Raw genomic sequence first — 70681 nt, 5'->3', positions numbered from 1 at the left:
TGGAGAAGGACACATTGGGACGGCGGTGGATGGTGGTGGGGATGGAGAAGGACACATTGGGGTGGGGGTGGATGGTGGTGGGGATGGAGAAGGACACATTGGGGTGGGGGTGGATGGTGGTGGGGATGGAGAAGGACACATTGGGATGGGGGTGGATGGTGGTGGGGATGGAGAAGGACACATTGGGGTGGGGGTGGATGGTGGTGGGGATGGAGAAGGACACATTGGATTGGGGTGGATGGTGGTGGGGATGGAGAAGGACACATTGGGATGGGGGTGGATGGTGGTGGGGATGGAGAAGGACACATTGGGATGGGGGTGGATGGTGGTGGGGATGGAGAAGGACACATTGGATTGGGGTGGATGGTGGTGGGGATGGAGAAGGACACATTGGGACGGGGGTGGATGGTGGTGGGGATGGAGAAGGAGACATTGGGATGGGGGTGGATGGTGGTGGGGATGGAGGAGGACACATTGGGGATGGGGGTGGATGGTGGTGGGGATGGAGAAGGACACATTGGGATGGGGTGGATGGTGGTGGGGATGGAGAAGGACACATTGGGGACGGCGGTGGATGGTGGTGGGGATGGAGAAGGACACATTGGGATGGGGGTGGGGATGGAGAAGGACACATTGGGGACGGTGGTGGGGATGGAGAAGGACACATTGGGGGTGGATGGTGGTGGGGATGGAGAAGGACACATTGGGACGGGGGTGGATGGTGGTGGGGATGGAGAAGGAGACATTGGGATGGGGGTGGATGGTGGTGGGGATGGAGAAGGACACATTGGGATGGGGGTGGGGATGGAGGAGGACACATTGGGATGGGGGTGGATGGTGGTGGGGATGGAGAAGGACACATTGGGGATGGGGGGGGATGGTGGTGGGGATGGAGAAGGACACATTGGGGACGGCGGTGGATGGTGGTGGGGATGGAGAAGGACACATTGGGATGGGGGTGGATGGTGGTGGGGATGGAGAAGGACACATTGGGGGTGGATGGTGGTGGGGATGGAGAAGGACACATTGGGGACGGTGGTGGATGGTGGTGGGGATGGAGAAGGAGACATTGGGATGGGGGTGGATGGTGGTGGGGATGGAGAAGGACACATTGGGGACGGCGGTGGATGGTGGTGGGGATGGAGAAGGACACATTGGGACGGGGGTGGATGGTGCTGGGGATGGAGAAGGAGACATTGGGATGGGGGTGGATGGTGGTGGGGATGGAGAAGGACACATTGGGATGGGGGTGGATGGTGGTGGGGATGGAGAAGGACACATTGGGGTGGGGGTGGACAGTGGTGGGGATGGAGAAGGACACATTGGGATGGGGGTGGATGGTGGTGGGGATGGAGATGGAGACATTGGGATGGTGGTGGATGGTGGTGGGGATGGAGAAGGACACATTGGGACGGGGGTGGATGGTGGTGGGGATGGAGAAGGACACATTGGGGGTGGATGGTGGTGGGGATGGAGAAGGACACATTGGGACGGCGGTGGATGGTGGTGGGGATGGAGGAGGAGACATTGGGACGGGGGTGGATGGTGGTGGGGATGGAGAAGGACACATTGGGATGGGGGTGGATGGTGGTGGGGATGGAGAAGGACACATTGGGACGGGGGTGGATGGTGGTGGGGATGGAGAAGGACACAGTGGGACGGGGGTGGATGGTGGTGGGGATGGAGGAGGACACATTGGGATGGGGGTGGATGGTGGTGGGGATGGAGAAGGACACATTGGGGATGGTGGTGGGGATGGAGAAGGAGACATTGGGGGTGGGGGTGGATGGTGGTGGGGATGGAGAAGGACACATTGGGGGTGGGGGTGGATGGTGGTGGGGATGGAGAAGGACACATTGGGGTGGGGGTGGATGGTGGTGGGGATGGAGAAGGACACATTGGGGATGGGGGTGGATGGTGGTGGGGATGGAGAAGGACACATTGGGGGTGGATGGTGGTGGGGATGGAGAAGGACACATTGGGATGGGGATGGATGGTGGTGGGGATGGAGAAGGACACATTGGGATGGGGATGGATGGTGGTGGGGATGGAGAAGGACACATTGGGATGGGGGTGGATGGTGGTGGGGATGGAGAAGGACACATTGGGGATGGGGGTGGATGGTGGTGGGGATGGAGAAGGACACATTGGGATGGGGGTGGATGGTGGTGGGGATGGAGAAGGACACATTGGGGGTGGTGGTGGGGATGGAGAAGGACACATTGGGATGGGGGTGGATGGTGGTGGGGATGGAGAAGGACACATTGGGATGGGGGTGGATGGTGGTGGGGATGGAGAAGGACACATTGGGATGGCGGTGGATGGTGGTGGGGATGGAGGAGGACACATTGGGACGGGGGTGGATGGTGGTGGGGATGGAGAAGGACACATTGGGATGGGGGTGGATGGTGGTGGGGATGGAGAAGGACACATTGGGATGGGGGTGGATGGTGGTGGGGATGGAGAAGGACACATTGGGGATGGTGGTGGGGATGGAGAAGGAGACATTGGGGGTGGGGGTGGATGGTGGTGGGGATGGAGAAGGACACATTGGGGGTGGGGGTGGATGGTGGTGGGGATGGAGAAGGACACATTGGGGATGGGGGTGGATGGTGGTGGGGATGGAGAAGGACACATTGGGGACGGTGGTGGATGGTGGTGGGGATGGAGAAGGACACATTGGGGATGGTGGTGGGGATGGAGAAGGACACATTGGGATGGGGGTGGATGGTGGTGGGGATGGAGAAGGACACATTGGGATGGCGGTGGATGGTGGTGGGGATGGAGAAGGACACATTGGGATGGGGGTGGATGGTGGTGGGGATGGAGAAGGACACATTGGGATGGGGGTGGATGGTGGTGGGGATGGAGAAGGACACATTGGGACGGGGGTGGATGGTGGTGGGGATGGAGAAGGACACATTGGGGACAGCGGTGGATGGTGGTGGGGATGGAGAAGGACACATTGGGATGGGGGTGGATGGTGGTGGGGATGGAGATGGAGACATTGGGGATGGTGGTGGGGATGGAGAAGGACACATTGGGGACGGCAGTGGATGGTGGTGGGGATGGAGATGGAGACATTGGGGATGGTGGTGGGGATGGAGAAGGACACATTGGGATGGGGGTGGATGGTGGTGGGGATGGAGAAGGACACATTGGGGGTGGATGGTGGTGGGGATGGAGAAGGACACATTGGGATGGGGGTGGATGGTGGTGGGGATGGAGGAGGACACATTGGGGACGGCGGTGGATGGTGGTGGGGATGGAGAAGGACACATTGGGATGGGGGTGGATGGTGGTGGGGATGGAGAAGGACACATTGGGACGGCGGTGGATGGTGGTGGGGATGGAGAAGGACACATTGGGATGGAGGTGGATGGTGGTGGGGATGGAGAAGGACACATTGGGGATGGTGGTGGGGATGGAGAAGGAGACATTGGGGGTGGGGGTGGATGGTGGTGGGGATGGAGAAGGACACATTGGGGGTGGGGGTGGATGGTGGTGGGGATGGAGAAGGACACATTGGGGTGGGGGTGGATGGTGGTGGGGATGGAGAAGGACACATTGGGGATGGGGGTGGATGGTGGTGGGGATGGAGAAGGACACATTGGGGGTGGATGGTGGTGGGGATGGAGAAGGACACATTGGGATGGGGATGGATGGTGGTGGGGATGGAGAAGGACACATTGGGATGGGGATGGATGGTGGTGGGGATGGAGAAGGACACATTGGGATGGGGGTGGATGGTGGTGGGGATGGAGAAGGACACATTGGGGATGGGGGTGGATGGTGGTGGGGATGGAGAAGGACACATTGGGATGGGGGTGGATGGTGGTGGGGATGGAGAAGGACACATTGGGGGTGGTGGTGGGGATGGAGAAGGACACATTGGGATGGGGGTGGATGGTGGTGGGGATGGAGAAGGACACATTGGGATGGGGGTGGATGGTGGTGGGGATGGAGAAGGACACATTGGGATGGCGGTGGATGGTGGTGGGGATGGAGGAGGACACATTGGGACGGGGGTGGATGGTGGTGGGGATGGAGAAGGACACATTGGGATGGGGGTGGATGGTGGTGGGGATGGAGAAGGACACATTGGGATGGGGGTGGATGGTGGTGGGGATGGAGAAGGACACATTGGGGATGGTGGTGGGGATGGAGAAGGAGACATTGGGGGTGGGGGTGGATGGTGGTGGGGATGGAGAAGGACACATTGGGGGTGGGGGTGGATGGTGGTGGGGATGGAGAAGGACACATTGGGGATGGGGGTGGATGGTGGTGGGGATGGAGAAGGACACATTGGGGGTGGATGGTGGTGGGGATGGAGAAGGACACATTGGGGACGGTGGTGGATGGTGGTGGGGATGGAGAAGGACACATTGGGATGGGGGTGGATGGTGGTGGGGATGGAGAAGGACACATTGGGATGGGGGTGGATGGTGGTGGGGATGGAGAAGGACACATTGGGATGGCGGTGGATGGTGGTGGGGATGGAGAAGGACACATTGGGATGGGGGTGGATGGTGGTGGGGATGGAGAAGGACACATTGGGATGGGGGTGGATGGTGGTGGGGATGGAGAAGGACACATTGGGACGGTGGTGGATGGTGGTGGGGATGGAGATGGAGACATTGGGGATGGTGGTGGGGATGGAGAAGGACACATTGGGATGGGGGTGGATGGTGGTGGGGATGGAGAAGGACACATTGGGACGGGGGTGGATGGTGGTGGGGATGGAGAAGGACACATTGGGATGGGGGTGGATGGTGGTGGGGATGGAGAAGGACACATTGGGACGGTGGTGGATGGTGGTGGGGATGGAGATGGAGACATTGGGGATGGTGGTGGGGATGGAGAAGGACACATTGGGATGGGGGTGGATGGTGGTGGGGATGGAGAAGGACACATTGGGACGGGGGTGGATGGTGGTGGGGATGGAGAAGGACACATTGGGGACAGCGGTGGATGGTGGTGGGGATGGAGAAGGACACATTGGGATGGGGGTGGATGGTGGTGGGGATGGAGATGGAGACATTGGGGATGGTGGTGGGGATGGAGAAGGACACATTGGGGACGGCAGTGGATGGTGGTGGGGATGGAGATGGAGACATTGGGGATGGTGGTGGGGATGGAGAAGGACACATTGGGATGGGGGTGGATGGTGGTGGGGATGGAGAAGGACACATTGGGGACGGCGGTGGATGGTGGTGGGGATGGAGAAGGACACATTGGGATGGGGGTGGATGGTGGTGGGGATGGAGGAGGACACATTGGGGACGGCGGTGGATGGTGGTGGGGATGGAGAAGGACACATTGGGATGGGGGTGGATGGTGGTGGGGATGGAGAAGGACACATTGGGACGGCGGTGGATGGTGGTGGGGATGGAGAAGGACACATTGGGATGGAGGTGGATGGTGGTGGGGATGGAGAAGGACACATTGGGATGGGGGTGGATGGTGGTGGGGATGGAGAAGGACACATTGGGATGGGGGTGGGGATGGAGAAGGACACATTGGGATGGGGGTGGATGGTGGTGGGGATGGAGAAGGACACATTGGGATGGAGGTGGATGGTGGTGGGGATGGAGAAGGACACATTGGGATGGAGGTGGATGGTGGTGGGGATGGAGAAGGACACATTGGGGACGGGGGTGGATGGTGGTGGGGATGGAGAAGGACACATTGGGATGGGGGTGGATGGTGGTGGGGATGGAGAAGGACACATTGGGACGGGGGTGGATGGTGGTGGGAATGGAGAAGGACACATTGAGACGGGGGTGGATGGTGGTGGGAATGGAGAAGGACACATTGGGATGGGGGTGGATGGTGGTGGGGATGGAGAAGGACACATTGGGATGGGGTGGATGGTGGTGGGGATGGAGAAGGACACATTGGGGACGGGGGTGGATGGTGGTGGGGATGGAGAAGGACACATTGGGACGGGGGTGGATGGTGGTGGGGATGGAGAAGGACACATTGGGACGGGGGTGGATGGTGGTGGGGATGGAGAAGGACACATTGGGACGGGGGTGGATGGTGGTGGGGATGGAGAAGGACACATTGGGGGTGGATGGTGGTGGGGATGGAGAAGGAGACATTGGGGACGGGGGTGGATGGTGGTGGGGATGGAGAAGGACACATTGGGATGGGGGTGGATGGTGGTGGGGATGGAGAAGGACACATTGGGATGGGGGTGGATGGTGGTGGGGATGGAGAAGGACACATTGGGGACGGGGGTGGATGGTGGTGGGGATGGAGAAGGACACATTGGGATGGGGGTGGATGGTGGTGGGGATGGAGAAGGACACATTGGGACGGGGGTGGATGGTGGTGGGGATGGAGAAGGAGACATTGGGATGGAGGTGGATGGTGGTGGGGATGGAGGAGACATTGGGGATGGGGGTGGATGGTGGTGGGGATGGAGAAGGACACATTGGGATGGGGGTGGATGGTGGTGGGGATGGAGAAGGACACATTGGGGACGGGGGTGGATGGTGGTGGGGATGGAGAAGGACACATTGGGACGGGGGTGGATGGTGGTGGGGATGGAGAAGGACACATTGGGACGGGGGTGGATGGTGGTGGGGATGGAGAAGGACACATTGGGGGTGGATGGTGGTGGGGATGGAGAAGGAGACATTGGGGACGGGGGTGGATGGTGGTGGGGATGGAGAAGGACACATTGGGATGGGGGTGGATGGTGTTGGGGATGGAGAAGGACACATTGGGGATGGGGGTGGATGGTGGTGGGGATGGAGAAGGACACATTGGGACGGGGGTGGATGGTGGTGGGGATGGAGAAGGAGACATTGGGATGGAGGTGGATGGTGGTGGGGATGGAGGAGACATTGGGGATGGGGGTGGATGGTGGTGGGGATGGAGAAGGACACATTGGGATGGGGGTGGATGGTGGTGGGGATGGAGAAGGACACATTGGGGATGGGGGTGGATGGTGGTGGGGATGGAGAAGGACACATTGGGACGGGGGTGGATGGTGGTGGGGATGGAGAAGGAGACATTGGGATGGAGGTGGATGGTGGTGGGGATGGAGGAGACATTGGGGATGGGGGTGGATGGTGGTGGGGATGGAGAAGGACACATTGGGATGGGGGTGGATGGTGGTGGGGATGGAGAAGGACACATTGGGGACGGGGGTGGATGGTGGTGAGGATGGAGAAGGACACATTGGGATGGGGGTGGATGGTGGTGGGGATGGAGAAGGAGACATTGGGGATGAGGGTGGATGGTGGTGGGGATGGAGAAGGACACATTGGGGATGGGGGTGGATGGTGGTGGGGATGGAGAAGGACACATTGGGGATGGGGGTGGATGGTGGTGGGGATGGAGAAGGACACATTGGGACGGGGGTGGATGGTGGTGGGGATGGAGAAGGACACATTGGGGATGGGGGTGGATGGTGGTGGGGATGGAGAAGGACACATTGGGATGGGGGTGGATGGTGGTGGGGATGGAGAAGGAGACATTGGGGACGGCGGTGGATGGTGGTGGGGATGGAGAAGGACACATTGGGATGGGGGTGGATGGTGGTGGGGATGGAGAAGGACACATTGGGGACGGGGGTGGATGGTGGTGGGGATGGAGGAGGAGACATTGGGATGGGGGTGGATGGTGGTGGGGATGGAGAAGGACACATTGGGAGTGGATGGTGGTGGGGATGGAGAAGGAGACATTGGGGACGGGGGTGGATGGTGGTGGGGATGGAGAAGGACACATTGGGATGGGGGTGGATGGTGTTGGGGATGGAGAAGGACACATTGGGGATGGGGGTGGATGGTGGTGGGGATGGAGAAGGACACATTGGGACGGGGGTGGATGGTGGTGGGGATGGAGAAGGAGACATTGGGATGGAGGTGGATGGTGGTGGGGATGGAGGAGACATTGGGGATGGGGGTGGATGGTGGTGGGGATGGAGAAGGACACATTGGGATGGGGGTGGATGGTGGTGGGGATGGAGAAGGACACATTGGGGACGGGGGTGGATGGTGGTGAGGATGGAGAAGGACACATTGGGATGGGGGTGGATGGTGGTGGGGATGGAGAAGGAGACATTGGGGATGAGGGTGGATGGTGGTGGGGATGGAGAAGGACACATTGGGGATGGGGGTGGATGGTGGTGGGGATGGAGAAGGACACATTGGGGATGGGGGTGGATGGTGGTGGGGATGGAGAAGGACACATTGGGACGGGGGTGGATGGTGGTGGGGATGGAGAAGGACACATTGGGGATGGGGGTGGATGGTGGTGGGGATGGAGAAGGACACATTGGGATGGGGGTGGATGGTGGTGGGGATGGAGAAGGAGACATTGGGGACGGCGGTGGATGGTGGTGGGGATGGAGAAGGACACATTGGGATGGGGGTGGATGGTGGTGGGGATGGAGAAGGACACATTGGGGACGGGGGTGGATGGTGGTGGGGATGGAGGAGGAGACATTGGGATGGGGGTGGATGGTGGTGGGGATGGAGAAGGACACATTGGGAGTGGATGGTGGTGGGGATGGAGAAGGACACATTGGGGACGGCGGTGGATGGTGGTGGGGATGGAGAAGGAGACAACTTCTTCGTTTCATGGGAGAAGATTGGGTTGAGAACGAAAGCTTTGGGGTTGGACACCACGGAGAAGGAGGAGGAAAGCAGAAGACGTGGTTGGAAAGGAGCTGCACCCAAAGCCACCGCAACAGCACAGAGGGAATTCTGCTCCTCTGCTCCGCTCTGGTGGGACCCAACGTGGAGCCCATCTGGAGACCTTCAGCACTGGGAGGAGATGGAGCTGTTGGAGCCACTCCAGAGGAGGTCACGGAGATGATCCGAGGGCTGGAGAACCTCCTGGGTGGGACAGGGTGAGAGGTGGGGGTGTCCATCCCGGAGAAGAGACCACAGAGGAGCTTCCAGGATGGAAAGGAGCTCCAGGAGAGCTCCGGTAGATGATCCACAGAGATGATCCGAGGGCTGGAGAACCTCCTGGGTGGGACAGTCTGAGAGGTGGGGGTGTCCATCCTGGAGAAGAGACCACAGAGGAGCTTCCAGGATGGAAAGGAGCTCCTGGAAGGTTGGAGAGGAGCTCTGGATCAGGGAGGGAGAGGACAAAGGTGTGGCTGTCCCATCCCTGGAGGGGTTGAAGGCCACGTTGGATGGGCTTTGGAGCTCCTGATCCAGTGGGAGGTGTCCCTCAACCATGGACCTGGATGGGCTTTGAGGTCCCTTCCAACCCAAACCACCTCCTGGTTCCATGATTCCAACTTAAGGTCCACCAGAACCCTCAGATCCCATCCCTGGAGGGGTTCCAGGCCACGTTGGATGGGGTTTGGAGCTCCTGATCCAGCGGGAGGTGTCCCTGCCCGTGTCAAGGTCTGGAATTGGATGGGCTTTGAGGTCCCTTCCAACCCAAACCACTCCATGATTCCATGATTCCACGGTTCTGCGCACCACCAGGAGATCGGACTGTGCTGAAAGGGGACAACGATGACCTCGAAGGCCTCACATTTGGGGACAACGATGACTTTGAAGGCCTCACATTTGGGGACAACGATGACCTCGAAGGTCTCACATTTGGGGACAACGATGACCTCGAAGGCCTCACATTTGGAGACAACGATGACCTCGAAGGCCTCACATTTGGGGACAACGATGACCTCGAAGGACTCACATTTGGGGACAACGATGACCTCGAAGGCCTCATTTGAGGACAACGATGACCTCGAAGGTCTCACATTTGGGGACAACGATGACCTCGAAGGTCTCACATTTGGGGACAACGATGACATCGAAGGCCTCACTTTTGGGGACAACGATGACATTGAAGGCCTCACATTTGGGGACAACGATGACCTCGAAGGCCTCACATTTGGAGACAACGATGACCTCGAAGGCCTCACATTTGGGGACAACGATGACCTCGAAGGACTCACATTTGGGGACAACGATGACCTCGAAGGCCTCATTTGAGGACAACGATGACCTCGAAGGTCTCACATTTGGGGACAACGATGACCTCGAAGGTCTCACATTTGGGGACAACGATGACTTTGAAGGCCTCACATTTGGGGACAACGATGACCTTGAAGGCCTCACATTTGGGGACAACGATGACCTCGAAGGTCTCACATCTGGGGACAACGATGACCTCCAAGTCCTCACATTTGGGGACAATGACAACCTTGAAGGCCTCATTTGAGGACAACGATGACCTCGAAGGTCTCACATTTGGGGACAACAATGACCTCGAAGGTCTCACATTTGGGGACAACGATGACCTCGAAGGCCTCACATTTGGGGACAACGATGACCTCGAAGGTCTCACGTTTGGGGACAACGATGACCTCAAAGGCCTCACATTTGGAGACAACGATGACTTTGAAGGTCTCACATTTGGGGACAATGATGACCTCGAAGGTCTCACATTTGGAGACAACGATGACCTCGAAGGCCTCACATTTGGGGACAACGATGACCTCGAAGGCCTCACATTTGGGACAAAGATGACCTCAAAGGTCTCACATTTGGGGACAACGATGACCTCGAAGGCCTCATTTGGAGACAACGATGACCTTGAAGTCCTCACCAATAGTCCCGGGAGGAAATGGATTCCGGAGGTGTTGATGAGGAACCACCTTCCAGACCTTCATCAGCTTCGGGATGAGGGCCACGAAGACGCGGTTGCCCCTTTCTCTCCGTTGGGTTGCGTTTCCAAGAGGAGCAGACGGTGCCACCGCCGCGTTCTTCATAGACCGTGGAAGGAACAAAACCACCACTTTGAATTCCGGGTAGAAACGGAGCCACCGATGGACACCGAGAGGTGATGGAAGCAGCCGAGATCCACAGCTTCTCCAAACAGACGCCGCGAGGAGATAAGGGTTCTCAGAGAGGCTTTATCGGCGCGAGACACGGCCGCAGGAGGACATCTGCTCGGCGTTAAGGAGGCGCTGGTGGGAACTGATTGGAACGTAGGAGGACGTTTCTGGGGGTTGGGACAATCGGCCTGAAGGGAATCGGCCTCTTGGAGTCATGGGATCTCCTCTACTCCTCTCTGGTGAGACCTTCTCTGGAGATCTGTGGGCGGTTATGGAACCCTCACCAGAAAGGAGGAGGAGATGGTGGAGGTGTTGGAACATCAACAGCTGTAGAAGACGTAGAAAGATGGAATCCTTGAGGTCAACGAAGCCCTCCAGAGCTCATCCAGGTCAACCCTCAACCTCTGAACTCCGTCCACAGGTTTGATGTCCACATGGATTTGAAGCTCTCCATGGATGGGGACTCCTCGGTGGCCTTTGGACAACCTCTGCCAGGGCTTCCCCGCTCTTCCCATGAAGGAATTGTCCCCCATCTCCATTCTGGCCCAAATGGAGGCCGTTCCTTCTCATCCCATCGCTCGTTCCTGGGGAGAAGACACCAACACCCACCTCACCACAACCTCCTTTCCAGAGGCTTTGTGGTCCTCAAGGTGGATGAGACCTCTTCTGAGGAGGCTTTGTGGTCCTCAAGGGTGGATGAGACCTGTTCTGAGGAGGCTTTGTGGTCCCTGAGGTGGATGAGATCTGTTCTGAGGAGGCTTTGTGGTCCTCAAGGGTGGATGAGACCTCTTCTGAGGAGGCTTTGTGGTCCTCAAGGGTGGATGAGACCTGTTCTGAGGAGGCCTCACCACAACCTCCTTTCCAGAGCTTCTCAGAGCCACGAGGTCACCTCTGGGCCTCCTCTTCCTCTCCAACAGCCCCAGGTCCTTCACCGCTCCCACAACCCCTCTTCTCCAGAGCTTTCCCACCTCCAATCCCTTCTCCAGGACCTCCAGGTCCTCCTTGGAGCGAAGGGCCGGAACTGAGACCAAGACTTGAGATGTTTGAGAAGCTCAACGTGAGCCACAATGTGCGCTCACAGCCCAGAAGGTCAACCGCGTCCTGGGTGGCATCCAGAGCAGCGCGGCCAAAGGGACAGAGGGGGTTCCACCACTCTGATCCTCTCTTTGGAGACCTCCTCTGGAGGATTGGGTCCAGGTATGGAATCCTCACCAGAAGAAGGACATGGAGCTGTTGGAACGGGTCCAGAGGAGGCTTTGTGGTCCTCAAGGGTGGATGAGACCTCTTCTGAGGAGGCTTTGTGGTCCTCAAGGGTGGATGAGACCTCTTCTGAGGAGGCTTTGTGGTCCTCAAGGGTGGATGAGACCTCTTCTGAGGAGGCTTTGTGGTCCTCAAGGGTGGATGAGATCTGTTCTGAGGAGGCTTTGTGGTCCTCAAGGGTGGATGAGATCTGTTCTGAGGAGGCTTTGTGGTCCTCAAGGGTGGATGAGACCTGTTCTGAGGAGGCTTTGTGGTCCCTGAGGTGGATGAGATCTGTTCTGAGGAGGCTTTGTGGTCCTCAAGGGTGGATGAGATCTGTTCTGAGGAGGCTTTGTGGTCCCTGAGGTGGATGAGACCTGTTCTGAGGAGGCTTTGTGGTCCTCAAGGGTGGATGAGACCTCTTCTGAGGAGGCTTTGTGGTCCTCAAGGGTGGATGAGAACTGTTCTGAGGAGGCTTTGTGGTCCCTGAGGTGGATGAGAACTGTTCTGAGGAGGCTTTGTGGTCCTCAAGGATGGATGAGAACTGTTCTGAGGAGGCTTTGTGGTCCTCAAGGGTGGATGAGACCTCTTCTGAGGAGGCTTTGTGGTCCTCAAGGATGGATGAGACCTGTTCTGAGGAGGCTTTGTGGTCCTCAAGGGTGGATGAGACCTGTTCTGAGGAGGCTTTGTGGTCCTCAAGGATGGATGAGATCTGTTCTGAGGAGGCTTTGTGGTCCCTGAGGTGGATGAGACCTCTTCTGAGGAGGCTTTGTGGTCCTCAAGGGTGGATGAGATCTGTTCTGAGGAGGCTTTGTGGTCCTCAAGGATGGATGAGATCTGTTCTGAGGAGGCTTTGTGGTCCCTGAGGTGGATGAGACCTCTTCTGAGGAGGCTTTGTGGTCCTCAAGGGTGGATGAGATCTGTTCTGAGGAGGCTTTGTGGTCCTCAAGGGTGGATGAGTCCTGTTCTGAGGAGGCTTTGTGGTCCTCAGGGGTGGATGAGACCTGTTCTGAGGAGGCTTTGTGGTCCTCAAGGGTGGATGAGTCCTGTTCTGAGGAGGCCTCACCACAACCTCCTTTCCAGAGCTTCTCAGAGCCACGAGGTCTCCTCTGGGCCTCCTCTTCCTCTCCAACAGCCCCAGGTCCTTCACCGCTCCCACAACCCCTCTTCTCCAGAGCTTTCCCACCTCCAATCCCTTCTCCAGGACCTCCAGGTCCTCCTTGGAGCGAAGGGCCGGAACTGAGACCAAGACTTGCGATGTTTGAGAAGCTCAACGTGAGCCACAACGTGCGCTCACAGCCCAGAAGGTCAACCATGTCCTGGGTGGCACCCAGAGCAGCGCGGCCAAAGGGACAGAGGGGGTTCCACCACTCTGATCCTCTCTTTGGAGACCTCCTCTGGAGGATTGGGTCCAGGTCTGGAATCCTCACCAGAAGAAGGAGATGGAGCTGTTGGAACGGGTCCAGAGGAGGCTTTGTGGTCCTCAAGGGTGGATGAGACCTCTTCTGAGGAGGCTTTGTGGTCCTCAAGGGTGGATGAGACCTCTTCTGAGGAGGCTTTGTGGTCCTCAAGGGTGGATGAGAACTGTTCTGAGGAGGCTTTGTGGTCCCTGAGGTGGATGAGAACTGTTCTGAGGAGGCTTTGTGGTCCTCAAGGATGGATGAGACCTGTTCTGAGGAGGCTTTGTGGTCCTCAAGGGTGGATGAGAACTGTTCTGAGGAGGCTTTGTGGTCCTCAAGGGTGGATGAGACCTGTTCTGAGGAGGCTTTGTGGTCCTCAAGGGTGGATGAGATCTGTTCTGAGGAGGCTTTGTGGTCCCTGAGGTGGATGAGACCTCTTCTGAGGAGGCTTTGTGGTCCTCAAGGATGGATGAGACCTGTTCTGAGGAGGCTTTGTGGTCCTCAAGGGTGGATGAGACCTCTTCTGAGGAGGCTTTGTGGTCCTCAAGGATGGATGAGACCTGTTCTGAGGAGGCTTTGTGGTCCTCAAGGGTGGATGAGACCTCTTCTGAGGAGGCTTTGTGGTCCTCAAGGATGGATGAGATCTGTTCTGAGGAGGCTTTGTGGTCCTCAAGGATGGATGAGACCTGTTCTGAGGAGGCTTTGTGGTCCCTGAGGTGGATGAGACCTGTTCTGAGGAGGCTTTGTGGTCCTCAAGGATGGATGAGACCTCTTCTGAGGAGGCTTTGTGGTCCTCAAGGGTGGATGAGATCTGTTCTGAGGAGGCTTTGTGGTCCTCAGGGGTGGATGAGATCTGTTCTGAGGAGGCTTTGTGGTCCTTAAGGGTGGATGAGACCTGTTCTGAGGAGGCTTTGTGGTCCCTGAGGTGGATGAGACCTCTTCTGAGGAGGCTTTGTGGTCCTCAAGGGTGGATGAGATCTGTTCTGAGGAGGCTTTGTGGTCCCTGAGGTGGATGAGACCTCTTCTGAGGAGGCTTTGTGGTCCTCAAGGATGGATGAGACCTGTTCTGAGGAGGCTTTGTGGTCCTCAAGGATGGATGAGACCTCTTCTGAGGAGGCTTTGTGGTCCTCAAGGTGGATGAGATCTGTTCTGAGGAGGCTTTGTGGTCCTCAAGGTGGATGAGACCTCTTCTGAGGAGGCTTTGTGGTCCTCAAGGGTGGATGAGACCTCTTCTGAGGAGGCTTTGTGGTCCTCAAGGTGGATGAGTCCTGTTCTGAGGAGGCTTTGTGGTCCTCAAGGGTGGATGAGATCTGTTCTGAGGAGGCTTTGTGGTCCTCAAGGGTGGATGAGATCTGTTCTGAGGAGGCTTTGTGGTCCTCAAGGGTGGATGAGACCTGTTCTGAGGAGGCTTTGTGGTCCCTGAGGTGGATGAGATCTGTTCTGAGGAGGCTTTGTGGTCCCTGAGGTGGATGAGACCTGTTCTGAGGAGGCTTTGTGGTCCTCAAGGATGGATGAGATCTGTTCTGAGGAGGCTTTGTGGTCCTCAAGGGTGGATGAGACCTCTTCTGAGGAGGCTTTGTGGTCCTCAAGGGTGGATGAGACCTGTTCTGAGGAGGCTTTGTGGTCCTCAAGGTGGATGAGACCTCTTCTGAGGAGGCTTTGTGGTCCTCAAGGGTGGATGAGACCTCTTCTGAGGAGGCTTTGTGGTCCCTGAGGTGGATGAGACCTGTTCTGAGGAGGCTTTGTGGTCCTCAAGGATGGATGAGATCTGTTCTGAGGAGGCTTTGTGGTCCTCAAGGATGGATGAGACCTCTTCTGAGGAGGCTTTGTGGTCCTCAAGGATGGATGAGACCTCTTCTGAGGAGGCTTTGTGGTCCTCAAGGGTGGATGAGATCTGTTCTGAGGAGGCTTTGTGGTCCTCAAGGTGGATGAGACCTCTTCTGAGGAGGCTTTGTGGTCCTCAAGGATGGATGAGATCTGTTCTGAGGAGGCTTTGTGGTCCTCAAGGATGGATGAGACCTGTTCTGAGGAGGCTTTGCGGCCCTCAAGGGTGGATGAGACCTGTTCTGAGGAGGCTTTGTGACTGAGGGGGTTCCGACCCTCTGATCCTCTCCTGGGAGACCTCCTCTGGAGGGTTGGGTCCAAGTCTGGAATCCTCAGCAGAAGAAGGAGATGGAGCTGTTGGAACGGGTCCAGAGGAGGCTCTGAGGACGATGTGAGGGCTGAAGAACCTCCAGTAGGAGGACAGGCTGAGAGAGTTGGGGTTGGGGAGAAGAGAAGGCTCCGAGGAGACCTCAGAGGGACCTTCCAGTACCTGAAGGGGCTCCAGGAGAACTGGAGAGGGACTTTCTCCGGAGGCTCATGGGGATGGGATGAGGGGGAACGGGGATGAACCGGAGAGGGGCAGAGTTGGACTGGACATGAGGAGGAACTTCTTCACCATGAGGGTGAGGAGGTCCTGGAAGAGGTTGTCCAGAGCGGTGGTGGCTGCTCCATCCCTGGAGGGGTTCCAGGCCAGGTTGGATGGAGTTTGGAGCCCCTGATCCAGTGGGAGGTGTTCCTGCCCGTGGTAGAGGTGGAACTGGATGGACTTGGAGGTCCCTTCCAACCCAAACCATCTCATGGTTCCATGATTCCCACTTGATGTCCCCCAGAACCCCCAGATCCCATCCCTGGAGGGGTTCCAGGCCAGGTTGGATGAGGTTTGGAGCTCCTGATCCAGTGGGACATGTCCCTGCCCATTGCAGGAGTTGGTGGGATTGGATGGACTTCAAGGTCTCTTCCAACCCAAACCATCTCATGGTTCCATGATTCCCACTTGGTATCAACCAGAACCCCCAGATCCCATCCCTGGAGGGGTTGAAGGCCACGTTGGATGGGGTTTGGAGCTCCTGATCCAACGGGAGGTGTCTCTGCCCATGGATTTGGATCATCTTTGATGTCCCTTCCCACCCAAACCATCTCATGGTTCCATGATTCCCACTTGATGTCCTCCAGAACCCCCAGATCCCATCCCTGGAGGGGTTCCAGGAGAGGTCGGATGGGGTTTGGAGCTCCTGATCCAGCGGGAGGTGTCCCTGCCCATGGATTTGGATGATCTTTGAGGTCCCTTCCAACCCAAACCATCTCATGGCTCCATGATTCCCACTTGATGTCCTCCAGAACCCCCAGATCCCATCCCTGGAGGGGTTCCAGGCCACGTTGGATGGGGTTTGGAGCTCCTGATCCAATGGGAGGTGTCCCTCAACCATGGATTTGGATGATCTTTGATGTCCCTTCCCACCCAAACCATCTCATGGCTCCATGATTCCCACTTGATGTCCCCCAGAACCCCCAGATCCCATCCCTGGAGGGGTTCCAGGCCACGTTGGATGGGGTTTGGAGCCCCTGATCCGGTGGGAGGTGTCCCTGTCCATGGCAGGCGGTGGGACTGGAAGGTGGGGAGGTCGTGGCCCACGTTGCTCGGAGAACGTTGTGTCCGTTACCTGCTCTGCTCCGTCGGTACCTCCTCGTCCGAAAGGAAGCGTCACTGTGGTTCCTTGTGGTTAACCACATCATCTAAAAGGAGTAACAGCCCCGAGGCAGGGAAGGTCTCCTCCAACGGCGAGGAGGCCCCTACGGAAGCGTTGGAACGCCCTCGGAGAAACCGGAGACGCTCAGAAAGAGAAGGAAAAACATCGACCGACCCAGAAACCTTCCAGAAGAACGAAGGAATCTACAGAACTTCACGCTTGGAGATGGGGAATCGTAAGAACGTCAAAACATTGAGGCTGGAGAAGACCAAACATCAACAGAGAATCATAGTTTGGGTTGGAAAGGACATTAGAGATCATCGAGTTCCAACACTCCTGCCCTGGGATGGGAGATCCCACTGGAGCAGGGGCTCCAAAGCCCATCCAACGCGGCCTGGAACCCCTCCAGGGATGGGATCTGGGGGTTCTGGGGGACACCAAGAGGGAATCATGGAACCATGAGATGGTTTGGGTTGGAAGGGACCTCAAAGCCCATTCAATTCCATGGACAGGGACACCTCCCACTGGATGAGGGGCTCCAAACCCCATCCAACCTGGCCTGGAACCCCTCCAGGGATGGGATCTGGGGGTTCTGGGGGACATCAAGTGAGAATCATGGAACCATGAGATGGTTTGGGTTGGAAGGGATCTCCAAGATCATCCAGATCCATGGTTGAGGGACACCTCCTGATGGATGAGGGGCTCCAAACCCCATCCAACGTGGCCTGGAACCCCTCCAGGGATGGGATCTGGGGGTTCTGGGGGGCACCAAGTGAGAATCATGGAACCATGAGATGGTTTGGGTTGGAAGGGACCTCAAAGCCCATCCAGTTCCACCTCCTGCCATGGACAGGGACACCTCCTGCTGGATGAGGGGCTCCAAACCCCATCCAACTCCCCATCCATCCATATCCCCCCCGTGATCCCCTCCCTCCCCCTTTCCCCCATATCCCCTCTCCCTTTCCCCCCATATCCCCTCTCCCCCCATATCCCCTCTCCCCTCTCCCCCCATACCCCCTCTCCCCTTTTCCCCCACACCCCCTCTCCCCTTTTCCCCCATATCCCCTCTCCCCTTTTCCCCCCATATCCCCTCTCCCCTTTTCCCCCCATATCCCCTCTCCCTTTCCCCCCATATCCCCTCTCCCCTCTCCCCCCATATCCCCTCTCCCCTCTCCCCCCATATCCCCTCTCCCCCCATATCCCCTCTCCCCTTCCCCCCATATCCCCTTTCCCCCCATATCCCCTCTCCCCTTTTCCCCCCATATCCCCCCTCCCTCTCCCCCCATATCCCCTCTCCCCTTCCCCCCATATCCCCTCTCCCCCTTTCCCCCCATATCCCCTCTCCCCTTCCCCCCATATCCCCCTCTCCCCTTTCCCCCATATCCCCTCTCCCCTTTCCCCCCATATCCCCTCTCCCCTTTCCCCCCATATCCCTTCTCCCCCCCTTTTCCCCCCATATCCCCTCTCCCCCCTTTTCCCCCCATATCCCTTCTCCCCCCCCTTTCCCCCCCCTTTTCCCGTCCCTCCCATACCCCCCCCTCCCCCCCCCCCTTCCCGGCTCCATTCCCGCCCCTCCCTCGGGGCGGTCCGTGCTCTCCCGCACGTCCGGAGCCATCGGAGAGGGCAGCGGCTCCGTTCGGCTCCGTCCGGAAGCCATTCGGGTCGGTTCGGCTCCATCCGGAAGTGATTCAGTTCCATTCGGCTCCATCCGGAAGCGATTCGGGTCGGTTCGGCTCCTCTCGGCTCCGCTCGTCCATTTTCGGCTCCGCTCGGAAGAGTTCGGCTGCGCTCGGAGGGGGTTCGGCTCCTCTCGGCTCCGCTCGGAAGAGTTCGGCTGCGCTCGGTGGGGGTTCGGCTCCTCTCGGCTCCGCTCGGAGGGGGTTCGGCTCCTCTCGGCTCTGCTCGGAGGCGTTCGGCTCCTCTGGGCTCGGTTCGGAGCCGCTCGGCGCTGTTTGCCTCCAGTTCGCCTCGGATTTCCGCTCCGTTCGGACCGGTTCGGCTCCATTCGGACCGGTTCGGCGCCATTCGGACCGGTTCAGCTCCTCTGGGCTCTGTTTTGGCTCAGAACTCGGCTCGGTTCGGCTCCGCTCGAAGCAACTCAGCGCTGTTTGTCTCGGATCGGCTCCACTCGCTTCGGTTCGGCTCCGCTCGGCCTCCGTTCGGCTCCACTCAGCGCTCTTTGGGTCATTTCGGCTCCATTCGAACCGGTGCAGCTCCACTCGGTTCGGTTCGGCTCTGCTCGGACCAATTTGGCTCTGCTTGGACCGGTTCGGCTCTGCTTGGACCGATTAAGCTCCAGTCAGACCAGTTCGGCTCTGCTTGGACCGATTTGGCTCTACTCGGACCGATTCGGCTCCAGTCAGACCAGTTCGGCTCAGCTCTACTTGGACCGATTCGGCTCTACTTGGACTGATTCAGCTCTACTCGGACCGATTCAGCTCCAATCAGACCAGTTTGGCTCTGCTTGGACCGATTCGGCTCTGCTTGGACCGATTCGGCTCTTCTTGGACCGATTCAGCTCTACTCGGACCGATTTGGCTCTACTCGGACCGATTCAGCTCCATTCAGACCAGTTCGGCTCAGCCCTACTTGGACCGATTCGGCTCTACTCGGACCGATTCGGCTCCAGTCAGACCAGTTCAGCTCAGCTCTACTGGGACTGATTCGGGTCTACTTGGACCGATTTGGCTCCAATCAGACTGGTTCGGCTCAGCTCCACTTGGACTGATTCTGCTCTACTTGGAACGATTCGGCTCCAGTCAGACCAGTTCGGGTCAACCCTATTTGGACCGATTCGGCTCTGCTTGGACCAATTCGGCTCTACTTGGACCGATTCGGCTCCAATCAGACCAGTTCGGCTCAGCTCTACTTGGACTGATTCGGATCTATTTGGACCGATTCAGCTCTACTTGGACCGATTCGGCTCCATTCAGACCAGTTCGGCTTAGCCCTACTTGGACCGATTTGGCTCTACTCGGACCGATTCAGCTCTACTTGGACCGATTCGGCTCTACTCGGACCGATTCGGCTCTACTCGGACCGATTCAGCTCTACTTGGACCGATTCAGCTCTACTCGGACCGATTCAGCTCTATTTGGACCGATTCGGCTCTACTCGGACCGATTCGGCTCTACTCGGACCGATTCAGCTCTATTTGGACCGATTCAGCTCTATTTGGACCAATTCGGCTCTACTTGGACCGATTCAGCTCTACTCGGACCGATTCAGCTCTATTTGGACCGATTCGGCTCTACTCGGACTGATTCGGCTCTACTCGGACCGATTCAGCTCTATTTGGACCGATTCGGCTCTATTTGGACCGATTCGGCTCTACTCAGACCGATTCAGCTCTATTTGGACCGATTCAGCTCTATTTGGACCAATTCGGCTCTACTCGGACCAATTCAGCTCTACTTGGACCGATTCAGCTCTATTTGGACCGATTCGGCTCTACTCGGACCGATTCAGCTCTACTTGGACCGATTCAGCTCTATTTGGACCGATTCGGCTCCATTCAGACCAGTTCGGCTCAGCCCTATTTGGACCGATTTGGCTCTTCTTGGACCGATTGAGCTCTACTGGGACCGATTGGGCTCCGGTTCATCTCGGCTCGGTTCATCTCGGCTCGGCTCGGCTCGGTTCGGTTCGGTTGTGTTGGGAGCGATGTCGGAGCCGGAGCCGCGTTTGGCGCAGGAGAAGGAGGAGGAGAGCGAAGAGGAGAGTGAAATCCTCGATGAGAGCCCCTGCGGGAGGTGGCAAAAGCGGCGCGAGCAGGTGGGGGGGGGGGGGGGGGAGATGGGGGGTGAGATGGGGGGCGGAGATTTGGGGTGAGATGTGGGGAAGAGAGATGTGGGGCAGAGAGATGTGGGGCAGAGAGATGTGGGGCAGAGAGATGGGGGGCAGAGATGTGGGGTGAGATGTGGGGTGAGATGTGGGGCAGAAATGTGGGGCAGAGAGATGGGGGGCAGAGAGATGTGGGGTGAGATGTGGGGCAGAGAGATGGGGCAGAGAGATGTGGGGCAGAGGGATGGGGGGCAGAGATGTGGGGCAGAGAGATGGGGCAGAGAGATGTGGGGCAGAGGGATGGGGTGAGATGTGGGGTGAGATGTGGGGCAGAGAGATGTGGGGCACAGATGTGGGGCAGAGATGTCGGGAAGAGGAATGTGGGGCAAAGATGTGGGGCATAGAGATGTGGGGCAGAGAGGTGTGGGGCAGAGAGATGTGGGGCAGAGATGGGGCAGAGGGGGAGATGTGGGGCAGAGATGGGGAAGGGGGTGAGATATGGGGCAGAAATGGGGCAGAGGGGGAGATGTGGGGCAGAGATGGGGCAGAGGGTGAGATGTGGGGCAGAGATGGGGCAGAGGGGGAGATGTGGGGCAGAGATGGGGCAGAGGGGGAGATATGGGGCAGAGATGGGGCAGAGGGGGAGATGTGGGGCAGAGATGTGGGGCAGAGGGATGTGGGGCAGAGAGATGGGGCACAGAGATGTGGGGCAGAGATGGGGCAGAGGGGGAGATGTGGGGCAGAGATGGGGCAGAGGGGGAGATGTGGGGCAGAGATGGGGCAGAGGGGGAGATGTGGGGCAGAGATGGGGCAGAGGGGGAGATATGGGGCAGAGATGGAGCAGAGGGGGAGATGTGGGGCAGAGATGGGGCAGAGGGGGAGATGTGGGGCAGAGATGGGGCAGAGATGGGGCAGAGAGGGAGATGTGGGGCAGAGATGGGGCAGAGGGGGAGATGTGGGGCAGGAGATGCAGTTTGAGGTCCCCCACTTTGAGGTCCCCCAGTTTGGGGTTCCCCACTTTGAGGTCCCCCAGTTTGGGGTCCCCCACTTTGATGTCCCCCACTTTGGGGTCCCCCACTTTGAGGTCCCCCACTTTGGGGTCCCCCACTTTGTGGTCCCTCACTTTGATGTCCCCCACTTTAATGTTCCCCACTTTGAGGTCCTCCACTTTGTGGTCCCCCACTTTGAGGTCCTCCACTTTGATGTCCCCCACTTTGAGGTCCCCCACTTTGAGGTCCTTCTCTTTGAGGTCCCCCACTTTGGGGTTCCCCGAGTTGGGGTTCTCCAGAGGGGGTTCCGGGTTCGCTGTGCTGTGGTTTTTGGGGGCACTGAGGTGCTCAGTTTCAGGGTACCCCCATGAAGGGGTTCAGTGTCACCGTGTCCCAGTGGTGGGGACACCTTCTGCTGGATGAGGAGCTCCAAACCCCATCCAACCTCACCGGGAACCCCTCCAGGGATGGGATCTGGGGGTTCTGGGGGACCCCAAGTGGGAATCATGGAACCATGAGATGGTTTGGGTTGGAAGGGACCTCAAAGTCCTGGAAGGGGTGGATCTGGATGGGCTTTGAGGTCCCTCTCAACCCAAACCATCTCATGGTTCCATGATTCTCACTCGATGTCCCCCAGAACCCCCAGATCCCATCCCTGGAGGGGTTCCAGGCCACGTTGGATGGGGTTTGGAGCCCCTCATCCAGCGGGAGGTGTCCCTCAACCATGGATCTGGATGGGCTTTGAGGTCCTTTCCAACCCAAACCATCTCATGGTTCCATGATTCCCACTTGGTGCCCCCCAGAACCCCCAGATCCCATCCCTGGAGGGGTTCCAGGCCACGTTGGATGGGGTTTGGAGCCCCTGATCCAGCGGGAGGTGTCCCTGTCCATGGATTTGGATGATCTTTGGAGGTCCCTTCCAACCCAAACCATCTCATGGTTCCATGATTCCCACTTGGTGTCCTCCAGAACCCCCAGATCCCATCCCTGGAGGGGTTCCTGGTGAGGTTGGATGTGGTCATCACATGAGGTCTTTTGGGATGAGCTTTGGAGATCTTTCCCAACCTCAGTGATTCCATGACCATCTCATGGTCCTCCATGGTCACCACGTGAGGTCTTTTGGGATGAGCTTTGGAGATCGTTCCCAACCTCAGTGATTCCATGACCATCTCATGGTCCTCCATGGGCACCACATGAGGTCTTTTGGGATGAGCTTTGGAGCTCTTTCCCAACCTCAGTGATTCCATGATCTGAGGGCATGGAAAGAGCTCGGAACCACCACCTCTGCCCGAGGATGGAGTCCTCTACGGGAGCTTCCATGGAGGCTTTGTGTCCTGGAGATCCAGGGGGACGTATCCCAACCCTTGGAGAGGTTCAAATCCACGTGGATGTGGCACTCGGGGATGGATGTGGTCATCACATGAGGTCTTTTGGGATGAGCTTTGAGATCTTTCCCAACCTCAGTGATTCCATGACCATCTCATGGTCCTCCATGGTCACCACGTGAGGTCTTTTGGGATGAGCTCCCGTAGAGGTCTCCATCCTTGGGCAGAGGTGGTGGTTCCGAGCTCTTTCCATGCCCTCAAATCATGGAATCACTGAGGTTGGGGAAAGATCTCAAAGCTCATCCCAAAAGACCTCACGTGGTGCCCATGGAGGACCATGAGATGGTCATGGAATCACTGAGGTGGGGAAAGAGCTCCAAAGCTCATCCCAAAAGACCTCACGTGATGACCACATCCATCCCCGAGTGCCACATCCACGTGGATTTGAACCTCTCCAAGGGTTGGGATACGTCCCCTGGATCTCCAGGACCCAAAGCCTCCATGGAAGCTCCCGTAGAGGTCTCCATCCTCGGGCAGAGGTGGTGGTTCTGAGCTCTTTCCATGCCCTCGGATCATGGAATCACTGAGGTGGGGAAAGATCTCAAAGCTCATCCCAAAAGACCTCACGTGGTGCCCATGGAGGACCATGAGATGGTCATGGAATCACTGAGGTGGGGAAAGAGCTCCAAAGCTCATCCCAAAAGACCTCACGTGGTGCCCATGGAGGACCATGAGATGGTCATGGAATCACTGAGGTGGGGAAAGATCTCCAAAGCTCATCCCAAAAGACCTCACGTGGTGCCCATGGAGGACCATGAGATGGTCATGGAATCACTGAGGTGGGGAAAGAGCTCCAAAGCTCATCCCAAAAGACCTCACGTGGTGCCCATGGAGGACCATGAGATGGTCATGGAATCACTGAGGTGGGGAAAGAGCTCCAAAGCTCATCCCAAAAGACCTCACGTGATGACCACATCCATCCCCGAGTGCCACATCCACGTGGATCCGAAGCTCCTCAAGGGTTGGGATACGTCCCCCTGGATCTCCAGGACACAAAGCCTCCATGGAAGCTCCCGTAGAGGTCTCCATCCTCGGGCAAAGGTGGTGGTTCCGAGCTCTTTCCGTGCCCTCAAATCATGGAATCATTGAGGTTGGGAAAGAGCTCCAAAGCTCATCCCAAAAGACCTCCCGTGGTGCCCATGGAGGACCATGAGATGGTCATGGAATCATTGAGGTGGGGAAAGAGCTCCAAAGCTCATCCCAAAAGACCTCACGTGGTGCCCATGGAGGACCATGAGATGGTCATGGAATCACTGAGGTGGGGAAAGAGCTCCAAAGCTCATCCCAAAAGACCTCACGTGATGACCACATCCGTCCCCGAGTGCCACATCCACGTGGATTTGAACCTCTCCAAGGGTTGGGATACGACCCCGTGGATCTCCAGGACACAAAGCCTCCATGGAAGCTCCCGTAGAGGTCTCCATCCTCGGGCAGAGGTGGTGGTTCCGAGCTCTTTCCATGCCCTCAAATCATGGAATCATTGAGGTGGGGAAAGATCTCCAAAGCTCATCCCAAAAGACCTCACGTGGTGCCCATGGAGGACCATGAGATGGTCATGGAATCACTGAGGTGGGGAACGATCTCCAAAGCTCATCCCAAAAGACCTCACGTGGTGCCCATGGAGGACCATGAGATGGTCATGGAATCACTGAGGTTGGGAACGATCTCCAAAGCTCATCCCAAAAGACCTCACGTGATGACCACATCCGTCCCCGAGTGCCACATCCACGTGGATTTGAACTTCTCCAAGGGTTGGGATACAACCCCAGGATCTCCAGGACCCAAAGCCTCCATGGAAGCTCCCGTAGAGGTCTCCATCCTCGGGCAGAGGTGGTGGTTCTGAGCTCTTTCCATGCCCTCAGATCATGGAATCACTGAGGTGGGGAAAGATCTCCAAAGCTCATCCCAAAAGACCTCCCGTGGTGCCCATGGAGGACCATGAGATGGTCATGGAATCACTGAGGTTGGGAAAGAGCTCCAAAGCTCATCCCAAAAGACCTCCCGTGGTGACCATGGAGGACCATGAGATGGTCATGGAATCACTGAGGTGGGGAAAGATCTCCAAAGCTCATCCCAAAAGACCTCACGTGGTGCCCATGGAGGACCATGAGATGGCCATGGAATCACTGAGGTGGGGAAAGAGGTTCCCCAGAGGCTTTGTGTCCTCCATGGAGATCCAAGGGGGCGTCTTCCGAGCGGAACGTTGGCTTTGGGAGGAGGACGTGGAGTTTCGGAGCAGAGAGGACGAAGAACAGAGGTCCTTTGTTTGCCGGCGAGCGGGAAGTCGGCCAAGAGCTGCGGTGGGGACGGAACACCGCGTTCCACCAAGAGGAGAACAATCCTCCCTTTCAGCCTCCTGTCCTCCTGCCAGAAGCTCCGTCATCTCCATGGAATCCTGGTTGGAAAAGAACCTTCAGAATCATCATGGATGCGGTGATGACCTCAAGGTGGACCATCAGGGATAGAGTGGTCCTGGGACCATGGATGTGGTGATGTCCTCAAGGAGGACCATCAGGGACAGAGTGGTCCTGGGACCATGGATGTGGTGATGTCCTCAAGAGGACCATCAGGGACAGAGTGGTCCTGGGACCATGGATGTGGTGATGTCCTCAAGGAGGACCATCAGGGACAGAGTGGTCCTGGGACCATGGATGTGGTGATGCCCTCAAGGAGGACCATCAGGGACAGAGTGGTCCTGGGACCATGGATGTGGTGATGTCCTCAAGAGGACCATCAGGGACAGAGTGGTCCTGGGACCATGGATGCGGTGATGTCCTCAAGGAGGACCATCAGGGACAGAGTGGTCCTGGGACCATGGATGTGGTGATGTCCTCAAGGAGGACCATCAGGGACAGAGTGGTCCTGGGACCATGGATGTGGTGATGTCCTCAAGAGGACCATCAGGGACAGAGTGGTCCTGGGACCATGGATGTGGTGATGTCCTCAAGGAGGACCATCAGGGACAGAGTGGTCCTGGGACCATGGATGTGGTGATGCCCTCAAGGAGGACCATCAGGGACAGAGTGGTCCTGGGACCATGGATGTGGTGATGTCCTCAAGAGGACCATCAGGGACAGAGTGGTCCTGGGACCATGGATGTGGTGATGTCCTCAAGAGGACCATCAGGGACAGAGTGGTCCTGGGACCATGGATGCGGTGATGCCCTCAAGGAGGACCATCAGGGACAGAGTGGTCCTGGGACCATGGATGCGGTGATGTCCTCAAGGAGGACCATCAGGGACAGAGTGGTCCTGGGACCATGGATGTGGTGATGTCCTCAAGAGGACCATCAGGGACAGAGTGGTCCTGGGACCATGGATGCGGTGATACCCTCAAGGAGGACCATCAGGGACAGAGTGGTCCTGGGACCATGGATGTGGTGATGCCCTCAAGGAGAAACATCAGGGACAGAGTGGTCCTGGGACCATGGATGTGGTGATGCCCTCAAGGAGGACCATCAGGGACCCATTGGTCGTGGGACCATGGATGTGGTGATGCCCTCAAGGAGGACCATCAGGGACAGAGTGGTCCTGGGACCATGGATGTGGTGATGTCCTCAAGGAGGACCATTAGGGACAGAGTGGTCCTGGGACCATGGATGTGGTGATGCCCTCAAGGAGGACCATCAGGGATAGAGTGGTCCTGGGACCATGGATGTGGTGATGCCCTCAAGGAGGACCATCAGAGACCCATTGGTCGTGGGACCATGGATGTGGTGATGCCCTCAAGGAGGACCATCAGGGACAGAGTGGTCCTGGGACCATGGATGCGGTGATGCCCTCAAGGAGGACCATCAGGGACAGAGTGGTCCTGGGACCATGGATGTGGTGATGCCCTCAAGGAGGACCATCAGAGACCCATTGGTCGTGGGACCATGGATGTGGAGATGCCCTCAAGGAGGACCATCAGGGACAGAGTGGTCCTGGGACCATGGATGTGGTGATGTCCTCAAGGAGGACCATCAGGGACAGAGTGGTCGTGGGACCATGGATGTGGTGATGCCCTCAAGAGGACCATCAGGGATAGAGTGGTCGTGGGACCATGGATGTGGTGATGCCCTCAAGGAGGACCATCAGGGACAGAGTGGTCCTGGGACCATGGATGTGGTGATGCCCTCAAGGAGGACCATCAGGGATAGAGTGGTCCTGGGACCATGGATGTGGTGATGTCCTCAAGGAGGACCATCAGGGACAGAGTGGTCCTGGGACCATGGATGTGGAGATGCCCTCAAGGAGGACCATCAGGGACAGAGTGGTCCTGGGACCATGGATGTGGTGATGCCCTCAAGGAGGACCATCAGGGACAGAGTGGTCCTGGGACCATGGATGTGGTGATGTCCTCAAGAGGACCATCAGGGACAGAGTGGTCCTGGGACCATGGATGTGGTGATGTCCTCAAGGAGGACCATCAGGGACAGAGTGGTCCTGGGACCATGGATGTGGTGATGCCCTCAAGGAGGACCATCAGGGATAGAGTGGTCCTGGGACCATGGATGTGGTGATGTCCTCAAGGAGGACCATCAGGGACAGAGTGGTCCTGGGACCATGGATGTGGAGATGCCCTCAAGGAGGACCATCAGGGACAGAGTGGTCCTGGGACCATGGATGTGGTGATGCCCTCAAGGAGGACCATCAGGGACAGAGTGGTCCTGGGACCATGGATGTGGTGATGCCCTCAAGGAGGACCATCAGGGATAGAGTGGTCCTGGGACCATGGATGTGGTGATGTCCTCAAGGAGGACCATCAGGGATAGAGTGGTCCTGGGACCATGGATGTGGTGATGCCCTCAAGGAGGACCATCAGGGATAGAGTGGTCCTGGGACCATGGATGTGGTGATGCCCTCAAGGAGGACCATCAGGGACAGAGTGGTCCTGGGACCATGGATGTGGTGATGCCCTCAAGGAGGACCATCAGGGATAGAGTGGTCCTGGGACCATGGATGTGGTGATGCCCTCAAGGAGGACCATCAGGGATAGAGTGGTCCTGGGACCATGGATGTGGTGATGCCCTCAAGGAGGACCATCAGGGACAGAGTGGTCCTGGGACCATGGATGTGGTGATGTCCTCAAGGAGGACCATCAGGGACAGAGTGGTCCTGGGACCATGGATGTGGTGATGTCCTCAAGGAGGACCATCAGGGACAGAGTGGTCCTGGGACCATGGATGTGGAGATGTCCTCAAGGAGGACCATCAGGGATAGAGTGGTCCTGGGATCATGGATGTGGTGATGCCTTCAAGGAGGACCATCAGGGACAGAGTGGTCCTGGGACCATGGATGTGGTGATGCCCTCAAGGAGGACCATCAGGGACAGAGTGGTCCTGGGACCATGGATGTGGTGATGCCCTCAAGGAGGACCATCAGGGACAGAGTGGTCCTGGGACCATGGATGTGGTGATGCCCTCAAGGAGGACCATCAGGGATAGAGTGGTCCTGGGACCATGGATGTGGTGATGTCCTCAAGGAGGACCATCAGGGATAGAGTGGTCCTGGGACCATGGATGTGGTGATGCCCTCAAGGAGGACCATCAGGGATAGAGTGGTCCTGGGACCATGGATGTGGTGATGCCCTCAAGGAGGACCATCAGGGATAGAGTGGTCCTGGGACCATGGATGTGGTGATGCCCTCAAGGAGGACCATCAGGGATAGAGTGGTCCTGGGACCATGGATGCGGTGATGTCCTCAAGGAGGACCATCAGGGACAGAGTGGTCCTGGGACCATGGATGTGGTGATGTCCTCAAGGAGGACCATCAGGGACAGAGTGGTCGTGGGACCGTGGATGTGGAGATGTCCTCAAGGAGGACCATCAGGGACAGAGTGGTCCTGGGACCATGGATGTGGTGATGTCCTCAAGGTTCCAGGCCAGGTTGGATGGGGTTTGGAGCTCCTGATCCAACGGGAGGTGTCCCTCAACCATGGATTTGGATGATCTTGGAGGTCCCTTCCAACCCAAACCATCTCATGGTTCCATGATTCCCACTTGATGTCCACCAGAACCCCCAAATCCCATCCCTGGAGGTCTTCAAGACCAGGTTGGATGGACCTTGGAGCTCCTGATCCAGCAGGAGATGCCCTGGGTGGATCTGGATGGGCTTTGAGGTTGCATCCAACCACAACCCTTCCATGATTCCATGATTTGATGATCTTCTACTCCTCCACCGGCTCCTCCTGAAGGATGGAATCATCTCCAGGAGGTCCACCTGCCTCCACGTGGTGCGTTCCTCCAGGACGGGGCCGGGTTGTCTCACACCTTCTCGTTGGTCACAGGTGAATCAGGGGAACATGCCGGGAATCCAGAGCACCTTCCTGGCCATGGACACCGAGGAGGGCGTGGAGGTGGTGTGGAACGAGCTGCTCTTCACTGACAAGAAGGCCTTCAAAGCTCACGAGGTGAACGCCCAGACCTGAAAGAGGTGGAGAAGTGGGGCTGGAGAACCTCAGGAGGTTCAATCAGGTCAAGAGGGACCTGGAGGAGGTGGAGAAGTGGGGCTGGAGAACCTCAGGAGGTTCAATCAGGCCAAGAGGGACCTGGAGGAGGTGGAGAAGTGGGGCTGGAGAACCTCAGGAGGTTCAATCAGGCCAAGAGGGACCTGAAAGAGGTGGAGAAGTGGGGCTGGAGAACCTCAGGAGGGTCAATCAGGCCAAGAGGGACCTGGAGGAGGTGGAGAAGTGGGGCTGGAGAACCTCAGGAGGGTCAATCAGGTCAAGAGGGACCTGAAAGAGGTGGAGAAGTGGGGCTGGAGAACCTCAGGAGGGTCAATCAGGTCAAGAGGGACCTGAAAGAGGTGGAGAACTGGGGCTGGAGAACCTCAGGAGGGTCAATCAGGCCAAGAGGGACCTAAAAGAGGTGGAGAAGTGGGGCTGGAGAACCTCAGGAGGTTCAATCAGGTCAAGAGGGACCTGGAGGAGGTGGAGAAGTGGGGCTGGAGAACCTCAGGAGGGTCAATCAGGCCAAGAGGGACCTGAAAGAGGTGGAGAAGTGGGGCTGGAGAACCTCAAGAGGTTCAATCAGGCCAAGAGGGACCTGAAAGAGGTGGAGAAGTGGGGCTGGAGAACCTCAAGAGGTTCAATCAGGCCAAGAGGGACCTGAAAGAGGTGGAGAAGTGGGGCTGGAGAACCTCAGGAGGGTCAATCAGGCCAAGAGGGACCTAAAAGAGGTGGAGAAGTGGGGCTGGAGAACCTCAGGAGGTTCAATCAGGCCAAGAGGGACCTGAAAGAGGTGGAGAAGTGGGGCTGGAGAACCTCAGGAGGGTCAATCAGGCCAAGAGGGACCTAAAAGAGGTGGAGAAGTGGGGCTGGAGAACCTCAGGAGGTTCAACCAGGCCAAGAGGGACCTAAAAGAGGTGGAGAAGTGGGGCTGGAGAACCTCAGGAGGTTCAATCAGGCCAAGAGGGACCTGAAAGAGGTGGAGAAGTGGGGCTGGAGAACCTCAGGAGGGTCAATCAGGCCAAGAGGGACCTGAAAGAGGTGGAGAAGTGGGGCTGGAGAACCTCAGGAGGTTCAATCAGGTCAAAAGGGACCTGGAGGAGGTGGAGAAGTGGCGCTGGAGAACCTCAGGAGGTTCAATCAGGCCAAGAGGGACCTAAAAGAGGTGGAGAAGTGGGGCTGGAGAACCTCAGGAGGTTCAATCAGGCCAAGAGGGACCTGGAGGAGGTGGAGAAGTGGGGCTGGAGAACCTCAGGAGGTTCAATCAGGTCAAAAGGGACCTAAAAGAGGTGGAGAAGTGGGGCTGGAGAACCTCAGGAGGTTCAATCAGGTCAAGAGGGACCTGGAGGAGGTGGAGAAGTGGGGCTGGAGAACCTCAGGAGGGTCAATCAGGCCAAGAGGGACCTGGAGGAGGTGGAGAAGTGGGGCTGGAGAACCTCAGGAGGTTCAATCAGGCCAAGAGGGACCTGGAGGAGGTGGAGAAGTGGGGCTGGAGAACCTCAGGAGGTTCAATCAGGCCAAGAGGGACCTAAAAGAGGTGGAGAAGTGGGGCTGGAGAACCTCAGGAGGTTCAATCAGGCCAAGAGGGACCTGGAGGAGGTGGAGAAGTGGGGCTGGAGAACCTCAGGAGGGTCAATCAGGTCAAGAGGGACCTGAAAGAGGTGGAGAAGTGGGGCTGGAGAACCTCAGGAGGGTCAATCAGGCCAAGAGGGTCCTGAAAGAGGTGGAGAAGTGGGGCTGGAGAACCTCAGGAGGTTCAATCAGGCCAAGAGGGACCTGGAGGAGGTGGAGAAGTGGGGCTGGAGAACCTCAGGAGGTTCAATCAGGCCAAGAGGGACCTAAAAGAGGTGGAGAAGTGGGGCTGGAGAACCTCAGGAGGGTCAATCAGGCCAAGAGGGACCTGGAGAAGGTGGAGAAGTGGGGCTGGAGAACCTCAGGAGGGTCAATCAGGTCAAGAGGGACCTAAAAGAGGTGGAGAAGTGGGGCTGGAGAACCTCAGGAGGGTCAATCAGGTCAAGAGGGACCTAAAAGAGGTGGAGAAGTGGGGCTGGAGAACCTCAGGAGGGTCAATTAGGCCAAGAGGGACCAAAAAGAGGTGGAGAAGTGGGGCTGGAGAACCTCAGGAGGTTCAATCAGGCCAAGAGGGACCTAAAAGAGGTGGAGAAGTGGGGCTGGAGAACCTCAGGAGGTTCAATCAGACCAAGAGGGACCTAAAAGAGGTGGAGAAGTGGGGCTGGAGAACCTCAAGGGGTTCAATCAGGCCAAGAGGGACCAAAAAGAGGTGGAGAAGTGGGGCTGGAGAACCTCAGGAGGTTCAATCAGGTCAAGAGGGACCTAAAAGAGGTGGAGAAGTGGGGCTGGAGAACCTCAGGAGGTTCAACCAGGCCAAGAGGGACCTGGACCACCTCCCAGGTCCTGTCTCCTCACGGCTCCTCTCTCGCAGGAGAAGATCAAGACCATGTTTGAGCAGTTGGTCCTGGTGGATCACCCCAACATCGTGAAGCTCCACAAGTATTGGTTGGACGTGAAGGACTCGAAGGCGCGGGTGAGGAGGACACCAGGAGATGGAGAGGCTCTGGAGGGCCCTGGGGTGGGGTGGGATGTCCCAAGAGACCGCTGGAGGTGGTGGAGCTCCTCTTGGTCATCCTCCGGGTCGAGGCAGTCCCGGTTGAACCCATTCTGGGTGGAGAATGGATGAGGAGAAGACCTTGAGGAGGAGGACTTTGGGTGTTGGAAGAGGAGGAGAAGCTCCATGGGAGCCACCAAAGTGTGGTCCCAACCCAGAAGGTCAACCATGTCCTGGGCTGTGTCCAAGGAGTGGGACCGGCAGGGGTGGAAGGGGATTGTCCCCTCGGCTCTGGTGGGACCCAACGTGGTGTCCATGTGAAGCTCCGGAGTCCTCAGCGCTGGGAGGAGATGGAGCTGTTGGAGCCACTCCAGAGGAGGTCACGGAGATGATCCGAGGGTTGGAGAACCTCCTGGGTGGGACAGGCTGAGAGGTGGGGGTGTCCATCCTGGAGAAGAGACCTTAGAGGAGCTTCCAGGATGGAGAGGAGCTCCTGGAAGGTTGGAGAGGAGCTCTGGATCAGGGAGGGAGAGGACAAAGATGTGGCTGTCCCATCCCTGGAGGGGTTGAAGGCCACGTTGGATGGGGTTTGGAGCTCCTGATCCAGCGGGAGGTGTCTCTGCCCATGGATTTGGATGATCTTGGAGGTCCCTTCCAACCCAAACCACCTCATGGTTCCATGATTCCAACTTAAGGTCCACCAGAACCCTCAGATCCCATCCCTGGAGGGGTTCCAGGCCACGTTGGATGGGGTTTGGAGCCCCTGATCCAGCGGGAGGTGTCCGTCAACCATGGCAGGAGGTGGACCTGGATGGGCTTGGAGGTCCCTTCCAACCCAAACCATCTCATGGTTCCATGATTCCAACTTAAGGTCCACCAGAACCCCCAGATCCCATCTCTGGAAGGGTTGAAGGCCACGTTGGATGGGGTTTGGAGCCTCTGATCCAAAGGGAGGTGTCTCTGACCATGGAACTGGATGGGTTTGGAGGTCCCTTCCCACCCAAACCATCTCATGGTTCCATGATTCTCACTTGATGTCCACCAGAACCCCCAGATCCCATCCCTGGAGGGGTTCCAGGCCACGTTGGATGGGGTTTGGAGCTCCTCATCCTGTGGGAGGTGTCCCTGTCCGTGGATTTGGATGGGTTTGGAGGTCCCTTCCAACCCAAACCATCTCATGGTTCCATGATTCCCACTTGGTGTCCCCCAGAACCCCCAGATCCCATCCCTGGAGGTGTTGAAGGCCACGTTGGATGGGGTTTGGAGCCCCTCATCCAGCAGGAGATGTCCTGGGTGGCACCGGATGATCTTGATCCATGGTGACCACGAAGCTGATGGTTCTCTTCCCTTCCAGGTCATCTTCATCACGGAATACGTCTCCTCCGGAAGCCTCAAACAGTTCCTGAAGAAGACCAAGAAGAACCACAAAGCCATGAACGCCAGGGTGGGTTCCCGAGAAGCCCATGGAGATGTCTCCATGGGTGGTCTTTGCCGTCCGTGTGTCCGTCTGCGCTCCCCCATGGATTTGGAGCTCTTTGACCTCCATTGTCCACCACACCTTCTCCTCTCTGAGGGTGTTCTTCTCTGTCCGTGTGTCCGTCTGCGCTCCCCCATGGATTTGGGGCTCTTTGACCTCTGGTGGACACCACACCTTCTCCTCTCTGAGGGTGTTCTTCTCTGTCCGTGTGTCCATCTGCGCTCCCCCATGGATTTGGAGCTCTTTGACCTCCATTGTCCACCACACCTTCTCCTCTCTGAGGGTGTTCTTCTCTGTCCGTGTGTCCGTCTGCGCTCCCCCATGGATTTGGAGCTCTTTGACCTCTGGTGGACACCACACCTTCTCCTCTCTGAGGGTGTTCTTCTCTGTCCGTGTGTCCGTCTGCGCTCCCCCATGGATTTGGGGCTCTTTGACCTCTGGTGGACACCACACCTTCTCCTCTCTGAGGGTGTTCTTCTCTGTCCGTGTGTCCGTCTGCGCTCCCACATGGATTTGGGGCTCTTTGACCTCTGGTGGACACCACACCTTCTCCTCTCTGAGGGTGTTCTTCTCTGTCCGTGTGTCCGTCTGCGCTCCCACATGGATTTGGAGCTCTTTAACCTCTGGTGGACACCACACCTTCTCCTCTCTGAGGGTGTTCTTCTCTGTCCGTGTGTCCGTCTGCGCTCCCACATGGATTTGGGGCTCTTTGACCTCTGGTGGACACCACACCTTCTCCTCTCTGAGGGTGTTCTTTGCCGTCCGTGTGTCCGTCTGCGCTCCCCCATGGATTTGGGGCTCTTTGACCTCTGGTGGACACCACACCTTCTCCTCTCTGAGGGTGTTCTTTGCTGTCCGTGTGTCCGTCTGCGCTCCCCCATGGATTTGGAGCTCTTTGACCTCTGGTGGACACCACACCTTCTCCTCTCTGAGGGTGTTCTTTGCCGTCCGTGTGTCCGTCTGCGCTCCCACATGGATTTGGGGCTCTTTGACCTCTGGTGGACACCACACCTTCTCCTCTCTGAGGGTGTTCTTCTCTGTCCGTGTGTCCGTCTGCGCTCCCACATGGATTTGGAGCTCTTTGACCTCTGGTGGACACCACACCTTCTCCTCTCTGAGGGTGTTCTTCTCTGTCCGTGTGTCCGTCTGCGCTCCCCCATGGATTTGGAGCTCTTTGACCTCTGGTGGACACCACACCTTCTCCTCTCTGAGGGTGTTCTTCTCCGTCCGTGTGTCCGTCTGCGCTCCCCCATGGATTTGGGGCTCTTTGACCTCTGGTGGACACCACACCTTCTCCTCTCTGAGGGTGTTCTTTGCTGTCCGTGTGTCCGTCTGCGCTCCCCCATGGATTTGGGGCTCTTTGACCTCTGGTGGACACCACACCTTCTCCTCTCTGAGGGTGTTCTTTGCTGTCCGTGTGTCCGTCTGCGCTCCCACATGGATTTGGAGCTCTTTGACCTCTGGTGGACACCACACCTTCTCCTCTCTGAGGGTGTTCTTTGCTGTCCGTGTGTCCGTCTGCGCTCCCCCATGGATTTGGGGCTCTTTGACCTCTGGTGGACACCACACCTTCTCCTCTCTGAGGGTGTTCTTCTCTGTCCGTGTGTCCATCTGCGCTCCCCCATGGATTTGGAGCTCTTTGACCTCCATTGTCCACCACACCTTCTCCTCTCTGAGGGTGTTCTTCTCTGTCCGTGTGTCCGTCTGCGCTCCCCCATGGATTTGGAGCTCTTTGACCTCTGGTGGACACCACACCTTCTCCTCTCTGAGGGTGTTCTTCTCTGTCCGTGTGTCCGTCTGCGCTCCCCCATGGATTTGGGGCTCTTTGACCTCTGGTGGACACCACACCTTCTCCTCTCTGAGGGTGTTCTTCTCTGTCCGTGTGTCCGTCTGCGCTCCCACATGGATTTGGGGCTCTTTGACCTCTGGTGGACACCACACCTTCTCCTCTCTGAGGGTGTTCTTCTCTGTCCGTGTGTCCGTCTGCGCTCCCACATGGATTTGGAGCTCTTTAACCTCTGGTGGACACCACACCTTCTCCTCTCTGAGGGTGTTCTTCTCTGTCCGTGTGTCCGTCTGCGCTCCCACATGGATTTGGGGCTCTTTGACCTCTGGTGGACACCACACCTTCTCCTCTCTGAGGGTGTTCTTTGCCGTCCGTGTGTCCGTCTGCGCTCCCCCATGGATTTGGGGCTCTTTGACCTCTGGTGGACACCACACCTTCTCCTCTCTGAGGGTGTTCTTCTCTGTCCGTGTGTCCGTCTGCGCTCCCACATGGATTTGGGGCTCTTTGACCTCTGGTGGACACCACACCTTCTCCTCTCTGAGGGTGTTCTTCTCTGTCCGTGTGTCCGTCTGCGCTCCCACATGGATTTGGAGCTCTTTAACCTCTGGTGGACACCACACCTTCTCCTCTCTGAGGGTGTTCTTCTCTGTCCGTGTGTCCGTCTGCGCTCCCACATGGATTTGGGGCTCTTTGACCTCTGGTGGACACCACACCTTCTCCTCTCTGAGGGTGTTCTTTGCCGTCCGTGTGTCCGTCTGCGCTCCCCCATGGATTTGGGGCTCTTTGACCTCTGGTGGACACCACACCTTCTCCTCTCTGAGGGTGTTCTTTGCTGTCCGTGTGTCCGTCTGCGCTCCCCCATGGATTTGGAGCTCTTTGACCTCTGGTGGACACCACACCTTCTCCTCTCTGAGGGTGTTCTTTGCCGTCCGTGTGTCCGTCTGCGCTCCCACATGGATTTGGGGCTCTTTGACCTCTGGTGGACACCACACCTTCTCCTCTCTGAGGGTGTTCTTCTCTGTCCGTGTGTCCGTCTGCGCTCCCACATGGATTTGGAGCTCTTTGACCTCTGGTGGACACCACACCTTCTCCTCTCTGAGGGTGTTCTTCTCTGTCCGTGTGTCCGTCTGCGCTCCCCCATGGATTTGGAGCTCTTTGACCTCTGGTGGACACCACACCTTCTCCTCTCTGAGGGTGTTCTTCTCCGTCCGTGTGTCCGTCTGCGCTCCCCCATGGATTTGGAGCTCTTTGACCTCTGGTGGACACCACACCTTCTCCTCTCTGAGGGTGTTCTTCTCCGTCCGTGTGTCCGTCTGCGCTCCCCCATGGATTTGGGGCTCTTTGACCTCTGGTGGACACCACACCTTCTCCTCTCTGAGGGTGTTCTTCTCTGTCCGTGTGTCCGTCTGCGCTCCCCTATGGATTTGGAGCTCTTTGACCTCTGGTGGACACCACACCTTCTCCTCTCTGAGGGTGTTCTTCTCCGTCCGTGTGTCCGTCTGCGCTCCCCCATGGATTTGGGGCTCTTTGACCTCTGGTGGACACCACACCTTCTCCTCTCTGAGGGTGTTCTTCTCTGTCCGTGTGTCCGTCTGCGCTCCCCCATGGATTTGGGGCTCTTTGACCTCTGGTGGACACCACACCTTCTCCTCTCTGAGGGTGTTCTTTGCCGTCCGTGTGTCCGTCTGCGCTCCCCCATGGATTTGGGGCTCTTTGACCTCTGGTGGACACCACACCTTCTCCTCTCTGAGGGTGTTCTTTGCCGTCCGTGTGTCCGTCTGCGCTCCCCCATGGATTTGGGGCTCTTTGACCTCTGGTGGACACCACACCTTCTCCTCTCTGAGGGTGTTCTTTGCTGTCCGTGTGTCCGTCTGCGCTCCCCTATGGATTTGGGGCTCTTTGACCTCTGGTGGACACCACACCTTCTCCTCTCTGAGGGTGTTCTTTGCCGTCCGTGTGTCCGTCTGCGCTCCCACATGGATTTGGAGCTCTTTGACCTCTGGTGGACACCACACCTTCTCCTCTCTGAGGGTGTTCTTCTCTGTCCGTGTGTCCGTCTGCGCTCCCCCATGGATTTGGAGCTCTTTGACCTCTGGTGGACACCACACCTTCTCCTCTCTGAGGGTGTTCTTCTCTGTCCGTGTGTCCGTCTGCGCTCCCCCATGGATTTGGGGCTCTTTGACCTCTGGTGGACACCACACCTTCTCCTCTCTGAGGGTGTTCTTCTCCGTCCGTGTGTCCGTCTGCGCTCCCCCATGGATTTGGAGCTCTTTGACCTCTGGTGGACACCACACCTTCTCCTCTCTGAGGGTGTTCTTCTCTGTCCGTGTGTCCGTCTGCGCTCCCCCATGGATTTGGAGCTCTTGGACCTCTGGTGGACACCACACCTTCTCCTCTCTGAGGGTGTTCTTTGCCGTCCGTGTGTCCGTCTGCGCTCCCCCATGGATTTGGAGCTCTTTGACCTCTGGTGGACACCACACCTTCTCCTCTCTGAGGGTGTTCTTTGCCGTCCGTGTGTCTGTCTGCGCTCCCACATGGATTTGGAGCTCTTTGACCTCTGGTGGACACCACACCTTCTCCTCTCTGAGGGTGTTCTTCTCTGTCCGTGTGTCCGTCTGCGCTCCCCCATGGATTTGGGGCTCTTTGACCTCTGGTGGACACCACACCTTCTCCTCTCTGAGGGTGTTCTTTGCTGTCCGTGTGTCCGTCTGCGCTCCCACATGGATTTGGGGCTCTTTGACCTCTGGTGGACACCACACCTTCTCCTCTCTGAGGGTGTTCTTTGCCGTCCGTGTGTCCGTCTGCGCTCCCCCATGGATTTGGAGCTCTTTGACCTCTGGTGGACACCACACCTTCTCCTCTCTGAGGGTGTTCTTCTCTGTCCGTGTGTCCGTCTGCGCTCCCACATGGATTTGGAGCTCATGGACCTCCGTTGTCCACCACACCTTCTCCTCTCTGAGGGTGTTCTTTGCTGTCCGTGTGTCCGTCTGCGCTCCCCCATGGATTTGGGGCTCTTTGACCTCTGGTGGACACCACACCTTCTCCTCTCTGAGGGTGTTCTTCTCTGTCCGTGTGTCCGTCTGCGCTCCCCCATGGATTTGGAGCTCATGGACCTCCATTGACCACCACACCTTCTCCTCTCTGAGGTTCTCTCGGTGTGATGGGAGGTGGTTGTCACCACGTCACCACCTTTGGGCCATGGTCTTGGCTGGTGGTGGACACGTTCCCCATGGTCCAGGATGGTTGGTGGGACTCTCCCGTCCTTCTCCGTCCACTGATGGACATCTTTGGTCTCTTCCGTAGGCCTGGAAGCGGTGGTGCACGCAGATCCTCTCTGCTCTCAGGTAAAGGTCTCATCACCTCCATACCGGTTGTCCTCTTCTCACCGGTTGGACGCCGGTGAGGAGCTTCAGGGTGGCTTTGTTCTTCTCCAGCTTCCTGCACTCCTGTGAACCTCCCATCATCCACGGGAACCTCACCAGTGACACCATCTTCATCCAACACAACGGACTCATCAAGATCGGCTCAGGTAGGACGGGGCCACCGTGGTCATCGCCGAGAGTTGATGGGAATCAGGGGTTGGGTGGGAAGGGACCTCCAAGATCATCCAAATCCATGGGTGGGGACACCTCCCAATGGATGAGGAGCTCCAAACCCCATCCAGCGTGGGATGGAACCCCTCCAGGGATGGGATCTGGGGGTTCTGGGGGACACCGAGTGGGAATCATGGAACCATGAGATGGTTTGGGTTGAGAGGGACCTCCAAGATCATCCAAATCCATGGGCAGAGACACCTCCCGCTGGATGAGGAGCTCCAAACCCCATCCAACGTGGCCTGGAACCCCTCCAGGGATGGGATCTGGGGGTTCTGGGGGGCACCAATTTGGAATCATGGAACCATGAGATGGTTTGGGTGGGAAGGGACCTCCAAGATCATCCAAATCCATGGTTGAGGGACACCTCCCAATGGATGAGGGGCTCCAAACCCCATCCAACCTCTCCTGGAACCCCTCCAGGGGTGGGATCTGGGGGTTCTGGGGGACACCAGGTGGGAATCATGGAACCATGAGATGGTTTGGGTTGGAAGGGACCTCCAAGATCATCCAAATCCATGGATGGGGACACCGCCCACTGGATGAGGGGCTCCAAACCCCATCCAACGTGGCCTGGAACCCCTCCAGGGATGGGATCTGGGGGTTCTGGGGGACACCAAGTGGGAATCATGGAACCATGAGATGGTTTGGGTTGGAAGGGACCTCCAAAGATCATCCAAATCCATGGACAGGGACATCTCCCATGGGATCAGGGGATCACCCAATGTTCCTCACCCAACGATCCGGCGAAGGGATGAGGAAGAACGTTTTGGGCTTTGGGTTCTGAGGAGGTTCCCGGTTGGGTGGAAGAGGTCCTTGAGGGATCCCTACGGAAGGGCTGACGTTTCCCTTCTCTTCTTCTCTTCTCTCCGTGTCCTCTGCTCCGTCTTTTCTCCCGGATCGCAGTTTGGCACCGAGTGTTCGCCAACGGTGAGTGTCCTCCTCCCACCTCATCCCCAACGTTCCTCCCCTTCTCCTTCCAACCCCCGGGAGAACGTCCCTCAAGGAAGGACTTCCATGGGGTGGGAGCAGAAGGCTCTCCGGAAGGGGGATTTGGGATCCACCGGGAAAAGGGTGAGGAGGAAGAGGGTGAGAAGAAGGTTTGTGGTTTCCACCACAGCGCTGCCGGATGACCTCCGGAGTCCCATCAGGATCGAAAGGGAAGAGCTGCGCAACCTCCACTTCTTCCCACCGGAATACGGACGTGAGTGTGGGATTGGGAAGGGGTGGGCCAAGAGGGAAGGGATGGATCCAGAGGGAAGGGATGGATCCAGAGGGGAAGGGATGGATCCAGAGGGAAGGGATGGATCCAGAGGGAAGGGATGGATCCAGAGGGGAAGGGATGGATCCAGAGGGAAGGGATGGGCCAAGAGGGAAGGGATGGATCCAGAGGGAAGGGATGGATCCAGAGGGGAAGGGATGGATCCAGAGGGAAGGGATGGATCCAGGGGGAAGGGATGGATCCAGAGGGGAAGGGATGGATCCAGAGGGAAGGGATGGACCAAGAGGGGAAGGGATGGATCCAGAGGGAAGGGATGGACCAAGAGGGAAGGGATGAATCCAGAGGGAAGGGATGGATCCAGAGGGGAAGGGATGGATCCAGAGGGAAGGGATGGATCCAGAGGGGAAGGGATGAATCCAGAGGGAAGGGATGGATCCAGAGGGGAAGGGATGGATCCAGAGGGGAAGGGATGGATCCAGAGGGAAGGGATGGATCCAGAGGGGAAGGGATGGATCCAGAGGGAAGGGATGGATCCAGAGGGAAGGGATGGACCAAGAGGGAAGGGATGGACCAAGAGGGGAAGGGATGGATCCAGAGGGAAGGGATGGACCAAGAGGGAAGGGATGGATCCAGAGGGGAAGGGATGGATCCAGAGGGAAGGGATGGATCCAGAGGGAAGGGATGGACCCAGAGGGGAAGGGATGGATCCAGAAGAAGGAGATTGAGGTGAGATCTTAGGAAGGAACGTTCTCCTGAGAGGGTGAGGAGATGGTGGTCCTGATTGTCCACAGCGGCTGCTCCATCCCTGGAGGGGTTCCATCCCACCTTGGATGGGGTTTGGAGCTCCTGATCCAGCGGGAGGTGTCCCTGCCCATGGATTTGGATGATCTTGGAGGTCCCTTCCCACCCAAACCATCTCATGGTTCCATGATTCCCACTCGGTGTCCCCCAGAACCCCCAGATCCCATCCCTGGAGGGGTTCCACCCCACGTTGGATGAGGTTTGGAGCTCCTGATCCAGCAGGAGATGTCCCTCAACCATGGCAGGAGGTGGACCTGGATGGGCTTTGAGGTTCCTCTCAACCCAAACCATCTCATGGTTCCATGATTCCCACTTGGTGTCCCCCAGAACCCCCAAATCCCATCCCTGGAGATGTTCCATCCCACGTTGGATGGGATTTGGAGCCCCTCATCCCGTGGGAGATGTCCCTATCCATGGCTTTGGATGACCTTGGAGGTCCCTTCCCACCCCACCGGGTCCATAATTCCCACTCAGTGCTCACAACAATGTCTCACTGAGATCTCAGGTGGCTTCGAAACCTCAGGTGGTGGTTGAGGAGCCCTCAAATCCCCTCAAAGTTTGGGAGAAAGAGGAGGAAGGAACCTTCATGGATGGGAAACCTCCGGATGGGACCTCTTGGGCTTCTCGGGGTCAAAGGGGAGAGGACCCAGAGGGGACCCAGAAGGGACCCAGAAGGGACCCAGAGGGGACCCAGAAGGGTGGAGAACGTGGGGTGAAGAGGGATGGAGGTGGGGTGGGGTCTTCTCCAGGGCAGCAGAGGGGGAGGGGTCCCTCCGTCCCTGACGCCGTTGCGCTCCTGCAGAGAAGACCGACGGAACGGCCGTGGACATCTTCTCCTTCGGGATGTGCGCCCTGGAGGTACCGAGGGGATCCCTTTGGCCCCGTTTGGAACGCGACCCATTTGGCCCCTTTGGAGGGGATCCCTTTGGCCCCTTTGGAGTGGATCCCTTTGGCCCCGTTTGGAGGGGATCCCTTTTGGCCCTATTTGGAAGGTGATCCTTTGGCCCCGTTTGGAGGGGATCCCTTTTGGCCCCCTTTGGAGGGGATCCCTTTGGCCCCATTTGGAATGTGATCCCCTTTGGCCCAATTTGGAGTGTGATCCCTTTTGGCCCCCTTTGGAGGGGATCCCTTTTGGCCCCATTTGGAGGGGATCCCTTTGGCCCCCTTTGGAGGGGGATCCCTTTTGGCCCCTTTGGAGGGGATCCCTTTGGCCCCGTTTGGAGGGGGATCCCTTTGGCCCCGTTTGGAGGGGATCCCTTTTGGCCCTATTTGGAATACGTTCCCAGTTTGGAAGATGATCCCTTTGGCCCCATTTGTAACGTGATCCCTTTTGGCACCCTTTGAAGGAGATCCCTTTTGGCCCCATTTGTAACGTAATCCCTTTTGGCCCCATTTGGAACGTGATCCCCTTTGGCCCCATTTGGAACGTGATCTCTTTGGCCCAGTTTGGAAGGTGATCCCTTTGGCCCCATTTGGAAGGTGATCCCTTTTGGCCCTATTTGGAACGGGTTCCCTTTTGGCCTCATTTGGAATAGGTTCCCAGTTTGGAAGGTGTTCCCTTTGGCCCCATTTGAGTGTGATCCCCTTTGGCCCCGTTTGGAGGGGATCCCTTTTGGCCCCATTTGGAAGGAGATCCCTTTTGGCCCCATTTGGAACGTGACCCATTTGGCCCAGTTTGAAACATGATCCCTTTTGGCCCTATTTGGAAGGTGATCCCTTTGGTCCAGTTTGGAACGTGATCCCTTTTGGCCCCGTTTGGAAGGTGATCCCTTTGGCCCCATTTAGAAGGTGATCCCCTTTGGCCCCATTTGGAACGGGATCCCTTTGGCCCCGTTTGGAGGGGCATCCCTTTGGCCCCCTTTGGAGGGGATCCCTTTTGGCCCCATTTGGAGGGGGATCCCTTTGGCCCCGTTTGGAGGGGGATCTCTTTGGCCCCCTTTGGAGGGGATCCCTTTGGCCCCGTTTGGAACGTGATCCCTTTTGGCCCCATTTGGAATAGATTCCCAGTTTGGAAGGTGATCCCTTTTGGCCCAATTTGGAATGTGATCCCCTTTGGCCCCATTTGGAATGTGATCCCCTTTGGCCCCATTTGGAACGTGGACCCATTTGGCCCCGTTTGAAACATAATCCCTTTTGGCCCCATTTGAAGGAGAACCCTTTGGCCCCATTTTGAGTGTGATCCCTTTTGCCCCATTTGGAAGGTGATCCCTTTTGGCCCTTTTTGGAACGTGACCCCTTTTGGCCCAATTTGGAACGTGATCCCTTTTGGCCCCATTTGGAAGGTGATCCTTTGGCCCCATTTGGAACGGGATCCCTTTGGCCCCATTTAGAAGGTGATCCCTTTTGGCCCTATTTGGAACGTGATCCTTTTGGCCCCATTTGGAACGTGACCCATTTGGCCCACTTTGTAACATGATCCCTTTGGCCCTATTTGGAACGTGATCCCTTTGGTCCAGTTTGGAATGTGATCCCTTTGGCCCAGTTTGTAACGTGATCCCTTTCGCCTCATTTGGAAGGTGATCCCTTTTGGCCCCCTTTGAAGGAGAACCCTTTGGCCCCATTTGGAACGGGATCCCTTTGGTCCACTTTGGATCGTGATCTTTTGGCCCAATTTGGAGTGTGATCCCTTTGGCCCCATTTGGAAGGAGATCCCTTTGACCCCATTATGAGTGTAATCCCTTTTGGCCCCATTTAGAAGGCGATCCTTTTGGCCCAATTGTGAATAGGTTCCCAGTTTGGAAGGTGATCCCTTTGGCCCCATTTGGAAGGAGATCCCTTTTGGCCCCATTTGAAGGAGAACCTTTTGGCCCACTTTGGAAGGTGATCCTTTGGCCCAATTTGGAAGGAGATACCTTTGGCCCCATTTTGAGTGTGACCCCTTTTGGCCCAATTTGGAAGGAGATCCCTTTTGGCCCGGTTTGGAACATGATCCGTTTTGGCCCCATTTGGAATGTGATCCCCTTTGGCCCCATTTGGAAGGTGATCCCTTTGGCCCCATTTAGAACTTGAACACTTTGGCCCTGTTTGGAACGTGATCCTTTGGCCCCATTTTGAGTGTGATCCCTTTCGGCCCAATTTGGAAGGAGATCCCTTTTGGCCCCGTTTGGAACGTGATCCCTTTGGCCCAGTTTGTAAGGTGATCCCTTTTGGCCCTTTTGGAACGTGATCCCTTTTGGCCCCATTTGAAGGAGAACCCTTTGGCCCTATCTGGAACGTGACCCCTTTTGGCCCCGTTTGGAACGTGATCCCTTTTGGCCCTATTTGGAACGTGACCCATTTGGCCCAGTTTGGAATGTGATCCCTTTGGCTCCATTTGGAGTGTGATCCCTTTGGCCCCATTTAGAAGGAGATCCCTTTGACCCCATTATGAGTGTGATCCCTTTTGGCCCCATTTAGAAGGCGATCCTTTTGGCCCCATGTGGAATAGGTTCCCAGTTTGGAACGTGATCCCTTTGGCCCCATTTGGAACGTGACCCATTTGGCCCAGTTTGGAATGTGATCCCTTTTGGCCCCATTTGGAACGTGATCCCTTTGGTCCAATTTGGAATACGTTCCCAGTTTGGAAGGTGATCCCTTTTGGCCCCATTTGGAAGGAGATCCCTTTTGGCCCCCTTTGAAGGAAAACCCTTTGGCCCAATTTGGAATGTGATCCTTTGGCCCTATTTGGAACGTGACCCATTTGGCCCAGTTTGGAATGTGATCCCTTTGGCTCCATTTGGAGTGTGATCCCTTTGGCTCCATTTGGAAGGAGATCCCTTTGACCCCATTATGAGTGTAATCCCTTTTGGCCCCATTTAGAAGGCGATCCTTTTGGCCCCATTTGGAATGGGTTCCCAGTTTGGAAGGTGATCCCTTTTGGACCCATTTGGAAGGTGACCCATTTGGCCCAGTTTGGAACGTGATCGCTTTGGCCCCATTTGGAATGGGTTCCCAGTTTGGAAGGTGATCCCTTTTGGCCCCATTTGGAACGTGACCCATTTGGTCCAGTTTGTAACGTGATCCCTTTGGCCCAGTTTGGAATGTGATCCCTTTGGCCCCATTTGGAATGTGATCCCTTTTGGACCCCTTTTAAGGAGAACCCTTTGGCCCCATTTGGAAGGTGATCCCTTTGGCCCAATTTGGAAGGAGATCTCTTTGGCCCCATTTTGAGTGTGATCCCTTTTGGCCCCATTTGGAAGGTGATCCCTTTTGGCCCTGTTTGGAATAGGTTCCCAGTTTGGAAGGCGATCCCTTTTGGCCCCATTTGGAACGTGACCCATTTGGCCCCATTTAGAAGGTGATCCCTTTTGGCCCCATTTGGAAGGAGATCCCTTTTGGCCCAGTTTGGAAGGAGATCCCTTTGGCCCCATTTTGAGTGTGATCCCTTTTGGCCCATTTGGAAGGTGATCCCTTTTGGCCCTGTTTGGAATAGGTTCCCAGTTTGGAAGGTGATCCCTTTTGGCCCCATTTGGAAGGAGATCCCTTTTGGCCCCATTTGGAATGTGACCCCTTTTGGCCCCCTTTGAAGGAAAACCCTTTGACCCAATTTGGAACATGATCCTTTGGCCCCATTTGGAAGGAGATCCCTTTGGCCCCATTTGGAACGTAATCCCTTTTGGCCCCATTTAGAAGGTGATCCTTTGGCCCAATTGTGAATAGGTTCCCAGTTTGGAAGGAGACCCCTTTAGCCCCATTTTGAGTGTGACCCCTTTTGGCCCCATTTGGAAGGAGATCCCTTTGGCCCCATTCAGAAGGTGATCCCTTTGGCCCCATTTTGAGTGTGATCCCTTTTGGCCCCATTTGGAAGGTGATCCCTTTTGGCCCAGTTTGTAACGTGATCCCTTTTGGCCCAATCTGGAATAGGTTCCCAGTTTGGAAGGTGTTCCCTTTGGCCCCATTTGAGTGTGATCCCCTTTGGCCCCATTTGGAAGGAGATCCCTTTTGGCCCAGTTTGGAAGGTGATCCCTTTGGCCCCATTTGGAATGTGACCCCTTTTAGCCCCATTTGTAACATAATCCCCTTTGGCCCAATTTTGAGTGTGATCCCTTTTGGCCCCCTTTGGAACGCGCCCCCTTTGGCCCCATTTAGAAGGTGATCCCCTTTGGCCCCATTTGGAAGGTGATCCCTTTTGGCCCCATTTGGAAGGTGATCCCTTTTGGCCCCATTTGAAATGTGATCCCTTTTGGCCCCATTTGGAACGTGACCCATTTGGCCCTTTTGGAACGTGATCCCTTTGGCCCCATTTGGAAGGTGACCCCTTTGGCCCCATTTAGAAGGTGATCCCTTTTGGCCCCATTTGGAGGTGATCCCTTTTGGCCCCCATTTGGAAGGGAGATACGAGGTCTCCACGAGGACCTCCTCATCTCCACCGGGTGACGAGAAGTCCCTTTTTGGAAGCCCTCCAGGACGGATCCACCCTTCATTCCGGGCTTTTGGTCCTTCTTCTGCAGATGGCGGTGTTGGAGATCCAAAGCAACGGGGACACCCGCGTCTCCGAGGAGGCCATCGTCAGGGCGCGACATTCCTTGGATGATCCCAACATGAGGGTGAGTTGGACCCCACCAACCCTTGGAGATAAGAACCCACCCGGAGAGGTCCTCTACACATCTCCAAGGGTGGAAATCCACCCAGAGAGGTCCTTCCGGGAACATCAGAAGGTTCCTCAGTTCCTCCATGGGGGGAGAAGAAAGGAGGACCTCATCCTTGTGGAGACGCATCCAAAGGGAGAGGTGGGACCATGGGGACCTCATGGGGTTGAAGAAGACCGAGGGCAAAGTCCTCCATGGGGGTTGGGGCAATGCCAGCGCTGATCCAGGATGGGTGGAGAAGGGATGAGGAGAAGACCCTGAGGAGAAGGACTTTGGGTGTTGGAAGAGGAGGAGGAGAAGCTCCATGGGAGCCACCAAAGTGTGGTCCCAACCCAGAAGGTCAACCATGTCCTGAGCTTCCACCACCAGCAGGGATGGAAGGGGATTGTCCCCTCGGCTCTGGTGGGACCCAACGTGGTGTCCGTGTGAAGCTCTGGAGACCTCAGCGCTGGGAGGAGATGGAGCTGTTGGAGCCACTCCAGAGGAGGTCACGGAGATGATCCGAGGGCTGAAGAACCTCCTGGGTGGGACAGGGTGAGAGGTGGGGGTGTCCATCCTGGAGAAGAGACCTCAGAGGAGCTTCCAGGATGGAAAGGAGCTCCAGGAGAGCTCCGGTAGATGATCCACGGAGATGATCCGAGGGCTGAAGAACCTCCTGGGTGGGACAGGCTGAGAGATGGGGGTGTCCATCCTGGAGAAGAGACCACAGAGGAGCTTCCAGGATGGAAAGGAGCTCCTGGAAGGTTGGAGAGGAGCTCTGGATCAGGGAGGGAGAGGATGGGACAAGGGTTTGAGCTGCAAGAGGGGACATTGAGGTGAGATCTTGAGGAGAAATGTTCTCCTGGGAGGGTGGAGAGGTCCTGGGATAGGTTGACCAGAGGAACTGTGGCTGCTCCATCCCAAACCATCTCATGGTTCCATGATTCCCACTTGGTGTCCCCCAGAACCCCCAGATCCCATCCCTGGAGGGGTTCCAGGCCACGTTGGATGGGGTTTGGAGCTCCTCATCCAGCGGGAGGTGTCCTTGCCCATGGATTTGGATGGACTTTGAGGTCCCTTCCAACCCAAACCATCTCATGGCTCCATGATCCTCACTTGGTGTCCACCAGGACCCTCAGATCCCATCCCTGGAGGGGTTCCATCCCACGTTGGATGGGGTTTGGAGCTCCTGATCCAGCGGGAGGTGTCTCTGCCCATGGATTTGGATGATCTTGGAGGTCCCTTCCAACTCAAACCATCTCATGGTTCCATGATTCCCACTCGGTGTCCCCCAGAACCCCCAGATCCCATCCCTGGAGGGGTTCCATCCCACGTTGGATGGGCTTTGGAGCTCCTCATCCAACGGGAGGTGTCCCCAGAGAAGTCCATGGACCCTTTCTCCACTCCGAGCACCGTCTCTCCTGGTGCTCTGCTGCTCCTCAGGCGGTTGGAGCTCATCCAAGGGTTGTGGGAACGACCGAGGACGTTGGGCTGATGGAGAAGAAGAGGTTGAGGGACACCTCAACGCAGCTCCAGGCGAGGACGTTGTGGTGGGGTGGTGTCTCCTCCCTTGTACGAAGACGGAACGTCCTCCGGTTCCACCACTTGAGGTTTCGGTTGGATCTTGGGAAGAAGTCCTTTGGGAAAAGGGCTTTGAGAAGCCCTGGTAGAAGGTGCCCAGAGCGGTGGTGGTGTCTCCATCTCCAAAGGGCTTCAAACTCCACGTAGATACGGCTCTTCGGGAGGTGGAACCATGGAATGATTGGGTTGGAGAAGACCTCTTGGGTGATGGAATCCATCAAAGACCTCTTGGGTGATGGAATCCATCAAAGACCTCTTGGGTGATGGAATCCATCAAAGACCTCTTGGGTGATGGAATCCATCAAAGACCTCTTGGGTGATGGAATCCATCGAAGACCTCTTGGGTGATGGAATCCATCGAAGACCTCTTGGGTGATGGAATCCATCAAAGACCTCTTGGGTGATGGAATCCATCAAAGACCTCTTGGGTGATGGAATCCATCATCTACCACTCAACCACGTCCTTGAGCTCCTCACCTCCGTGTCTTCTCAACCCCTCCACGGGTGGAGACTCCACCACCTCCGTGGGCAGCAGCAGCGCTTTAGTAGGGGTGGAGATCATCTGCAGATGGTTGGGTTGGAGGATCTCGGAGGTCTTTTCCAACCCATCCAATGACCGTTGAGCTTCGGCTCTGGTTGACGCCTTCTCTTGGACCTTCAGGAGTTCATCCTGTCCTGTTTGACCCTCAACCCGGACAAGCGGCCGACGGCCAACAGTCTCCTCTTCCACCGGGTGCTCTTCGAGGTCCATTCCCTGAAGCTCTTGGCCGCCCACTGCTTCATCAACAACCACTGTGAGTAACCAGGAGGCCGTCGGGTGGAAGGGGGTGGAGAAAGGCAGTGCCTCCGGGGACCTTCTTCTCTGGTCAGGGGTTCATGGGATGGGTTGGGTTGGAGGGGAACGCAAAGTCCATGTGGTGCCACCACACCTCCCGTTGGATGAGGGGTTCCAAACTCCATCCAACGTGGGATGGAACATCTCCAGGGATGGGATCTGGGGGTTCTGGGGGGCACCGAGTGGGAATCATGGAGCCATGAGATGGTTTGGGTTGGAAGGGACCTCCAAGATCATCCAGATCCATGCGTGGGGACACCTCCTGTTGGATCAGGAGCTCCAAACCCCATCCAATGTGGGATGGAACCCCTCCAGGGATGGGATCTGGGGGTTCTGGGGGACACCGAGTGGGAATCATGGAGCCATGAGATGGTTTGGGTTGGAAGGGACCTCAAACCCATCCAGATCCATGGGTGGGGACACCTCCCGCTGGATCAGGAGCTCCAAACCCCATCCAACGTGGCCTGGAACCCCTCCAGGGATGGGATCTGGGGGTTCTGGGGGACACCAAGTGAGAATCATGGAACCATGAGATGGTTTGGGTTGGAAGGGACCTCCAAGATCATCCAAATCCATGGAGAGGGACACCTCCCACTGGATCAGGGGCTCCAAACCCCATCCAACGTGGCCTGGAACCCCTCCAGGGATGGGATCTGGGGGTTCTGAGTGATGCCAAGTGAGGACCATGGAACCATGAGATGGTTTGGGTTGGAAGGGACCTCAAAGATCATCCAAATCCATGGATAGGGACACCTCCTGCTGGATGAGGAGCTCCAAACCCCATCCAACGTGGCCTGGAACCCCTCCAGGGATGGGATCTGGGGGTTCTGGGGGACACCGAGTGGGAATCATGGAACCATGAGATGGTTTGGGTTGGAAGGGACCTCCAAGATCATCCAAATCCATGGTTGAGGGACACCTCCCGCTGGATGAAGGGCTCCAAACCCCATCCAACGTAGCCTGGAAGCCCTCCAGGGATGGGACATCCATGTGTTATCCGGAGAACCTTCTTTAAGGCCTTCTCCTGAGCTCCTTCTCTTCTGCTCGGCCCCTTCCTATAGACCTGATGCCGGAGAACGTGGTGGAGGAGAAGATCAAGGAGTTGGACCTCAACATGGTGATGGCGGAGATACGGAGAGAGGGTCAGCCTGGAGTGCAGTGGAGGTGAGGGTGAAGTAGGGGGAGATACCACCTCCATCACCTTGAGGGTCATCCAACCCAGTGCCGGTGGAGCTTCTGCTCTTCTCTCCTGCCTTTCCCACCAATCCTTCGGTCCTGTTTCTCTTCCAGGTACTCGGAGGTCTCCTTCCTTGAGCTCGACAAGTTCTTAGAGGACGTCAGGTGGGTTGGAGTGATGGTGTCTCCATGTCTTCTCCATGAAGTCTCCCAGCTCTGCTGCGTGGGGTCGTTCCCGGTCTGGGTGGTGGCGTTCGGAGAGTCATGGAAGGGTTTGGGTGGGAAGGGACCTCCAAGATCATCCAAATCCATGGTTGAGGGACACCTCCCGTTGGATGAGGGGCTCCAAACCCCATCCAACCTGGCCTGGAACATCTCCAGGGATGGGATCTGGGGGTTCCGGTTGACCCCAAGTTGGAATCATGGAACCATGGGATGGTTTGGGTTGGAAGGGACCTCCAAGATCATCCAAATCCATGGTTGAGGGACACCTCCCGTTGGATGAGGGGCTCCAAACCCCATCCAACCCAACCTTGAACCCCTCCAGGGATGGGATCTGGGGGTTCTGGGGGCACCAAGTGAGGATCATGGAACCATGAGATGGTTTGGGTTGGAAGGGATCTCCAAGCCCATCCAAATCCATGGTTGAGGGACACGTCCTGCTGGATCAGGGGCTCCAAACCCCATCCAACGTGGCCTGGAACCCCTCCAGGGATGGGATCTGGGGGTTCTGGAGGACCCCAAGTGGGAATCATGGAACCATGAGATGGTTTGGGTTGGAAGGGACCTCCAAGATCATCCAAATCCATGGTTGAGGGACACCTCCCGCTGGATGAGGAGCTCCAAACCCTTCTCCTCGTCCTCTCCTTGGCCGCTCCTTCCCAGGTCTCATCCGTGTCCTCTTTCTTTCTCCACCAGGAACGGGATTTACCCTCTGATGAACTTCGCCGTCTCCAGACCTCACGTCCTCCCCCGGGCGCTCTCCCAACCTCAGGAGGACCCTCAGAAAGCCAAAACTCCCACCCCGGAACCCTTTGATGTGGAGACCAGGAAGGTGAGGACAACATCTTGGGTGGGAACGGCTTCTCCATTCCCAACATCCTCCTGGAGGAACGCTCTTCCCTTTCGCCCACGCGTGGACCTTCTGCCCCGGTGGGCGCTGTTCTCCTCACCGTGGTGGTCCCAGGACCACGTCAGCATCTCATGGTTGGAGGTGTCCATGTCCGTTCCCACCTGGGACCTTCAGAGCAGCTCCGTTTCCTCCGGTTCTTCGGTTCTTCTTCCCCACCGGATGTGTGGAACGTGGGGTGATCTCCAACGCGGAGATGGGAACGTGGGTTGGAATCCCATCAGAGAAAGAGAGTGAAGGTGGAGGAGGAGCTGAGGGACGTGGAAGGGGGTTGGGAGAAGAGGAGACCTTAATGTCCTTCACAACAAGCGGAAAGGAGGGGGTGGTGAGGTGGGAGCTGAGCTCCTCTCCCGAGGAACAGGAGATGGGACCAGAGGGAATGGCCTCCGCTTGGAATCATGGAGCCAGGAGATGGTTTGGGTTGGAAGGGACCTCAAAGCCATCGAGTTCCACGGGTGGGGACACCTCCTGCTGGATCAGGAGCTCCAAACCCCATCCAACGTGGCCTGGAACCCCTCCAGGGATGGGATCTGGGGGTTCTGGGGGACACCGAGTGGGAATCATGGAACCATGAGATGGTTTGGGTTGGAAGGGACCTCCAAGATCATCCAAATCCATGGACAGGGACACCTCCCGCTGGATCAGGAGCTCCAAACCCCATCCAACGTGGGATGGAACCCCTCCAGGGATGGAGCAGCCACCACTTTGGGACAATGTGGGCCAGGACCTCCTCACACTCAGTGAGTGCAGCTGCGATGGAGACTCCACCGGGATATGGGTGGATCCAAGGAGTCCTTTATATAACGAGGACGGTTAAATGGGGTGGAGACACTGCGTTGGATGGGGTTTGGAGCTCCTGATCCAGCGGGAGGTGTCCCTGCCCATGGATTTGGATGATCTTGGAGGTCCCTTCCAACCCAAACCATCTCATGGTTCCATGATTCCCTCTTGGTGTCCCCCAGAACCCCCAGATCCCATCCCTGGAGGGGTTCCAGGCCACGTTGGATGGGGTTTGGAGCTCCTGATCCAGCAGGAAGTGTCTCTGCCCATGGATTTGGATGATCTTGGAGGTCCCTTCCAACCCGAACCATCTCATCGTTCCATGATTCCCACCTGATGTCCCCCAGAACCCCCAGATCCCATCCCTGGAGGGGTTCCAGGCCACGTTGGATGGACCTCGGAACCCCTGATCCAGCTGGAATTGTCTCTATCTGTGGGATCTGGTTGGGTCTTGAGGTCCCTTCCAACCCAAACCTTCTCATGGTTCCATGATTCCAACTTGACGTCAACCAGAACCCCCAGATCCCACCCGTGGAGGTCTTCAAGACCAGGTTGGATGGGGTTTGGAGCCCCTGATCCAGTGGGAGGTGTCCCTGCCCATGGATTTGGATGATCTTGGAGGTCCCTTCCAACCCAAACCATCTCATGGTTCCATGATTCCCACTTGGTGTCCCCCAGAACCCCCAGATCCCATCCCTGGAGGGGTTCCAGGCCACGTTGGATGGGGTTTGGAGCTCCTGATCCAACAGGAGGTGTCTCTGCCCATGGATTTGGATGACCTTGGAGGTCCCGTCCCACCCCAACCATCGCACGGTTCCTCCCGGCTGTTGGGTTTTCCTCCTGCAGATCCTCTGGAGTTGAGGGGTTGGAGGAGGACGCGGAGAAGCTCATTGGAGCTGTAGGACCGCGTCCAACCTGACGTTGAGTTTGACCTCTTCCAGGTGGTACAGATGCAGTGCAACCTGGAGCTCAACGAGGAGAAGACCCAGTGGCACGTGAGTATCCACCTCCTCCGGAGCATCGGGGCCAACTCTGGAACCCTCACCGGAAAAAGGAGGTGTTGGAAGGGGTCCAGAGGAGGTCACGGAGATGATCCGAGGGCTGAAGAACCTCCTGGGTGGGACAGGGTGAGAGGTGGGGGTGTCCATCCTGGAGAAGAGACCTCAGAGGAGCTTCCAGGATGGAGAGGAGCTCCAGGAGAGCTCCGGGAGATGATCCACGGAGATGATCCGAGGGCTGGAGAACCTCCTGGGTGGGACAGGGTGAGAGCTGGGGGTGTCCAACCTGGAGAAGGTTGACTGTCCCATCCCTGGAGGGGTTCCAGGCCACGTTGGATGGGGTTTGGAGCTCCTCATCCAGCGGGAGGTGTCCCTCTCCATGGATTTGGATGATCTTGGAGGTCCCTTCCAACCCAAACCATCTCATGGTTCCATGATTCTCACTTGGTGTCCCCCAGAACCCCCAGATCCCATCCCTGGAGGTGCCCAAGGTCACATTGGATGGACTTTGGAGCCCCTGATCCAGTGGGAGGTGTTCCTGTCCATGGATTTGGTTGACCTTTGAGGTCCCTTCCAACCCAAACCATCTCATGGTTCCATGATTCCCACTTGGTGTCCCCCAGAACCCCCAGATCCCATCCCTGGAGGGGTTCCATCCCAGGTTGGATGGGGTTTGGAGCTCATGATCCAACAGGAGGTGTCCCTCAACCATGGATTTGGATGATCTTGGAGGTCCCTTCCAACCCAAACCATCTCATGGATCCATAATTCCCACCAGAACCCCCCCAGATCCCACCCCTGGAGGTGCCCAAGGCCACGTTGGATGGCCTTCGGAGCTCCTCATCCAGTGGGAGGTGGGACTGATCTTGGAGGTCTCTTCCAACCCAACCCCTTCCGTGAGGACTCCGGTTGACCTCTTGCGGCTCAACCGTTGGGAGAAGGTTCCTCAAACCTCTCCGCTCCCACCGATGGCTCTTCCCGGCGCCCATGGGACCATCGGAGAACCACCGGCGGTGGCGGTGGTGGTGGTGGTGGTGGTGGTGGTGATGGTGGTGGTGGTGGTGGTGATGGTGGTTGTGGTGGTGATGGTGGTGGTGATGGTGGTGGTGGTGGTGGTGGTGGTGGTGGTGGTGGTGGTGGTGATGGTGGTGGTGGTGGTGATGGTGATGGTGGTGATGGTGGTGATGGTGATGGTGGTGGCGGTGGCGGTGGTGGTGATGGTGATGGTGGTGGTGATGGTGATGGTGATGGTGGTGGTGATGGTGATGGTGATGGTGATGGTGGTGATGGTGATGGTGATGGTGGTGGTGGTGATGATGGTGGTGGTGGTGGTGGTGGTGGTGGTGGTGGTGGTGGTGGTGGTGGTGGTGGTGATGGTGGTGGTGATGGTGATGGTGATGGTGATGGTGATGGTGGTGATGGTGATGGTGATGGTGGTGGTGGTGATGGTGGTGGTGGTGGTGGTGGTGGTGGTGGTGGTGAGACCTTCTCCTCTCTCCACAGTTGACCCTTCTGCTCATCCTCGAGGACAAACTGCACCGACAGCTCAGCTACGACCTCCTGCCCAGTACGTCCTCCCCACGCGGGGCCAGACTGGGCCATACTGGGGTGTACTGGGGTGTACTGGGCCGTACTGGGGTGTACTGGGCTGTACTGGGCTGGGCTGGGCCTTACTGGGCTATACTGGGGTGTGCTGGGTCATACTGGGCCGTACTGGGCCATACTGGGCTGTACTGGGGTGTACTGGGCTGGGCCATACTGGGGTGTACTGGGCTGTACTGGGCTGTACTGGGGTGTACTGGGCTGGGCTGGGCCGTACTGGGGTGTACTGGGCTGTACTGGGCTGTACTGGGGAGTACTGGGGTGTACTGGGCTGTACTGGGGTGTACTGGGCCGTAATGGGGTGTACTGGGCTGGACTGGGCTGTACTGGGGTGTACTGGACTGTGCTGGGGTGTACTGTGGTGTACTGGGCTGTACTGGGCTGGGCTGGGCCGTACTGGGCCATACTGGGCTGTACTGGGCCATACTGGGCTGGGCTGGGCCATACTGGGCTCGGCTGAGTCATACTGGGCTGTACTGGGCTGTACTGGGCTAGGCCATACTGGGCTGTACTAGGCCGTACTGGGCCATACTGGGGTGTACTGGGCTGTACTGGGCTGGGCTGGGCCATACTGGGCTGTGCTGGGTCATACTGGGCTGTACTGGGGTGTACTGGGCTGGGCTGTACTGGGCCATACTGGGCTGTACTGGGGTGTACTGGGCTGTACTGGGCCGTACTGGGCTGGACAGGGTCATACTGGCCTGAGCTGGGTCATACTAGGCTATACTGGGCCATACTGGGCTGTACTGGGCCATACTGGGCTGTACTGGGGTGTACTGGGCTGTACTGGGCCGTACTGGGCTGGGCTGGGTCATACTGGCCTGAGCTGGGTCATACTAGGCTATACTGGGCCATACTGGGCTGGGCTGGGCCATACTGGGGTGTACTGGCCTGTACTGGGCTGTGCTGGGCTATACTGGGCTGCGCTGGGCCATACTGGGCTGAGCTGGGTCGTACTGGGCTATACTGGGCCATACTGGGCTGGGCTGGGCAGTACTGGGCTGGGCTGGGCCATACTGGGCTCTACTGGTCCATACTGTTCCATACTGCTCCATACTGCTCCATACTGGTCCATACTGGTCCATACTGGGCCATACTGTTCCATATTGGGCCATACTGGGCCATACTGTTCCATACTGGTCCATACTGTTCCATACTGGTCCATACTGTTCCATACTGGTCCATACTGGTCCATACTGTTCCATACTGGTCCATACTGCTCCATACTGGTCCATACTGGTCCATACTGTTCCATACTGGTCCATACTGGTCCATACTGGTCCATACTGGTCCATATAACCCCCTCCCCCCCCCCCTTCGGAGCCCCTCTCGGCGGTTTCCGCCTCCGAAGCAGTGGAGACCTTCGGTGCTCCATCACCGCCTTCCGTTGGCCGCGGAGCTCCTTCCGACCCCACCGCCTCCTTCCCTCCTCCCATTCCGTATCCGGAGGGGTCCTTGGAGACCACCTCCGAAGCTGAGGAGAACCTTCCGTCTTCTCACGGGGTTCCTTCTCTTCCCCCAGCGGATAACTCCAAGGATTTGGCCACCGAGTTGGTGCACTATGGATTCATCCATGAGGTGAGAAGGGCCCTCAGCGCCGTCTGGAGGACCTCCGACGGCCCCCGGGGGGGACACCGCCACCGTTGGGTGGGGTTTGGAGCTCCTCATCCAGCGGGAGGTGCTCCTATCCATGGATTTGGATGAGCTTTGAGGTCCCTTCCATCCCAAACCATCTCATGGTTCCATGATTCCCATTTGGTGTCCCCCAGAACCCCCAGATCCCATCCCTGGAGGTCTTCAAGACCAGGTTGGATGGGGTTTGGAGCTCCTGATCCAGTGAGAGGTGTCCCTGCCCATGGATTTGGATGAGCTTTGAGGTCCCTTCCCACCCAAACCATCTCATGGTTCCATGATTCCCACTCGATGTCCCCCAGAACCCCCAGATCCCATCCCTGGAGGGGTTCCAGGCCACGTTGGATGGACTTTGGAGCTCCTCATCCAGCGGGAGGTGTCCCTCAACCATGGATTTGGATGAGCTTTGAGGTCCCTTCCAACCCAAACCATCTCATGGTTCCATGATTCCAACTTGGGGTCAACCAGAACCCCCAGATCCCATCCCTGGAGGGGTTCCAGGAGAGGTTGGATGGGGTTTGGAGCTCCTGATCCAATGGGAGGTGTCTCTGCCCATGGATTTGGATGATCTTGGAGGTCCCTTCCCACCCAAACCATCTCATGGTTCCATGATTCCCTCTTGATGTCCCCCAGAACCCCCAGATCCCATCCCTGGAGGGGTTCCAGGAGAGGTTGGATGGGGTTTGGAGCTCCTCATCCGGTGGGAGCTGTGATCCAGCTGTGAGATCGGTGCCTTCGGATGGAATCCGGAGGGAAGGAGGTGTCCGAGACCATCAACTCCATCTCTCAGTGTGGCTTTTCCCTCTCTTTCAGGACGACTGTGAGAAGTTGGCCAACTTCTTGGAGAACGCCTTCCACAAATACCGATCTCCTCCTCCCTCGTGAGTCCCATCCCTACGGACATGGACACCTCCCGCTGGATCAGGAGCTCCAAACCCCATCCAACGTCACCTTGGGCACCTCCAGGGATGGGATCTGGGGGGGTTCTGGTGGACATCAAGTGGGAATCATGGATCCATGAGATGGTTTGGGTTGAGAGGGACCTCAAAGATCATCCAAATCCATGGACAGGGACACCTCCCGCTGGATGAGGAGCTCCAAACCCCATCCAACGTGGGATGGAACCCCTCCAGGGATGGGATCTGGGGGTTCTGGGGGACACCAAGAGGGAATCATGGAACCATGAGATGGTTTGGGTTGGATGCTCTGTGATGCTTTGTGGACCTCTGTGATGCTCCGCACCTCTCTGTGATGATGCTCTGAGACGCTCCGGGAGGTTCCATGGATCTCTTCGCCACTCTGTGGTGCTCCGAGATGGTCCGTGGAGCTCCGAGATGCTCCGAGATGCTCTGTGATGCTTCGTGTCACTCCAAAGATCTCCATGATGTTCCGAGACACTCTGAGATGCTCCTTGATCCTCCATGGAGGTCCCAGACGTTCTGCAGTGCTCCGAGATGCTCCGAGATGCTCCAGGAGGTTCCGTGGACCTCAGTGCCACTCCGTGGTGCTCCGCGATGCTCCGAGATGCTCTGAGATGCTCTGAGGTACTCCAAGATGCTCCGTGAAGGTCCATGGAGGTCCCAGACGCTCCGAGATGCTCTGAAATGCTCCGTGATGCCTCGTGTCACTCCGAGGAGTTCCGAGATGCTCCGTGATGCTCTGCGCCTCTCCAAAATGCTCCGAGATGCTCCGTGGAGGTCCCAGAAACTCCATGGTGCTCCAAGATGCTCCGAGATGATCCATGGTGCTCTGTGCCCCTCTGACCCTCCGTGATGCTTCGTGTCACTCCAAGGAGCTCCGAGATGCTCCGAGATGCTCCAGGAGGTTCCGTGGATCTCTTCGCCACTCCATGGTGCTCCGAGACACTCTGTGGAGCTCCGTAATGCTTCGTATCACTCCAAGGAGCTCCGAGATGCTCCATGATGCTCTGTGCCTCTCCGACATGCTCCGAGATGCTCCAGGGGGTTCCATGGATCTCAGTGCCACTCCATGGTGCTCCGAGGAGCTCCGAGACGCTCTGAGATGCTCCGAGGAGCTCCAAGAGACTCCATGGATCTCAGTGCCTCTCCAAAATGCTCCGAGACGCTCCGAGGAGCTCCAAGACACTCCGAGAAGCTCTGAGACGCTCCAAGAGACTCCATGGATCTCAGTGCCTCTCTGAAATGCTCCGAGATGCCCCGAAATGCTCCGAGACGCTCCATAATGATTTGTGCCTCTCCAAGAAGCTCCGAGATGCTCCGAGGAGCTCCGAGATGCTCCGTAACGCTTTGTGCCACTCCGAGACGCTCCGTGGTGCTCCGAAATGCTCTGAGACGCTCTGAGATGCTTCAGGAGGTTCCGTGGACCTCAGTGCCACTCCATGGAGCTCCGAGACGCTCCGAGATGCTCTGAGGAGCTCCAAGATGCTCCAAGAGACTCCATGGATCTCAGTGCCTCTCCAAAATGCTCCGAGACGCTCCGAGGAGCTCCGAGATGCTCCGAGATGCTCCAGGAGGTTCCGTGGATCTCTTCGCCACTCCATGGAGCTCCGAGATGCTCCAAGAGACTCCATGGATCTCAGTGCCACTCCGAGATGCTCCAAGGAGCTCCGAAATGCTCTGAGACGCTCCGAGGAGCTCCAGGAGGTTCCGTGGACCTCAGTGCCACTCCATGGAGCTCCGAGACGTTCCGAGATGCTCCGAGACGCTCCAAGAGACTCCATGGATCTCAGTGCCACTCTGTGATGCTCCGAGGAGCTCCAAAATGCTTTGTGCCTCTCCAAGAAACTCCGAGATGCTCCGAGACGCTCCGAGATGCTCCAGGAGACTCCATGGATCTCAGCACCACTCCATGGTGCTCCGAGGAGCTCCGAAATGCTCTGAGACGCTCCAAGAGACTCCATGGATCTCAGTGCCACTCCGTGATGCTCCGAGATGCTCCGTGGTGCTCCGAGTCACTCCGAGATGCTCCAGGAGGTTCCGTGGATCTCCTCACCACTCCATGGAGCTCTGAGACGCTCCGAGATGCTCCAGGAGACTCCATGGATCTCAGCACCACTCCATGGTGCTCCGAGGAGCTCCGAAATGCTCTGAGACGCTCCGTGGAGGTCCCACACACTCCGAGATGCTCCGAGGAGCTCTGAGACTCTCCAGGAGGTTCCGTGGACCTCAGTGCCACTCCATGGTGCTCCGAGATGCTCTGAGATGCTCCGTGATGCTCTGTGCTTCTCCGAAACGCTCCGAGATGCTCCAAGACACTCCGTGGAGCTCCGAGATGCTCCGTGACACTCTGTGCCTCTCCAAAATGCTCTGAGTCGCTCCGTGGTGCTCCGAGATGCTCTGAGATGCTCCAGGGGGTTCCGTGGACCTCAGTGCCACTCCGTGGTGCTCCGAGGAGCTCTGAGATGCTCCGAGAGACTCCATGGATCTCAGTGCCTCTCCGAGATGCTCCGAGGAGCTCCACAATGCTTTGTGCCTCTCCGAGATGCTCCATGGAGGTCCCAGACACTCCAAGATGCTCCAGGATGCTCCGAGATGCTCCGTGATGCTCCAGGAGACTCCATGGATCTCAGTGCCACTCCATGGTGCTCCGAGACGCTCTGTGATGCTCTGTGCCTCTCCGAAATGTTCCGAGGAGCTCCGAGACGCTCCAAGATGCTCCAGGGGGTTCCGTGGATCTCAGTGCCACTCCATGGAGCTCCGAGATGCTCCGTGGAGGTCCCACACACTCCGAGATGCTCCGAGAGACTCCGTGGATCTCAGTGCCACTCCGAGATGCTCCGAGGAGCTCCAAAATGCTCCGAGACGCTCCGAGGAGCTCCGAGATGCTCCGAGATGCTCCAGGAGGTTCTGTGGATCTCTTCGCCACTCCATGGTGCTCCGAGACACTCTGTGGAGCTCCGAGGAGCTCTGAGTCGCTCCGAGATGCTCCAAGAGACTCTGTGGATCTCAGTGCCACTCCATGATGCTCCGTGTTGCTCCGTGGAGCTCCGAAATGCTCCGTGGTGCTCCATAAGTCTTCATGACACTCCAAGGAGCTCCGAGATGCTCCAGGAGGTTCCGTGGACCTCAGTGCCACTCCATGGTGCTCCGAGACACTCCAGGATGCTCCGAGATGCTCCGAGGAGCTCCGAGACGCTCCGAGATGCTCCAAGAGACTCCGTGGATCTCAGTGCCACTCCGAGATGCTCCGAGGAGCTCCAAAATGCTCTGAGATGCTCCAAGGAGCTCCGAGATGCTCCAGGAGGTTCCATGGACCTCAGTGCCACTCCATGGAGCTCCGAGATGCTCTGAGGAGCTCCGAGACGCTCCGAGATGCTCCAAGAGACTCCGTGGATCTCAGTGCCACTCCATGATGGTCCGAGGAGCTCCAAAATGCTCCGAGATGCTCCGAGATGCTCCAGGAGGTTCCATGGACCTCAGTGCCTCTCCAAGATGCTCCGAGATGCTCCATGGAGCTCTGAGATGCTCCGAGATGCTCCAGGAGACTCCGTGGATCTCAGCACCACTCCATGGTGCTCTGTGTCGCTCCGTGGAGCTCCGAGATGCTCCGAGATGCTCCGAGGAGATCCAAGATGCTCCGTGATGCTCCGAGACACTCTGAGACGCTCCATGAGACTCCGTGGATCTCTTTGACACTCCATGGTGCTCCGAGACGCTCCGTGATGCTCTGTGCCTCTCCGAGATGCTCCGTGGAGGTGCCACACACTCTGAGATGCTCCGAGATGCTCTGTGATGCTCTGAGACGCTCCGAGATGCTCCAGGAGACTCCATGGATCTCAGTGCCACTCCATGGTGCTCCGAGATGCTCCGAGGAGCTCCGAGACACTCCGAGATGCTCCGAGAGACTCCATGGATCTCAGTGCCTCTCCAAAATGCTCCGAGACGCTCCGAGGAGCTCCAAGAAGCTCCGAGATGCTCCAGGAGGTTCCGTGGATCTCCTCACCACTCCATGGAGCTCCGAGACGCTCCGAGATGCTCCAGGAGACTCCATGGATCTCAGCACCACTCCATGGTGCTCCGAGGAGCTCCAAAATGCTCCGAGACGCTCTGTGGAGGTCCCACACACTCCGAGATGCTCCAAGGAGCTCCAAGACACTCTGAGACGCTCCAGGAGACTCCATGGATCTCAGTGCCACTCCATGGTGCTCCGAGACGCTCCGTGGAGCTCCGAGACGCTCCAAGAGACTCCGTGGATCTCAGTGCCACTCCGAGATGCTCCGAGGAGCTCCAAAATGCTCCGAGATGCTCTGAGGAGCTCCGAGATGCTCCAGGAGGTTCCATGGACCTCAGTGCCACTCCATGGTGCTCCGAGACGCTCCGAGATGCTCCAAGAGACTCCATGGATCTCAGTGCCTCTCCAAAATGCTCTGAGACGCTCTGTGGAGCTCCGAGATGCTCCAAGTTGCTCCGAGATGCTCCGTGATGCTCTGTGCCTCTCCGAGAAGCTCTGAGATGCTCCGAGGAGCTCCAAGAGACTCCATGGATATCAGTGCCACTCCGAAATGCTCCAAAATGCTCCGAGATGCTCCGAGATGCTCCAGGAGGTTCCGTGGACCTCAGTGCCACTCCATGGAGCTCCGAGACGCTCTGAGATGCTCCGAGAGACTCTGTGGATCTCAGTGCCTCTCCAAAATACTCCGAGGAGCTCCGAGATGCTCCGTAACACTTTGTGCCTCTCCGAGATGCTCCGAGGAGCTCCAAAATGCTCTGAGACGCTCCGAGATGCTCCAGGAGGTTCCATGGACCTCAGTGCCACTCCATGGAGCTCCGAGATGCTCCGAGATGCTCCAAGAGACTCCATGGATCTCAGTGCCACTCCGAGATGCTCCGAGGAGCTCCAAAATGCTCCGAGATGCTCCAGGAGGTTCCATGGACCTCAGTGCCACTCCATGGAGCTCCGAGGAGCTCCGAAATGCTCCGTGGAGGTCCCACACACTCCGAGATGCTCCGAGGAGCTCCGAGACGCTCCGAGATGTTCCAATGGGCTCCAAGATGCTCCGAGATGCTCCAAGAGGTTCCATGGATCTCAGTGCCTCTCCGAGACACTCCGAGATGTTCCAATGGGGCTTTGCGGAGCCGGAGACGCTCCGAGAGGCTCCGTCTGTGCCTTCGGCTCCGGATCGGTGGCGCCGTTCCGCGTTCTCCGCGTCCTTTCCGGCGGCGTCGCGCTCCGGGTGGGGCTTTTCCGTAACTCGGAGGGTTCGTGGGGATTCCGAACCCCAAAATAAAGTGCGGGAAGGGGACGGTGATCCGACATCGCGGTGATCCCGAGGGAAGGGATGGATCCGGAGGGGAGGGATGGATCCAGAGGGGAGGGATGGATCCGGAAGGGAAGGGATGGATCCAGAGGGGAAGGGATGGATCCAGAGGGAAGGGATGGATCCAGAGGGGAGGGATGGACCAAGAGGGGAAGGGATGGATCCAGAGGGAAGGGATGGATCCAGAGGGAAGGGATGGATCCAGAGGGAAGGGATGGATCCAGAGGGGAAGGGATGGATCCAGAGGGAAGGGATGGGCCAAGAGGGAAGGGATGGATCCAGAGGGGAAGGGATGGATCCGGAGGGAAGGGATGGACCAAGAGGGAAGGGATGGATCCAGAGGGAAGGGATGGATCCAGAGGGAAGGGATGGATCCAGAGGGAAGGGATGGATCCAAAGGGAAGGGATGGATCCAGAGGGAAGGGATGGATCCAGGGGAAGGGATGGATCCCGAGGGAAGGGATGGATCCGGAGGGGAGGGATGGATCCAGAGGGAAGGGATGGATCCAGAGGGAAGGGATGGATCCAGAGGGGAAGGGATGGATCCAGAGGGGAAGGGATGGATCCAGAGGGGAAGGGATGGATCCAGAGGGAAGGGATGGATCCAGAGGGGAAGTGATGGATCCAGAGGGGAAGGGATGGATCCAGAGGGGAAGGGATGGATCCATAGGGAAGGGATGGATCCAGAGGGAAGGGATGGATCCAGAGGGGAAGGGATGGATCCAGAGGGGAAGGGATGGATCCAGAGGGGAAGGGATGGATCCAGAGGGGAAGGGATGGATCCAGAGGGAAGGGATGGATCCGGAGGGGAGGGATGGATCCAGAGGGGAAGGGATGGATCCAGGGGGAAGGGATGGATCCAGAGGGAAGGGATGGATCCAGAGGGGAAGGGATGGATCCGGAGGGAAGGGATGGATCCAGAGGGGAAGGGATGGATCCAGAGGGAAGGGATGGATCCAGAGGGGAAGGGATGGACCAAGAGGGGAAGGGATGGATCCAGAGGGAAGGGATGGATCCAGAGGGAAGGGATGGATCCAGGGGGAAGGGATGGACCCAGAGGGGAAGGGATGGATCCAGAGGGAAGGGATGGATCCAGGGGGAAGGGATGGATCCAGAGGGAAGGGATGGATCCAGAGGGGAAGGGATGGATCCAGGGGGAAGGGATGGATCCAGAGGGGAAGGGATGGATCCAGAGGGAAGGAATGGATCCAGAGGGGAAGGGATGGATCCAGAGGGAAGGGATGGATCCGGAGGGAAGGGATGGACCAAGAGGGGAAGGGATGGATCCAGAGGGAAGGGATGGATCCAGAGGGGAAGGGATGGACCAAGAGGGAAGGGATGGATCCAGAGGGAAGGGATGGATCCAGAGGGGAAGGGATGGATCCAGAGGGAAGGGATGGATCCAGAGGGAAGGGATGGATCCAGAGGGAAGGGATGGATCCAGAGGGGAAGGGATGGATCCGGAGGGAAGGGATGGATCCAGAGGGGAAGGGATGGATCCAGAGGGAAGGGATGGATCCAGAGGGAAGGGATGGATCCAGAGGGAAGGGATGGACCAAGAGGGGAAGGGATGGATCCAGAGGGGAAGGGATGGATCCAGAGGGGAAGGGATGGATCCAGAGGGGAAGGGATGGATCCAGAGGGAAGGGATGGATCCAGAGGGGAAGGGATGGACCAAGAGGGAAGGGATGGATCCAGAGGGAAGGGATGGATCCAGGGGGAAGGGATGGATCCAGAGGGAAGGGATGGATCCAGAGGGGAAGGGATGGATCCAGAGGGAAGGGATGGATCCAGAGGGAAGGGATGGACCAAGAGGGGAAGGGATGGATCCAGAGGGGAAGGGATGGATCCAGAGGGAAGGGATGGATCCAGAGGGGAAGGGATGGACCAAGAGGGAAGGGATGGATCCAGAGGGAAGGGATGGATCCAGAGGGGAAGGGATGGATCCAGAGGGGAAGGGATGGATCCAGAGGGAAGGGATGGATCCAGAGGGGAAGGGATGGATCCAGAGGGAAGGGATGGATCCAGAGGGGAAGGGATGGATCCAGGGGGAAGGGATGGATCCAGAGGGAAGGGATGGATCCAGAGGGAAGGGATGGATCCAGAGGGGAAGGGATGGATCCAGGGGGAAGGGATGGATCCGGAGGGAAGGGATGGATCCAGAGGGGAAGGGATGGATCCAGAGGGAAGGGATGGATCCAGAGGGAAGGGATGGACCAAGAGGGAAGGGATGGATCCAGAGGGAAGGGATGGATCCAGAGGGAAGGGATGGATCCAGAGGGGAAGGGATGGATCCAGGGGGAAGGGATGGATCCAGAGGGGAAGGGATGGATCCAGGGGGAAGGGATGGATCCAGGGGGAAGGGATGGATCCAGGGGGAAGGGATGGATCCAGAGGGGAAGGGATGGATCCAGGGGGAAGGGATGGATCCAGGGGGAAGGGATGGATCCAGAGGGGAAGGGATGGATCCAGGGGGAAGGGATGGATCCAGAGGGGAAGGGATGGATCCAGAGGGGAAGGGATGGATCCAGGGGGAAGGGATGGATCCAGAGGGGAAGGGATGGATCCAGAGGGAAGGGATGGACCAAGAGGGATCTGGGCAGGGTTCCATGGCTGGAGGATCTCCAGGAGGATGTGGCCATGGATCCATGGATGGAGGATCTCCAGAGGGATCTGGGAATGGATCTATGGATGGAGGATCTCCAGGGGGATCTGGGAATGGATTAATGGATGGAGGATCCAGGCAGGGATCCATGGGTGGAGGCATCTCCAGAGGGATCTGGGAATGAGTTCATGGATGGAGGATCTCTGGAGGGATCTGGGAATGGATCCACAGATGGAGAATCTCTGGGAGGATCTGGGAATGGATCCATGGGTGGAGGATCTCCAGGGGGTTATGGGGATGGATCCATGGATGGAGGATCCGGGCAGGGATCCATGCGTGGAGGCATCTCCAGGGGGATCTGGGATTGGATCCAGAGGCGGAGGATCTCCAGAGGGATCTGGGAATGGATCCATGGGTGGAGGATCTCCAGGGGGATCTGGGAATGGATCCATGGATGGAGGATCTCCAGAGGTCTACAGCCATGGATCCATGGATGGAGGATCTCCAGGAGGATCTGGGAATGGGTTCATGGATGGAGGATCTCTGGAGGGATCTGGGAATGGGTTCATGGATGGAGGATCTCCAGGAGGATCTGGGAATAGATCCATGGATGGAGGATCTCCAGAGGGATCTGGGAATGGGTTCATGGATGGAGGATCTCCAGGAGGATCTGGGAATAGATCCATGGATGGAGGATCTCCAGAGGGTTCTGGGAATGGATCCATGGATGGAGAATCTCTGGGAGGATCTGGGAATAGATCCATGGATGGAGGATCTGGGCAGGGATCCATGGATGGAGGATCTCCAGAGGTCTACAGCCATGGATCCATGGATGGAGGCATCTCCAGGGGGATCTGGGAATGGATCCACAGATGGAGGATCTCTGGAGGGATCTGGGAATGGATCCATGGATGGAGGCATCTCCAGAGGTCCACGGCCATGGATTCATGGATGGAGGCATCTCCAGGGGGATCTGGGAATGGATCCATGGCTGGAGAATCTCCAGAGGGCCACGGCCATGGATCCATGGATGGAGGATCTCCAGGGGGATCTGGGAATGGATCCATGAATGGAGGATCTGGAGAGGGATCCATGGATGGAGGCATCTCCAGAGGTCCACGGCCATGGATCCATGGGTGGAGGCATCTCCAGAGGGATCTGGGAATGGGTTCATGGATGGAGGATCTGGACAGGGATCCATGGATGGAGGCATCTCCAGAGGGATCTGGGCATGGATCTATGGATGGAGGCATCTCCAGGGGGATCTGGGCATGGATCTATGGATGGAGGATCTCCAGAGGGATCTGGGCATGGATCTATGGATGGAGGATCTCCAGAGGGATCTGGGCATGGATCTATGGATGGAGGCATCTCCAGGGGGATCTGGGAATGGATCCACAGATGGAGGATCTCCAGAGGTCCACGGCCATGGACCCATGTCTGGAGGATCTCCATGGTGACCCCAAAACCTCTCCTCGGGGTGGTGGTGGTGGTGGTGGTGGTGGTGGTGGTTTCCATCCCGGGTGGTGTTTTCCCGGTGCCCTTTTCTGACGTTTGGAAGGGGCCCTTTTCCAACCACCTCCACCTCCACCACCACCACCACAGGAGGAGAAGAAGGAGGAGCGGAAGGACCTCCTCCGACCTTTCCGATGGGGGAAAGAAAAGCGCTGACGCAACGGCCATAAACGGTGGGAGATAAGCGGGAAGGTCACGGCCGTCCGCGGGCAAAGGGCTCCTCCGGAGATGGAGGAGATGGAGGAGGAGAAGGTCCATGACCTCTCGGTCAAGAGAAGGGATGGGCCGAGAGGAAAGGGGGGGTGGGAAAAGGGGGGAACGGATCTCGGAGGGGGTCTGCGAGGGGGGGAGGGGGGGGAGGGGGAGGGGTGGTGGTGGGGAGAAGGTGGGGAGAAGGTCTCAGGTGGGGAGATGGTGGTGGGATGGTGGAGAGATGGTGGTGAGAAGGTGGTGAGATGGTGGGGAGATGGTGGAGAGATGATGGTGGGAAGGTCTCAGGTGATGAGATGGTGGTGGGATGGTGGAAAGATGGTGGTGAGAAGGTGGTGAGAAGGTCTCAGGTGGTGAGAAGGTGGTGAGAAGGTGGTGAGATGGTGGAGAGATGGTGGGGAGAAGGTGGAGAGATGATGGAAAGATGGTGTTGAGATGATTTATGGTGATGAGATGATGGTGAGATGGTGGAGAGATGGTGGGGAGATGGTGGGGAGAAGGTGGGGAGATGGTGGGGAGATGGTGGAGAGATGGTGGAGAGATGGTGGTGAGAAGATTGGTGGTGAGATGGTGGGGAGATGGTGGTGAGAAGGTGGTGGGATGGTCTCAGGTGATGAGATGATGGTGAGATGGTGGAGAGAAGGTGGTGAGAAGGTGGTGAGAAGGTCCCAGGTGGTGAGATGGTGGGGAGATGGTGGAGAGAAGGTGGAGAGATGATGGAAAGACGATGTTGAGATGATTTATGGTGATGAGATGATGGTGAGATGGTGGTGAGATGATGGTGGGATGGTGGGGAGATGGTGGGGAGATGGTGGGGAGAAGGTGGGGAGAAGGTGGGGAGAAGGTGGTGAGATGGTCTCAGGTGGTGAGATGGTGGTGGGATGGTGATGAGATGATGGTGAGATGGTGGGGAGATGGTGGGGAGATGATCTCAGATGATGGAGAGATGGTGGTGAGAAGATTGGTGGTGAGATGGTGGGGAGATGGTGGGGAGATGGTCTCAGGTGATGAGATGATGGTGGGATGATGGTGAGATGATCTCAGATGATGGTGAGATGATGAAGAGATGGTGGAGAGATGGTGGAGAGATGGTGGTGAGAAGGTCTCAGGTGATGAGATGATGGTGAGAAGGTGGTGAGAAGGTCTCAGGTGATGAGATGATGGTGAGAAGGTGGTGAGATGGTGGAAAGATGATGTTGAGATGATTTATGGTGATGAGATGATGGTGAGATGGTGGTGAGATGGTGGTGGGATGGTGAGAAGATGGAGAGATGGTGGAGAGATGGTGGAGAGATGGTGGAAAGAAGATGGTGAGATGATCTCAGGTGATGGTGAGATGTTGAGATGATCTCAGGTGATGAGATGGTGGAGAGATGGTGGGGAGATGGTGGAGATGGTGGAGAGATGGTGGAGAGATGGTGGAGAGATGGTGGAGAGATGGTGGGGAGATGGTGGGGAGATGGTGGTGAGAAGGTGGTGAGAAGGTGGTGAGAAGGTCTCAGGTGGAGAGATGGTGGTGAGAAGGTGGGGAGATGGTGGGGAGAAGGTCTCAGGTGATGAGATGGTGGGGAGATGGTGGGGAGATGGTGGAGAGATGGTGGAGAGATGGTGGGGAGATGGAGGGATGGTGGAGAGATGGTGGGAAGATGGTGGTGAGATGGTCTCAGGTGATGAGATGATGGTGAGAAGGTGGTGAGATGGTGGAGAGATGATGGAAAGATGGTGGGGAGATGATGGTGAGATGATCTCAGGTGGTGAGATGATGCTGAGATGATGGTGAGATGGTGGAGAGATGGTGGGGAGATGGTGGTAAGAAGATGGTGAGACGGTGGTGAGAAGATTGGTGGTGAGATGGTGGTGAGATGGTGGAGAGATGGTGGAAAGAAGATGGTGAGATGATCTCAGATGATGGTGAGAAGATAGTGAGATGATGGAGAGATGATGTTGAGATGATCTCAAGTGATGGAGAGATGAACTCAGGTGATGGTGAGATGATGGAAAGATGATGTTGAGATGATGCCAGATGATGAGATGATGGTGAGAAGATGGTGAGATGGTCTCAGGTGATGGTGAGATGATCTCAGATGATCTGAGGTAATGGAGAGATGGTGAGATGGTGGTGGGATGATGTCAAGATGATCTCAGGTGATGATGAGATGATGGAAAGATGATGGTGAGATGATCTCAGATGATGGTGGGATGGTGGTGAGAAGGTGGAGAGATGATGGAAAGATGATGGTGAGATGATTTAAGGTGATGAGATGGTGGAAAGATGATGGTGAGATGATGGTGAGATGATCTCAGGTGATGGTGAGAAGATGGTGAGATGGTGGAGAGATGGTGGAGAGATGGTGGAGAGATGATGTTGAGATGATCTCGGGTGATGAGATGATGGTGAGAAGGTGATGAGATGGTGGAGAGATGGTGGAGAGATGGTCTCAGGTGATGGTGAGATGGTGGAAAGAGAGACCCCAAAACCCAATGGGGACCCCATCCCCCATGTTGGTTCCCCATCACCCAAGAGTGACCCCCACACCCAATGGTCCCCCATCCTCCATCTTGGCCCCCCAGCAGCCATGTTGGGTCCCCATCACCCAATGGTGACCCCAACACCCAAGGGTGCCCCCAGCAGCCATGTTGGGTCCCCAACACCCAATGGAGCCCCCATCCTCCATCTTGGCCCCCGAGCACCCTTGGGTGCCTCCAGCAGCCATGTTGGGTCCTGAGCACCCAATGGTGACCCCAACACCCAATGGACCCCCCTCCCCCATCTTGGCCCCCGAGCACCCTTGGGTGCCCCCAGCAGCCATGTTGGATTCCCAGCACCCAACGTTGACCCCATCAGCCATATTGGTTCCCCAACACCCAAGTGAGCCCCCATCCTCCATCTTGGCCCTCCAGCAGCCATGTTGGATTCCCATCACCCAAGGGTGACCCCAACACCCAATGGAGACCCCAGCAGCCATGTTGGGTCCCTATCACCCAACGGTCCCCCATCCTCCATCTTGGCCCCCCAGCAGCCATCTTGGATTCCCATCACCCAAGGGTGACCCCAACACCCAAGGGAGCCCCCATCCTCCATCTTGGCCCCCCAGCAGCCATGTTGGGTCCCCAACACCCAGGGGTGCCCCCATCCACCATATTGGGTCCCCAACACCCAGGGGTGACCCCAGCAGCCATGTTGGGTCCCCAACACCCAAGGGAGCCCCCATCCTCCATCTTGACCCCTGAGTACCCTTGGGTGCCTCCAGCAGCCATTTTGGGTCCCCATCACCCAAGGGTGACCCCAATACCCATGTTGGCCCCCGAGCACCCTTGGGTGTCCCGATCAGCCATGTTGGGTCCCCATCACCCAACGGTCCCCCATCCTCCATCTTGGCCCCCCGAGCACCCTTGGATGCTCCCAGCAGCCATGTTGGATTCCCAGCACCCAATGGTGACCCCAACACCCAAGGGAGCCCCCATCCTCCATCTTGGCCCCTGAGTACCCTTGGGTGTCCCCAGCAGCCATGTTGGGTCCCCATCACCCAAGGGTGACCCCAACACCCAATGGTCCCCCATCCTCCATCTTGGCCCCCCAGCAGCCATCTTGGATTCCCATCACCCAAGGGTGACCCCAACACCCAATGGTCCCCCATCCTCCATCTTGGCCCCCGAGCAGCCATGTTGGGTCCCCAACACCCAAGGGAGCCCCCATCCTCCATCTTGGCTCCCCAGCAGCCATGTTGGGTCCCCATCTCCCAATGGTGACCCCAACACCCAAGGGAGCCCCCGTCCTCTATCTTGACCCCCGAGCACCATTGGGTGACCCCATCACCCATGTTGGGTCCCCAGCACC

The 70681-nt window shown here is 57.4% G+C and overlaps 1 protein-coding gene across 2 annotated transcripts; it reads left to right on the top strand.

The window, feature by feature from the left end:
• Positions 1 to 20552: 20552 nt before the first annotated feature.
• On the top strand, positions 20553 to 57311 carry NRBP2 (nuclear receptor binding protein 2). Of its 2 annotated transcripts, XM_054057754.1 has the most exons (18): positions 20556 to 20741; positions 29393 to 29515; positions 31995 to 32096; positions 33472 to 33561; positions 38684 to 38724; positions 38815 to 38909; positions 39880 to 39903; positions 40094 to 40177; positions 41799 to 41854; positions 46426 to 46521; positions 48785 to 48917; positions 50020 to 50122; positions 50249 to 50299; positions 51053 to 51188; positions 52985 to 53038; positions 54545 to 54608; positions 56166 to 56221; positions 57089 to 57311. In XM_054057754.1, the coding sequence occupies exons 1-18, from the start codon at positions 20631 to 20633 to the stop codon at positions 57158 to 57160; spliced, it is 1491 nt and encodes a 496-aa protein (XP_053913729.1). In that variant the 5' UTR covers positions 20556 to 20630; the 3' UTR covers positions 57161 to 57311. The 2 variants fall into 2 exon arrangements, with proteins under 2 accessions (XP_053913728.1, XP_053913729.1); XM_054057753.1 differs by lacking the exons at positions 54545 to 54608; positions 56166 to 56221; positions 57089 to 57311 and having other exon boundaries at positions 20553 to 20741; positions 52985 to 53383.
• The last annotated feature ends 13370 nt before the right edge of the window (positions 57312 to 70681 follow it).

The sequence above is a fragment of the Cuculus canorus genome, chromosome 2 (assembly GCF_017976375.1).
Source record: "Cuculus canorus isolate bCucCan1 chromosome 2, bCucCan1.pri, whole genome shotgun sequence".
NCBI lineage: Eukaryota > Metazoa > Chordata > Aves > Cuculiformes > Cuculidae > Cuculus > Cuculus canorus.
This window is presented reverse-complemented; position numbering and strand designations above follow the sequence as displayed.

Coding starts and splice junctions, on each gene's coding strand:
- NRBP2 (XM_054057753.1), top strand. CDS start 20,631: ATGTCGGAGCCGGAGCCGCGTTTGGCGCAGGAGAAGGAGGAGGAGAGC. Junction 46,522..48,784: donor TGGATGATCCCAACATGAGG/GTGAGTTGGACC, acceptor TTGGACCTTCAG/GAGTTCATCCTGTCCTGTTT. Junction 50,123..50,248: donor CAGCCTGGAGTGCAGTGGAG/GTGAGGGTGAAG, acceptor TTTCTCTTCCAG/GTACTCGGAGGTCTCCTTCC.